This window comes from Ursus americanus, chromosome 25, assembly GCF_024610735.1.
Source record: "Ursus americanus isolate L20-20 chromosome 25, mUrsAme1.1.p, whole genome shotgun sequence".
Taxonomy (NCBI): Eukaryota; Metazoa; Chordata; class Mammalia; order Carnivora; family Ursidae; genus Ursus; species Ursus americanus.
The window spans coordinates 43,699,699-43,768,342 of record NC_142151.1 but is presented as its reverse complement, the minus strand read 5'-3'; the positions used below and the strand labels follow the sequence as shown (position 1 = coordinate 43,768,342).

General features: G+C 53.0%; 4 protein-coding genes across 5 annotated transcripts in view; all 4 read left to right on the top strand.

The window, feature by feature from the left end:
* Positions 1-10,830: 10,830 nt before the first annotated feature.
* KRT78 (keratin 78) lies at positions 10,831-18,370 on the top strand. Of its 2 annotated transcripts, none has more exons than XM_045800772.2 (9): positions 10,831-11,199; positions 11,616-11,830; positions 12,848-12,908; positions 13,379-13,474; positions 14,346-14,510; positions 14,863-14,988; positions 17,542-17,762; positions 17,995-18,029; positions 18,111-18,370. In XM_045800772.2, the coding sequence occupies exons 1-9, from the start codon at positions 10,831-10,833 to the stop codon at positions 18,368-18,370; spliced, it is 1,548 nt and encodes a 515-aa protein (XP_045656728.2). The 2 variants fall into 2 exon arrangements, with proteins under 2 accessions (XP_045656728.2, XP_087711561.1); XM_087855435.1 differs by having other exon boundaries at positions 13,379-13,480.
* Positions 18,371-23,712: 5,342 nt separating this feature from the next.
* On the top strand, positions 23,713-35,978 carry KRT79 (keratin 79). The gene is made up of 9 exons (XM_045800774.2): positions 23,713-24,189; positions 26,645-26,865; positions 27,901-27,961; positions 28,082-28,177; positions 33,204-33,368; positions 33,566-33,691; positions 34,355-34,575; positions 35,239-35,273; positions 35,555-35,978. Exons 1-9 carry the CDS (start codon positions 23,713-23,715, stop codon positions 35,758-35,760), a joined length of 1,608 nt encoding a protein of 535 aa, XP_045656730.2. The 3' UTR covers positions 35,761-35,978.
* An 11,420-nt stretch (positions 35,979-47,398) lies between these two features.
* Positions 47,399-53,850, top strand: KRT4 (keratin 4). The gene is made up of 9 exons (XM_045800775.2): positions 47,399-47,914; positions 49,753-49,967; positions 50,898-50,958; positions 51,344-51,439; positions 52,001-52,165; positions 52,432-52,557; positions 52,985-53,205; positions 53,447-53,481; positions 53,591-53,850. The coding sequence occupies exons 1-9, from the start codon at positions 47,399-47,401 to the stop codon at positions 53,773-53,775; spliced, it is 1,620 nt and encodes a 539-aa protein (XP_045656731.2). The 3' UTR covers positions 53,776-53,850.
* A 12,997-nt stretch (positions 53,851-66,847) lies between these two features.
* Positions 66,848-68,644, top strand: part of KRT3 (keratin 3) — a 5,912-nt gene continuing 4,115 nt past the window's right edge. The window contains exons 1-2 of the mRNA XM_087855434.1: positions 66,848-67,507; positions 68,558-68,644. The exon at positions 68,558-68,644 is cut by the window's right edge and continues 134 nt beyond it. Coding sequence (XP_087711560.1) covers positions 66,848-67,507; positions 68,558-68,644 — 747 coding nt within the window. The remainder of the gene's footprint in view (positions 67,508-68,557) is intronic.

The window sequence follows — 68,644 nt, the reverse complement described above, 5'->3', positions numbered from 1 at the left end:
TCCCCCGCCTCCCCCCGCACCCGGCCCCTTACACACTGATGTGCACACTCACTACGATCCACGTTCACAGAGCTCCGCATCCGCACGCCCACCCTGACACGTGCGTAACTAGCTCACACGTGCATATGTGAGCTGCGCTTCCACGGCCCCTACCTGACTTGTGCACACACATCTACACGCCTGCATGGCCATCTGACCTCTGCACATTCCCGCTCATGCCCCCACATGCAGTTAGAAGCTCCCCACGATACAGTCCCCGCTCCCCACGCACATGTCCCTGCTCTCTCTCTCTTGCCCCACTCACTCAGATGAGAGTGAGGGCAGGAGGAGTCCCAGGAAGGTCAGCCTTCAATAGGCCAGGCCTGGCTGGCGAGTGGGGACGGAGAAGATAGTCATAATAAGAGCTAATAGTTGGTACACTCTGCCCTGTGCTGAGTGCTGTTTTGGGCACCGCGTGTATCATCTTGTTGGACATACATGGCAACTCTATGAAATAGGAATTCCCTTATTAGAGTCGTGAACATGGAGGCACAGAGAGGTTAGGTCACTTGCCTGAGGCCACAGAGCTAGTCAGTAGTGGAGACAGAATCTGAACCCAGGCAGTCTGACTCATGCTCTTAACCACCACCTGTAGGGCCTCTCTTCCTGATCCTCCACCCAAGGCACCCCTAGGACCCCAAGAGCTAGCTTCCAGGGAGTCCATGTATGGTGATTTTTCCCAGGTTGGCCCAGGGCCAGCTGGGACTACACAACGTCCAGAAAAATGCCCAGGAATCACTGGTGGTTTACGTTCTCATCTGGCGGCCTGTTTGAGGGCTCTCGCCTTTATAACCCATCAGGCAGCAGGGAAGTGGTGCCAGGGGAGGTAATTCAGGGCGGTCCTGATCACCCCCTACTCCTGTTTCAGGAATTCCCACAGGGCGGCTCCAGGCCCTGTTCCGCTTGCGAGAGCCCTGGCCGCCTGCAGGGGGAGTCAAGAGCAGGAGAAGCCAGGCTCCTGCTCCAGCTCCCGCTCCAGCTCCTGCTTGGAAGGGAATGCCAGGAATGGGTCTGTGCCCCGGAAAATCCTGGAAAGTTGTCTGGGACCAGGACTGGATTAGATTGCCCTGCCCAGTGACGTGCCAGCTGGCCCCCATGGAAGACGGTGCGCGCATGCCTGGTCGTGCACATGCATATGTGTGTCCAGATGTGTCCTCTGGGAAAGGAAGCAGACAGCGGACTTGGTGAAAAGCCCTGGGAATCCATGCAGGGGAACACGCTGAACCATTTACAATAATCCGATCTACACTTATTGATACTGACAAGGTGAAACTGGCTGTAAGTCCATATGTGTAATCCGATCCCCACTTCTGGGAAATACGTATTTGCACACGTCAGTGGTACTTACGCTAGAGAAACACCCAGCGCTGTACTGGAAACGCGAACATACACGTATTCATATATATGTAATTATAAAACACAAACTCCATAAGGGCATGGATTTTTATCTGTTTCCTTGGCTACTTTATCCCTAGTGCTGGAACAATACCTGGCCCAATAAATATGGGTTGAATGGATAATGAAAGACCTTTATATGTGGAAAAGTCTAGAAAGTTACACACCCACCTGTTGATAGTGACTGCTTCTAGGTTTTTGGAAGAGTTTTATTGTTCCTAATTTTATTTTATTATCTGTTGTTTAAAATATTTCAACATGAATTTGTATTATTTGTATAAAGAAAAGGAAGTCCCATAAGCCTGAGAATCTTCTTCCTCCGTATCTTTCAATCATCAGGCTAGACTTGAAGAAGCCAGGCAGTAGGTGGGATCTGTGTTTTCTTCCCCCTCCACTTCCCCACCCAACATCTTCCTGCTGGTCTTCTGCTCTCCCTGCCCCCTCCCTGCCCACAAGCTTGTGCTGGCACAGCTCCCGGGGCTCTTACGTCACCTTTGAAATAATGGCTGGGCTAACTTCGGGAGCCAGGAGAGGGCCCTGGGGAGCGCGGGCACCCTCCCCACCTGCCAGGCCAGGTCAGCAAGCAGGTGCCTCGGAGGCCAAGAGAAACTGGGCTCATGTTGCAGCAGGAAGGAGTGAGGTGGGATCTAAGAGCTTCTGGAGAGCGCTAGGTGTCTGGGCAGGTCAGGGAGGTCACAGAGCCCATCTTTTTTCCTGGAGGGCAGCAGGTGCACTCCATTCTTAGCTGGACGGTTACTCATTGCATCTGAAGCACCTAGTAGTGCTTGGTGCTGAGAAGTGCCTGGTACGTGTTATGGACTCATGATAGCCTTCATGAGCTTGCCGGGATGGCGGGAGTGGATGGGTGAGTTGGGGGGGTTTGGGGTCCTCTTCCACTGGTCTCTAGCCTAGTCTCATGGCTCTCTATAATGCAGGACGAAAGGAGTCCTGGCTTAGTGGGTTCTAGTCCTATCCTTGCTGTGTGCCCTGGAGAGGTTGCTTTCCCTCCCCGGGCCTGTCTCTTGTGCTGTTAAACAAGGGTGTTGAGACCTCTTAGGTCTCTCTGCTCTGACATTCTACACCAACTGGCAGGTGTTGTGTGGGGTATTTTTGCTGTTGGGTCACTCTCCAGTTGTGCTTTATTGTGGTCTTGACTAGAGTTTACAGTCCCCAAGGGCAGGCACACAGTCTGACCCGGTCTGTGTGGCTCACGGCAGGTCCGCCATCAGGCCCTCCTTCCCGGTCTGCACGCGGGGTGCTGCTGCCTGCTCTCCCCAGCTCCTCCAACCTTATCCCCCTGGATCCCACCGGGGGTTCCTGTCCTTGTCACTGTCATGACCCAGTGGCTCCACGGAGGAGGGGGCCGTGGTTCTTTCGGGAGCTATAGGGCAGAGCATGCATGAGCGGGTTTAGGGATTAGACTAGGTATTAGGAGAATTTCCTAACCCTTAGGATAGGCTGGGAGAGCTTCTTGCTCTTTCCTTCCCTCTTCTCAAACCTGCTTTCATTATCTCTCTCTTCTGGAAAAGCTTCCCAGAGGAATGCTCTATTTTCCCCTCCCCCGTCCTGACAGCTAACGCTTTCCTGGTTCTGTCTTATTTCTTGGGTTTGTGGTGTGTTCCGGGGTGGTACCACTTCTTCTATCAGAGGGTTTCTTAGACTTTTTTGGACAGTGATCCCTAGGAAGAAATGAATTTTATTTTTTTTAAAGATTTTATTTTTAAGTAATCTCTACCCCCAACGTGGGGCTCGAACTTACAACCCCAAGATCAAGAGTCGCATGTTCCACCAACCGAGCCTGCCAGGAGCCCCAGAAATTCATTTTCTATCACAGTTCTGTACACACTTACACAGGAACACACATATGGAACAGAATTTCATGGTGCCGTGATAGCTTCACTCCCTGTAATGCACGCTGATAACGCTGGTTGAAACCCATTCAGCTGGGGCGCCTGGGTGTCTCAGTCGGTTAAGCATCTGCCTTTGGCTCAGGGCACGATCCCGGGGTCCTGGGATCGAGCCCTGGGGTCGGGTTCCCTGTTCAGCGGGAAGTCTGCTTCTCCCTCTCTCTCTGCCCCTCCTCCAGCCTGTGCTCTCTCTCTCTCTCACTCGCTAACTCTGTCTCTCAAATAAATAAATGAATTAAAAAATATATATATATATAAAGAAATCCATTCAGTTGATTTCACAACTTGCTGCTGGGTTGTAACAGAAAAAACTGAAGGTCCTTGGGGATGGGGGCAGAAGAGTCAACCACCAGCCCCTGGCCCTCGGCCCCCAGCCCAGCTCTTCAGATGGCCCGCGGAGGGATGCTGGTGAGGGCGGATGAGGGTCGGGGAGCTCGTCCAGGTGACCCCTTACCCCACCTCCCAGTCTGGGAGCTCCTGTGGGGTCTTACTTACTTTCCCACTTTCCCAGTGTTGCAGGAATCCTGGGAACTTTCCCCTAGAAGTTGCCCCATGGGCCTTTCGCCCTCAGGGGTGTTGGGAGGCTGTCCTTAGCAACAGGTCTCACAAATATTTGCCCTGTCAGGAGCAGTTGCAAGCAACAGGGCACCCAACTGGCTGAACCTGATTGGGTCAGAGTGGCCGTGCTGCGTGCTGGGCCCTGGCTCAGCAAGTCTAGACTCTCAGCTCGGCGTTTCTGGTCTGATCACTTCCCTCTTCCCTCAGCCCAGCCCCACTTCCCTCTCCCAGGCACCCTTGGTTTGCTCCCGGACCTGTGTTCTTGGCTGCCACAGTCTGGGAGAGTCTCTTTCCACAGAGAGGCCTCCGCCTTCTTCCCCCCCAAGCTGGTGGTGGTGCCAGGCTGTGCAGATGCAGAGGGGCGAACCGCGTCCGTCTGGTCCCCACGGTCACTGGTAGCACCCTGGCAGCTTGAAATCAGCTGTGGTGGGAGTATTCACACCCCAGAAAATGGCCAACGCTACAAAACAGAGCTGCGTCCTCTCTGTTGTTCTGCGGCAGGGCCCGGCTGCCCGGCCCCGAGCCCAGCGAGTTTGCTCCTGGCTTCTGGCTCTCTGCTGGATGAGGAAACACGCAGCACACATAGTGCACCAAGGAGTCCCGGGGGAGGCCGCGGGTTCTCATCCTGACTCGGCCTCTCCCTGTCTTTGAGATCTCGGGTACTCGCTTTCGTTTCTGTGCCTGTAACATGAGCGCCAATAATACCCACTTCTCAGATTGCGATGAGAAGATGAAGGATCTGGAAAGGCTGGGCATGGGCACAGTGATGGCACCTGGGGGGTCCTCAGTAGATGTTTTAAAAATGCTTCATAAAACACACTCACTGTTTTTCACGTAAAAGCGTTATTATCCCAAATTTGGAGTTTGGCTTTGTCCTGTAACGCCTCTCAACCCGGACCTTGGACACACACATTTACATTCGGAACTCCCAGGCAGAGCTCTGCAAATCCCTGCTCTCCAAGGCCTCTGTGTCGGGATTGCGATCCCTGTGGGTTTTAGGGGCTCATTACCTGGGCTTGGAGGGGCTGCGGATGCAGCAGCTCGGCCCACCCCTTTCTCGTGGCGATAAGCCCATTCTCCCCATTCTCTGGCTCAGTGTCTCCTTCCTCTGTTGCCGGTGCAGTGAGGAGGACAGGGGCTACCTGTCCCAGCCCAGCGGGCGGGAGGGTTCCCTGGGCAGAGAACGCTGGCATGCGCTCTGCTTGGCCTGGGGCAGCGCGAGGGGCTGCCCCTTTCCTCTCCTCCTTCTTTCCTGACCCCCAGGCCAGGAGAGATGTGGTTACAGAAATTGGCCACACTGGAAAGGTGCTGCTCCCTGCTTGTCTTCACTGGCTTTGGGGCAGCTTCGAGCCCTCCAGCTTTGATGCAGGAAGCAGTGCCAGGTTGACCCGTGTTTCCAAGAGGGTGCTGTGTAGACCCCTGGCACATGGACAGACGTTTGACATTTTAACAGCTATGTCTTATTTGACATGTATGAATTAGAAAAATTAGAACTAGCACACCAAAGTCATGATTCCAAGGACATTACTGCTTAGGGGCAGGATGAGAAAAAAGTAATTGATTTAAGAAAAAGTAAATAGATTTATAGAAAACTATTAATGGGGCGCCTGGGTGGCTCAGTTTGTTAAGCACCCGACTCTTGATTTCAGCTCAGATCATGATCTCAGGTCGTGAGATCTGTGTTGGGTTCTGGGCTGAGCGCCGGATCTGCTAGTCCTTCTCCCTTTGCTCCTCCCCTCATTTGCACACTCCCTCTCAAGTAAATAAATAAAAAGGTAACATCTTAAAAAAAAATAAAGAAAACTATTAAGCCCATGATGATACCCGTGGGACGATGATGTGCTGTACGATGGTGAGGGTTGAACGGGCGAATGACTGATGGCCGGGATGCTCTGGGTTAAACTTTGGCATGTATTTCTCAGCTGTGAAGGCCTAGCTGAGGGAAGATTCTATGACTAGAGCAGGGAAGGTCATGGGCTGTCCGTGGTGGGGGTGGGAAGGCTGGCTGAAGGCAGGTGAGGGACGCTTTTGTGTCTGGCTCCCCTCAAACAACAGGACAGTAACCAAGCCCTTTGCTGCCCTGTGAAAACCAGGAAAACAACCAGTGTGGGCAGCACAGCCTCGCCCTGACCCCAGGAGATGATTTTCCTTCTTCCTGAGCATGCCAAGAATAAGAACACCTGCTGCCGCTTCTAGAAGATTCCCCAGGCCCCCATGGTACCCTGTACGTGGCACCTTCAACACTTTTATTGCACTTACTCGTTTTTACGTAGGTTTCCCGCTAGAGTGCAAGTTCCTCTAAGGCAGGGACTTCTATTCTTTGTTTACCCTGGGCTAGCAGGGAGGCTAGCATCTGCTAGTGCTTCATTAATGTTGATGATGGATGCAGTTTGAGGAATAGTTTCACTTTTAGATGGGCTGTGTGACCTTGGGCAAGTTGCTCTACCTCTCTGGGCTTTAGGAGGTTAAGGTGTCCTTCAACACTGATATTCCCCAGTCTCTGAGAGGAGAGCCACGTGGTGGCGAAGTACCCATTTCACAGAGTTGTTAGGATTAAATGCTTAATCTATGTAAAATTCTTAGAATGGGGCTTGGCATGCAGGCCCAATGGATTGCTTTATTGTTGGATAAAATAATTCACTGGCAATATTATCTTGGTAGTTTTGTAGGTGAGACAGAGGCTATCTGGGATTCAATGAGACATTTGATACATTTTGACATTTGATACATTTTCTGATGTTCTTGAAGAAAGAGGGGAACATGGGGTCAGGGTAAGATGGGTGCAGGGGAGGGGGAGACACAGGCTTCCAGTTACGGAATGAATGAGTCCCAGGAATGAAAGGCACAGCATAGAGAATACGGTCAATGGTATGGTCACAGTGTTGCATGGTGACAGATGGGAGCTACACTCGTGGTGAGCACAGCACATCCTATAGACTTGTCTGGTCACTAAGCTGTGCACCCGGAACTAGTGTAACATTGTGTGTCAGTTCTACTTCAATTAAAACAATTGGATGCTGAATTAAAAACAATGAGGTCTGGATAGAAGTACAGCTGGGTAGATTTCCGAAGAAGTGAGCACAGGCCCCACAGGACCTAGGCTGGGAGGATGTAAATACGCAGAGGGAGGGTTTCTAGGGGCGGTCCCCAGGATTCTGTCCTGGTTTCCTCCAGGACCACGGCACTGGGTCAAGGTTCCTCCAAAGACGAACCCCCACTATTACACCAACGCGCACGCAAACTCGCCATCGGGGGCCGTCCCTCTCAGGCCACCCCCCATTCTGCATTCTTACGTGTATCCTCCGTGGGACTCTGTAGCCCTTCAGCGTGGGGGATGGGGCCGCATCCATCTTGGATGTCCTGTATCATTCAGCTCAGTGCTCAGCCCACAGGAGTTCAGTACACACACACACACACACACACACACACACGGCCGTGTTTCTCAAACGCACGCGTGCTCCCCACCTTGAGTGGGTGGACGGGGATTTACTAATGCTTCAGAGAATAGAATTTGGAGTCACAGGGACCTCTGGAGGCTGAAAGCTGGAAGGAAACCAACGAGATGAAACTGGGGGGGGATTCATTCATTCAAAAGTTGCGTATTGAGCACCTCCTGCCTGCCAGGCACGATCTAAGTGCACAAGTGAGCAAAGGGACCAAACGTGTGCCGTCATGGGACTCACGTTCTCCCGCAGGGAGACTGACGAGCAAAGTGAGTAAAGTACCTGCTGTGTGTGTTAGAGGCGGTGCTAAATTGAAAGAAGGAAAGCAGAGAAAGAGATAAAAAGTGTCAGAGGAGGGATGGCCCCAGGGTTGCAATTTTGGTGTAAGGCGACTTTTAGCCCCGCGGGTACCTGGGGAGGAACATCCCAGGAAGAGGGAACAGCAAGCACAATGGCTCCGAGGTGGGAGTGTTCCTGGCATGTTCGAGAATAAATTAGCGGATAAGTGAGGTTAGGCCTCTCCCAGGCCCTATACTTTTCTCTCCTTGTTGTAATTGCAATGAAATACTTGTCTAATGACCCGTTCCGTGTCTCTTTCTCCACGAGACTCTGAGCTCTCTTGGTGCCGGGGCTGGGCTTTGCCCTTTGCTAAGTTCTAAACTCTTAGCGCAGGCCCCCGCACATAGTGGGTGCTCGATCATGTTTTGTTGAAAAAATAACGGATAAATGTGAGTAAATGGCATTTGGGTCAAAAAATAGACGGAGCCGACAGGATAGGCTCGGGCGAAAGAGGTTAGGGGATGATAGCTGTGGCCAGGCTGCACTGAGGGTGAGGCAGGGAGGGAAGGGGCTGCCGGGCAGCTATGAGAAGCCGTGCCAGCCTAGCGCTTTCTCGAAGGTGGGCCCAGGTGGCCAGGGGCTGCTGATCCTGACGTGTGGCTGAGGACGGTTAACCGGGAGCAGGGGAGACTGAGGACAGCCATAACTCATCAGAGCCTTCGCGCTGCTGGGCTTAATGTGCAGTCATGATTCGAGCCTTTGGCACTTCGGCCCCTGCACGATTGAGATCCCTTTGTGCACCTCTGTGTACGGGGACAAATCAGTTCGCCCGTGGGGGCCTAGCATTCCAATCCCCAGACTGTTTCAGCATTCTCTCCTTCTCCGTATGATTATTTATTTATTTATGATTCATTTATTTATTTTTAATTTTTATTTATTTATTTACTAGTCCACAGAATCATCTTTATTTATTTAAAATGTCACAGAATCGTCTTATTTATTTATTTAAGCTCTCCGCCCAGCATGGGGCTCAAACTCACGACCCCGAGATCAAGAGTTGCATGCTCTACCGACTGAGCCAGCCAGGTGCTCCTGACTTATTTATTTTTTTTAACAGAAGAAAACATGTTACAGCAGCATTTGAGAACCTGGAGATTTAAGAAGTTCCCTGGGTGTGACTGTCGTGGATGAGAATTCATTTCTGTAAACAAATCCCTATTGATGCCTAGTGCATGCCAGGCCCCGAGCCGGATAGAGTGGTGGCCAAGTTATGACCAAGGGTTTAGTGGGCGGCTCCGTGGGGCAGTGGTCTGAGCTGGGTGGTGGTCCTGGGTCCAGCCTGATCAGCTGTGTGGGTGGCCTTGAGCAAGTCACTCACAGGCTTCGAGGTCATCTGGTGCAATCTCTTAGGTTACCCAAGGGTGCACAGTCTCTGCACCCCGCCCTCCCCCTATGGGGCCTCAGGCTCCTTAAGCGTAAAACGGGGGCACTGGGCAGATGACGTCGAAGCTCGCTTTAACTTTCATATCCTATGACACTACAAATACGAGGAAGTTCCAGGGAGGTGGATTGGTACCATCCCACCTGTGATCTCTGCCCTCGGCCCTCAACGCTGGGGGGAGGGGTAGTAGAGTCCAGTCCACAGAGATGTTTCTCAAACACATGCATGGGGCCTGGAAGGAAGGCGCCTGGGTTTGGAGGTGGGTCCACGATGGGATCCCATCCATTTCCCAGATTCTCTTTCTGGACCCTGCTCCATGCTGCCCCTCTCTCTTCAGTGCATTCAGATCTCCTGCTTCAATCTTTTCTCTCTTCTTCCTCACCTGGCCCCTCGGTCCCTTGATCTCTTTTGTTTTCCCCATGGAAGGAACCCCACCTCTTCTTTCCCTTGAGGCCATGTGTCATTCAGCTTCATTCGGGGGTGTGCCAGGTGGGGCTAGAAGAAGGAGGAAGGGGCTTCTAATCCTCTGCAGGGAGGGGAGACTTGCTCACCATTGCCTGGCCTGGGGGTGCATTGCTAGGACCGACTTCCTCATAGCACGTGTCTTGAGTGTTCATTATGCTGAGTCCCTGTTTGTTCTTGCTTTCAGTTGCATTATCGAAGGCCCAGTCTCCTAGTTTTGGGGGCCACTAGGCTCTAAGAGCAAGTTGGGAGGCAGGCAGAAATAACCCTCCCACCATGTAAAGAAGGAATTTTAGAAATTTCTAGAAGCCAGAGCTGCCCCACCCTGCTTGCCAGCAATGGAGGAGTTTCAGTGGTGGTGTCTGGTTGCCTTCTCCCAAGGGTTCTGTACTGGGTGGGGGCTCACGGAATACCAGAGGGCAGAGGCAGAATCTATCCTGGGGGAACCCCGAAGTATCCGTGTCTGCTCCCAGCACCCCAAGGGATATTTGGTGCCTCTGATTTGTAACCTGACCCAGGCCGTGTGTGACCCAAGTGGATGGGCCTGGCGCTGTACGTCTGGGGAAGGAGCAGGGACACAGGCTGGGCTTGGAAATGCGCCACTTGCCCAGATCCTGGATGGAGATGCCTGGTTTGAGTGGGGTGGTGCCTTGTGGATGATTGCTGGGTTGAGCAAGAGAAGGGACTTGGGCACCCTGTTTTTCTGTTTCATTTCCAAATCCCGGAGCGTCTTTTAGCCAAGACGACAATAACACGTTTATTAACCTCGTAGCTTCTCCTCGTGCTGCCAAGTGCCTCCCTTCTCCAATACCGTAGGTAGATTCTCCCTTGAGAAGCGTCACACTCCTCTGTCCAGCATCGTCAGGGCACTCGGATGCTCCTTCTGAACCCCGTCTCTTCTTCCCCATCCCCCATCTCCTTCTCCGAGAAAACTTCCTTGAATGACTGTCAGTGACTGCTCGGGGGCCCTCGCTCCCCACCCCCAGCACTGGAGTCCAGGTCTCTGGCTGTTTCCTTGTCTTTGGGACTTGCCCAGCTCTCCGGCCGGCCTGGGAGCTCCGAGGGCAGGGTCTGGGCCTCCTCTCCCTTGGCCTCCGCATGTGCTGGGCCCCTGTTCTCCAGGCGTGTCAGAATAGGTCAGCAGGAGCCAGTGACAGACACAGTCAGGCCACGAGCATCTTGCTCCCCGAGGCCCAGCCCAGGCCCGGGAGGGGATAAAAGTCTCGTGCTGGGGCCTCGGGGCAGGAACTCACACACCTCGATGATCGTCTGTCTGTCTGCAGCTGTGTGACCTTCCGTCTCTGCCATGTCTCGCGTGTCGTGCCGGACCCGGAGGGGCTTCAGCGCTCACTCAGCCTGCTCTGCTCGCCCGGGGGGCCGCAGCGGCGGGGGCAGCTTCAGCAGCAAGAGCTTCAGTTCCTTCGGGGGGTGCAGAGGAGGCTTTCGTGGGAGGGCTTGGGGATCAGGGGGAGGACCCGGCGTGCGGTTTGGGGTGGGCCGTGGTGGGCCCGGGCTTTCCCTGTGCCCTCCGGGCGGCATCCGGGAAGTGACCATCAACCATAGTCTGCTGACCCCACTGAAGATTGAGATCGAGCCCCAGTTCCAGGTGGTGAGGACTCAGGAGACCCGAGAGATCAGAACCCTGAACGACCAGTTTGCTTCCTTCATTGACAAGGTGAGGGTCCACTCAGCTAAGCCCCTGTCTCTGCCTCCCTCGGAGGAACTGTTCTCGATGGATTTGGGAATGGGTAAGTCTGCTCTGCTACCACTTTTCTCATCACTTCTGCAGCAAAGAAAGTCCTTCCTGGTCTAACTACAGGCTCTCTGGTTATGCGGAGGCCCCACTGTTCTGTGGTTGGGGCTCAGGAACAGAGATGAGCCGTTCAGCAGTAGACCCTCTCCCGTTAGCCGTTCGCCATCATTTTGATGCACTCAGAGTCTCCTGGGAGGGCGTGAGGCTGCCCCTGCCCGGGCTGCATTGGGGGGTAGGGGAAAGGTGGGCAGACAGGAGGGCCCCTGAGGCTTTCCTTGCCAGAGCCTGTGGCCGGGGAGTCCCACGGGAGCCTCAGGGAGCCTCTGCTTGGGCGGCAGGTGCGCTTCCTGGAGCAGCAGAACAAGGTCCTGGAGACCAAGTGGGAGCTGCTGCAGCAGCTGGGGGAGAGCGACAGCGCCCCGGCCCTGGAGTCTTTCTTTGAGGGCTACCTGGCCCAGCTCACATGGCGACTGGAGCAGCTCCAGAGTGAACGAAAGGCTGTGGATGCCGAGCTGAAGTCCTGCCAGGACCAGGAGGAGGAGTATAAGGCCAAGTAGGCAAACCCCAGTGCGCCATGGGGCCCGGGTGGGGTCCGGGAGGGTTTGGATCGGGGCTGGCAGCTGGAGGGCCTCCCCCATGCTGAGCTGCCAGAGACACAGGACTGGCCTCCCCTCCGCAGCCCATTCCCTCTGATTCCCGGGTGCCCCCCCGGGGCAGGTAAGGAGGCCCCACAGTCCCCGATGCCCAGGTCTGGAGAGCGTCGGTTCCAACAGACCCAGCTGCGAGGGCCACGTTTCGGGTCAGGGCTGGGAGGGGCTTCTTTAAACAACGCCTCAGCGGGTTTTTCCTCGATAAATTCCTGTTGAGCAGGCTGTAGGCTACAGTGACTCAGATGTTCTCTGGTCTGGTGGTGGAAGGGAATCCATTTAGTGGGACCATCCCCAGGCGTGTGGCATGATTCACAGCTGGGCTGTGTTTCTGGGTTCCCCACCAAGGTCACCTGGTGGTGTGGAGAGAGCCCCGGACTAACAGGAAGCTTGGGTTTGGTGGCCGCGAGCCACACAGCGACCCTTTTACCTTCGCCGGCCTCGGTTTCCCGTCTGTAAGCTGGGAGCGTATTCTTACCACCCAGGGCCACTGCGAGGATGGCGTGGGAGGCGGAGCGGGTGCTGGAAAGAGCCCAGGAGAGCTGGGTTTAGCTCTGCTGGGGCCACCTACTTATCGATGACTTGGGCAAGCCGTGTCATCTCTCTGACGAAAGCCAAACTGCCTGCTTCACATGATGATTGTGAGCGAGTGAGAAAAGGTGTTGGAATGTGCCTTAGAGACGTGAAGGAAAGTGGCCTCGTGTGGTTAAGTGGACATGAGCTGCAGGAGTGGAGACGGACGTAGCCAGGATGTGACAATGACTTCCTGATAGGAAAGGCCGAGGAGCGGGCTGGTTATGCGTCCTGCTTGGGAGTGTCTAATGGTGGCAAGGGGGGTCTTTTCAGGGAGGTCGGGCTTGGAGGAGAGGCATGGGCTCTGATCTCCCAACCTCAGGCAGCGTCCCTCTGTACCTATTTGACAGGTATGAGGAGGAGGCCCACAGGCACGCCACAGCTGAGAACGACTTTGTGGTCCTAAAAAAGGTGACGGTGGGGGTCAGCTGCTTCCCTCGGATCCCGAGCACCCACCATGCACAAAGCTCAGTCCTGGGCTGGGACGGCGGGGGGTGGGAGAGCCTAATGCAGCACATGGCATCAGGCTGCCCGCAGGGGACCCCCAGGGAAATGGGACACCTATGTAGACACAGGGACCCCAGAACAAGATCTGATGGAAGGACCATATGATGAGCTCTGGGTGTCACTGTGGGAGAGGGTGGGGAGGGAGTGGAAGATGCAGAACTGGTTGAGAGTAATCAGGGAAGGCTTCCTGAAGGCGGTGTGTGCCAGTGTCAGGCAAAAGGAGAGCAGGGCGAGGGGGGCTGGAGGAGGAAGGAATGGGTCTCTGGGGATAGCTGCGGGTGAGTATTGAGCAGTGTGCGAACAGAACTCCTGAGCCAGAGTGGGACCCACAAATAGGAAGTGGGGGTACATGGTTTCTGTCTTCCTGTCCCCAGGATGTGGATGGGGTTTTCCTGAGCAAGATGGAGCTGGAAGGCAAGCTGGCGTCTCTGCGAGAGTACATCTGCTTCTTGAGGCAACTCTATGAAGAAGTGAGGGTCTGCCAAGTGCAGGGTGGTCTGCTGAGGGCCGGCGGGAGTGAGGGGAGGGGACAGGGCCAGCAGCCTCCCTGGCTACAGTGGGAGTGGCCGGGAGGCAACGCCTGGTATCCAGTCATTCAGTCATTTGACAAACAAACATTGAGAATGTACTGCGTGGATTGGTAGGCACTGGAGAGGCACTAGTGAATGACCAGGCAAAAATCACGACGCTTACTGTCTGTTGGGAGACAGTAGACAGTAGACAATCCCAAACAATAGACCTAGTAAAGAAGTAAATTATATAATATGTTAGAAGGTGATCTATGCTACGCAAACAGGAAAACCGCTATGGCAAACAGGGACAGGGGGCTTAGGAATGTGTGTGGGGCGGTAGGGCAGTGGTAATTTCAAATAGGGCGGTCAGAGTGGCCTTCTTTAGAAGATAAAGTTAGAGCAAAAACTGGAAGGAGGTGAGGAAGTTAAGCAGGCAGCTGGAACCAGAGGTTCCAGGCAGAGGGAAGGGCCCCCAGGGGCGCGCTGGTATGTTTGTGGAAATAAGGAGGCCATGGGGGTTGGAGCAGGAGAAGGAGAGCGAGAGGGTGTGATAAGCAGTCAGAGGAGTGATGGGGACCAGGAGATTTCGAGCTTGCAGGCCACTTACCTTTCATGTCCAAGTTGCTAGGGGCATTAGACATCACCTCCTACAACCCTTATTTTCAGATGAGGACACAACAGGGGGCAGGGCGTGCTCAACCACCCAGCGGAATGAGGGCTGCCCCTGATGGATTCATGGGCAGGAAGTCAGGCATCCTGCCCCCCTGCCTGGGACTCCAGGGGGAAAGGGAGTGGGGGCAGGTGGACACTGAGTCAGTCTTCCCTGCAGGAGCTGGGCCAGCTCCAGACCCAGGCCAGCGACACGTCCGTGGTGCTGTCCATGGACAACAACCGAGGCTTGGACTTCAGCGACATCATCGCCGAGGTCCGCGCCCGGTACGAGGAGATCGCCCGGAGCAGCAAAGCCGACGCGGAGACGCTGTACCAGACAAAGGTGCCAGAACAGGGGGCGGCACTGGGCGAGAAGAGGCTGGGTCTCCCTGCCCATGCCCCACAGTGGTCGTCCACCTTGGTCCCCTTGGGGCAGTTCTGATAACCTCCCTGGAGCTCCGGGGCTGGGTGGCACGGCCACTTCCCGTCTCCGGGAGCGGGCAATGCAGGGAAACCGGGCGAGACCAGCCCGGACTGTTGCAAGCTCATCCCGCCGTGTCCTCACTTCAGCGTTTAACTCGCGTTCCAAGTGAGGACGTGAGGAGGCACAGAACTGGGGACGTGGTGTTTCTCATGGTCCTGGGGTCAGAGGCGAGGGTCCTCTCAACCAATGGTGTCACCTCCGTCCCCCTCAGTACCAGGAGCTTCAGGCATCTGCCCGGCTTCATGGGGACAGCATGAAGGAAACCAAAGTCCAGATCTCTCAGCTGCAGCAGACGAGCCAGAGGCTGCAGAGTCAGATCGAGAACCTCAAGAAGCAGGTGAGGCTCCCAAGCTCCCCAGGCCCCTTGCTATTACCTGAGGCTCCCAAGCTCCCCAGCCCCTTGCTATTACCTTTGTGCCAGGGTCACTGCGGGCTTTGCGTGCAGGTTTCCTAACTAGCTGGAGCTTCGGATACTTCCGGTGGAGAGAACTTCAAGCCCCATCGTGGAGGAATTTGGCCTCCCTCCTACGACTTCAAGCCTGTGTGCGTTCTGCACTGAACAACTCCAGGGGGCGCTGCTCGTGCTGCCTTCCATGGCCAGGCGTACACCTTGGTTTTGGCTCCTAGGCGAGAGGGTCGATCCATCTTTCTTGTCCTATTTTCTTGTCTTTCCTTACTCTTACTCCTCAAGCCCAGTGGAGACTCTAGGGCCAGGGGCTGACTTCCTGGGTCCCGTGTTGGGGAGGGTGAGAGCCGGGACCTCGGGAAGCAGGTGAAATGGTGGGGGGGACGGTGAGCCCTCCTGAGGCAGATCTTTGCGCAGGCTGGAGGTGATGCTGTTGGGGCCTGGCGTGGGATGGAGCGGGGAGAGGAGGATGGAGAGGACGCGGTTCCTCGCTCGTCCCGGAGCCCTCACTTCTAGATGTGAAGGATTACAGACGCTTCAGCTTTCAAGTCTCTTTGCATTCACTTTCCCCAAACCCGAAGAATCGAATCGGTTTTGGGATCAGCAGAGGGTTGAGAGCTGAGACTACAGAGTCGGGCGGTTTCCTCAAGCACTTTAGCTTGATTCCCAAGGCACGTGCATGGCCCGTCTACTCCCAAGCGGGGCCCTCCCGGGAAAGCCCTTGGAACTCAGGTCATTCAAAGCCCAGACTCAGTCTCCACCCATCCCCACCTGCTCTCCTTTGGCATGCGATGGGGGACCGAGATGAAGGTGACCAGGTCCTATTATTCAGTTTGCTGCCACAGTGTTTTTGCCCATACATTTGAATTCCTTGCTTTGGAATTCCGTGTGTGTGTGTGTGTGTGTGTGTGTGTGTGTGTGTGTCTATTAAAATGCAGATTCCCAGGCCTCTGTCAGACTCAGGGAATCAGCCTCTAAGGGTGGAGCCCAGAAACCCACTTTCTGACTCAGTTTACCCAAGTGACTGTGAGCATCTCAGCCCAGCAGCCCGCACTTAGGAGGGCTACCACGTCCCCACAGCTGGGAACCACAGCTCGGGCACACTGCAAGGCGCCTTGCCTGCCAGAACCCCTTTTTTTTTTTTTTTAAAGATTTTTTATTTATTTATTTGACAGAGATAGAGACAGCCAGTGAGAGAGGGAACACAAGCAGGGGGAGTGGGAGAGGAAGAAGCAGGCCCATAGAGGAGGAGCCCGACGTGGGGCTCGAACCCGGAACGCCGGGATCACGCCCTGAGCCGAAGGCAGACGCTTTAACCGCTGTGCCACCCAGGCGCCCCCAGAACCCCTTTTGGAACACAGTCCCCCCCTTACTCTTCCTTTTCCTGCACAAACATGACGGACTGGACTCCCCTGTGCCAGCCCTGGGCAGAGCCCCGCGGGCTGGGCTGGGGGACTAGCTGGCAGCTAGCTGTCCTGGGTTAGGGACCCAGCTCCTCCACTCACTGCTTTTCAGAATCTCAGTTTCTTCATCTGTAGAGTAGAGATGATGTCCGCGCCCCCCCCCCCCCCACGGGGTGCTTGTGTCTAGAATAGAATAGAATACTGAGGCTAGAATGGGAATAGAATAATGAGAGCCCTTAGGGAATGCCTTCTTTCCTGACCCTCAGGGGTCAGTCAGCTGGACGGCCAGTTAGATGCGGATGTTGCTCTCCTTCTGGGAGTTTTCTATCAGATCAGAGAGATAAGTACAGAGTGTATTTGTCAAACCAAAAACTGAGGCACGTGATTTGATATCCTTTAATAACAGGACAAAGTACTTGAACGGGTGCTGAGGGATGAGTTTCCTGTGGCCGCTGTAACATGGTACCACGGACTTGGAGCCTTGAAACACCAGACCATGTATTCTCTCAGTTCTGGAGGCTGGAGTGTGGACTCGGGTGCTGGCAGGTGCACTCCCTCTGAAGGAGCGGGGTGGGCGAGACCTTCCTCGCCTTTTCCTAGCCTCTGGCAGCCCCGAGAATCCTTGGCGCTCCTTGTCTTACGGCTGCATCACTCTGCCCCTGCCTCCATTGTCACGTGGCGTCATCCCTCGTATCTGTCTCTGTGTTTTGTCATCTTTTTCTAGGGACACCGTTCATGGGAATTAAGGCTCATTCTCCATATAGTATGATATCATCTTGAGACCCTTAACGAATTACATCTGCAAAGACCCTATTTCCAAATAAGATCACAGTCTGAAGTTCTAGGTGGACATGACCTTTTGGGGGACACTATTCAACCCACTCCAGGAGTTAAGGAAGCAGAAGGGGCAATGCTTTCCCTTAGAATGAGAGGAACCGGGGGGAGGGGGATGACCGTGGATAATTTTGAGCTCATAAGGTTGTGGTCTACCCTGGGCTCTAAGCTCTAGCCGCAGTAGTTTCTTTGGGAGGTCGTGCTGGACTTGCAGCTACTTTCTCCCTCATTTCTACACCCCTTCCAGAATGCCAGCCTGCAGACCACCATCGCCGACGCCGAGCAGCGGGGGGAGATGGCCCTCAAGGATGCTCAGGCCAAACTGGCCGAGCTGGAGGCCGCCCTGAGAGCGGCCAAGCAGGACCTGGCCCGGCTGCTGCGCGAGTACCAGGAGCTCATGAGCACGAAGCTGGCCCTGGACGTGGAGATCGCCACCTACCGCAGGCTGCTGGAGGTGGAGGAGAGCAGGTGGGCACCTGGGAATATGGGAGAGGTGGGAGAGGAGGATGGACCGGGCCCTGGTGCTCTCCTGGCTGGAGGGGATCCTGAGATGTCCTAGCACTGAGGGCAGCCCATCCTGCTGGGCGGGATTTAAAATCAGGGCTGCGGGTGCATTTGATCTGCTGGGAGGTTAAGATACCTGGGGACACATTCTTTGCAGCCTTTCTGAGCATGCTACCTCTTCTCCTTTCTCTGCCAGGATGTCTGGGGGGTGCAGCAGCCAGGTCTCTATCTGTGAGTATCAGGGGGCTTGGGGAGAGTGGTCCCTGTGGGGAGCCGAGGACCCTGCTGTGACCCTGGTACATTTCTTGGCAGCTGTGGGTGGAGGCAGCACCGTCGCGTCTGGAGGGACTGGCGATGGCCTGGCGGGCACTTGTGGCCTCGGAGGCGGGAAAGGCAGCTTTGGGCCCAGCTGCTCCAGCATCGTGACTGGGGGCTCCAATGTCATCCTGGGCTCTGGGCAGGGCCCTGCTTTCGGCTCCTGCTCTGTATCTGGCTCTGGCTCCAGCTCCAGCTGCCACACCATCCTGAAGAAGACGGTGGAATCAAGTCTGAAGACGTCCGTCACATACTGAGTGGCGGGGCAGCCACTTGCTCCCGTGCCTGCCCGAGCCCTCTCAGCCCTGCTCCCACCTCCACCACCCACCTCCCTGCACAGCCAGCCCCGTGCCCATTGCCCACAGCCTGAGCCAGCCCACAGGGGACTCTGCACAAGTCAATAAAACCATGCCTGCCTGCTGTTCCCACTGTGTGCCCAGTCTGGCCTTGCTCTGCGTACGGATTTGCGTCTCATTTGCCTGCTGTCCGCCCCAGGCCCAGGCCCACCGTGCCCTGTCCTTTGGCCAACCAGCCTCATCCTCTCCTCTCCACAGCCGTCAGGTGGAGCTGGGAAACCCCTGGTGGGCTTGGCCAGCCAAGTGTCCTTTGTGGGGAGGGGAGAGGCCTGAGGCCTACTGACCAGAGCCTGGGGGCTGGAACCAAGGGCCCCCGTCCTAGTCCTCCTCACCTGTCTCCGGACCGTCTCTCTAGCTCTCCCGTGAAATGAAGCAGCACCCATTTCTCCCAGGCGTGGGGGGGTCTTCCTTTCTCTCTCCCTTCTCCCTCTCTTTCCCTCCCACAAATTTTATTGAGTACAAACCATACTCGAGGCACAGTGCTAGGACTGGGCTACACTGGCAAGCCAGATCAACCCCATTCTGCCCTCCTAATGGGTTCAGTGTCTTTCTTTTTCAAAAAGTAAGCTCTACACCCAGGGTGGGGCTCAAACTCATGACCCTGAGATCAAGAGTTGTGTGCTCTACAGACCGAGCCAGCCAGGCGCCCCTGGGTTCAGTGTCTCGCCCACCCCTTCAGTGTCTGGGTTCTCCAGCATAACCCCTCCCACCATGAGAGCCAGATCTTCCTTCTGGAACCCTCGTTTACCAGGGCCAGAGGCCAGCCTCCTGCAGCTAATTCAGACAGCTTGTGTTGGGAGATGGGGGTTTCCCCGGTTGAGGGGGTGGTTCTTTGCGTCCTGTCCCTTCTTCCAGTCCCCTCCCACTGATGCCCTGGCTCCAACTTCATCCCGGGTAGCAAGCTGGGTCTAGTCATGTCAGCCCCACCTCCTCTCTGGGCTTTAACCTGGTCCGTCTCCTGGTCAGGGTGCCCCCAGCTCATGAATAATTCAGCACCGGAGGTAAGCAACAGCTTTAACTGCAGGTTCCAAGGGCATTTAGAGGCGAGGCTGGAGGGCAGAGATGAAGGCTCCCTGTGGCGCTATGCAGCTTCTCTGTCACTCCGTCCAGCAATTCAGCTCTGCCCCAGGCTCACATCTCACCCAGCATAACAGAAGCAGAGCTGCTGCTCCGCCCACTCCTCCCAGAAGGCAATTTGCGGAATATCTGTTACTGTTTGGGAATAGCCAATGGGCATCTCACCCCTCATCCCAGTCAGCTCATCAGGGGCTCCTGCCAGCCCCCTGCTCTGCTCCCTGGGATGTCCTCCACCCCCTCCAACTCCACTGATGTTTCGGTATCTCTTCTAGCTTGTTCCCTGGTAAAATAACTGTACCCTAGACTCAAGACAGCCCCTCATCCCTGATCCTTCTTCTTCTCATGTGTGCACCAGATTTTTCTCCTCCTGGAAACCTTCCCTAATTCCCCAAGTCTGAATGTGCCAGATCCTTTCTGTCCCTGGCACAGCCTGGCTACCCCTGTTGCTGTCCTTGGCTCTGTCTCTGTCTGGTTCTGGTTTGGGACCCAGCTTTCCTATTAGCCTGGGACCAATGGGCGGGTTCTTTTCCTGCACCCAGGATGGTGATTAGCTGCTCAGCCCGTGCAGGGGGCTCTGATGAGCACTTGGGACTGGAACTCTGCCCATCCCCTTATTTCTTGGCTCTCACCCCATCACTGGGCCCGTGGGAACGTGAGGCTGGAAACTTCTTCCCTCTTCCGCAGGAAGCTCTGCAGGAAGCCTGGAGCGTGGGTGTCGGGGGCCAATTGCTGGGCAGGTGAGGAGGGTCACCTCCTCCACGCCAGCCCTTACCCCAGCAGCCCGTTGGCTCCTGCACCGCTCCTCCTGTCTTCTCCCTCCCATGTGGCTCAACCCCAAACTCCACAGCCTGGGCCATAGGAGGTCATGCCACCCCCCCCCCCCAGCTTTAAGGGGAGGGCAGCCCTTTTCTCAGACCCTAGGATCTCTCCATCGGAAGCGTCCGAGAAGGAGGCTCCTCAGCTTTCTGTAAGGGACACACGAGCTGGGCAGCGCACGGCCCAGGAACCGGGATTCCTGGGCTTGCCTCCCAGCTCTGCCACTTACTAATGGCGTGACTTTGACCAAGCTATGCAACCACTCCAATTTCCTCATCTGTGAGGAGACATTAGTAGTAATGCTGGCCTCACAGCGCTGTGTGGGGGTGGTGCCATTCAGGATCCCGACAGGAAACAAAAGTCACCAGAGAAAGCTCAATTAAATGGACTTCGATGCCAGAAGCACCTATGGGGGTGTGGGCGTGGCTAAGGGAACTCGGAAAGGAGGGAGGGGTCAGGGGTGGGCAGAGCCGGAGGGGCCAACCACCCGTCTGTCCAGGGCTGAGCGGTTTTCCAGGACATGGGCCTTTCAGTGGAAGCAGGGAGAACTAGGATGAGGCGTGTGCCTGCGTGGAGCTGAAAGACAGGAGGAAGAAGAGAGTGACAGATGGAAGAAGCTGTAATCATGGAGGACAGCAGGGAAGAAGCCCAGGAGAAATATCTGCCCTCCCTTCCACCCTCCCGGATCTCCTGCTGGTGTCCCCCCAGCCTTGGCCAACCCGACCCGTGAAGCCAGAGAGCGCGAAGGGAGCTGGCCACAAGGGGTCTAGGAGGAGGGGGACTGATCCGGGGTGGGAAGGAGGCGGGCGGAGCCCACCCAGCATGGACATGAGATGCACTATTGTACTGGAAGTGTCTGTCCTGTAGTAAGTGCTGAGTAAATGCTGGCTGTAATAATCGTCATGGTTAGGGTAGGAGGTCCTACCCCTGTAGGAGGCCTCCCAAGGGCAGCGACCATTTTCTTTATCCGCTATCTTTGCTCTGGCTCGTACCCAGCCCGGCCTGGGTTGGGTGCTGTTGGGCGCTCTGCAGACACCATCAGTCGTCTTGTCTTGTTCCTCCTGGAGCAGCCTGCCTTCCCCTCGGCTCTTGTGTCCTACCGCAGGGGGGGGACCCCAGGCAGGCGACAGTCTCCAGACACAGAAGCCCTTGGTTGGAACAGCGGCGGAGGGGCGGAAACTGCTTTTCCTACACCACAGAAAGGGCTGAACTTGGCCGTTCTGCGTGAAAGCAGAGAGGGCCCAAGGAGGCCTGGTGTCTCCGCCGCTCACTCTGGGACCTTGGAGCCCCTGCCTGGCTGAGAGGGAGCCTGTCCCCAAGCAGTAACTCACAGAGCGAGAGCTGGCTGTCACCAGCTTGCCCACAAAGCCTGGCACAGAGTGCCAGGTCAACACATGTGGCTGTCATTCCTGGGGAGGGGTGGAATGTGCGGGGCAAACTCTACTCCCACTTCCGCGGCAGCCCTGACTCAGAGGGCTGACATCACTCCCTTCCCCAGAAGTCCCACTCCCGAAGGTCCCCCCTTCCCACGCACCTGGGGGGAGGGATAAGGGAGGCTGAGAAAGCGATCACAGCCTCAGGCGCAGGCAACAAAGGTCAGTGGGAAGTGACGGCTCAGTCCTGGGATTGCAGGCCAGGGGAAGTCCTTTCACAAAGGCAGAGGCAAAGGAGGCCCAGAGAGGTTGCAAGCAGCCCGAGGACACACAGCTCAGTGGGGATTCACCTGCCAGCCTGGCTTGCCCAAATGCCTTGGATCCTAGCTCCCAGGAAGGGAAGAGCCCCTCTTGGGCATTAAGGGACTAGTTCTTTGAGTGCCCCTCACCCCAGCCCTCATGGCGTAGGTTCGACTTCTGTAGTGGCTTACAGCCTCTCGTTGGGGTCCTGGGAAAGAGTCCCGCATATGCTCCTCTGCGCCCGGAGTGGGTTTGCTCTCCGCCTGCCTTCCTCGGGCTGTGGGAGCGGGCCGCTGTCTTCACCTTCGGGGTCCCGGGGCCACAGCGGCCAGGGTCCCGGCTGTGGCTCTGGCGGCTGTGGCAGGAGCGTGGCAAGTGCTGCTGCGACTCCTTCCCATGTGCAAGTCTCGGGCATCTCTCTGGGCCCATTTTCCAGCTGCAAGCTCAAGTGGGTGAGGAGGGCCAATCTCCAGAGTCACCTCCACAACACTCCCTCAGTCCCGACGTTTGACTAACACCCGACATCTCCAAGTCTTCCTTTGGGGCTGTGCTTGGTCCCAGGAGCGTGACGTTTGGGGCGGGGGGCACGGAGGGGACTGTGGGAAGTGCTTGAGGAGCCCCTGGCCCTTCTGAATCAAGCGTCAGGCTCCCTGGGAGCTGGGAAGATGGGAATGTTGGGGTGCTCCCCGGGCCTCTTGGGGCCTTTGTGGAACACATTTTTCTTAGATCTGTGCCTATGTCCGGTCAGAATGGGATGTGTCCCCCACCCGCCCGCAGCCCCCTCCGAAGTGGCCGGGCCCTTCGGGGGATCCTCTGCTGTGGGTCAGAGGGCTGGGGGGGGGGTCTCAGGAGATAGTCCAAGCGCTCTGTTTCTCTTCAGTCCCCAGCAACGTGTGTTTTGCCCCATGCATCTCCCTGGCCTCGGGGCAATGCCTGAGGAGCCCAGGCCTTTCCACTTCCTTCTCAAGTGTCCCGGCCCCATGCTTGGGCCGAGACCCTCTTTCCGTCCTTGCACCCACTTTGCTCGGCACGGGGTCTCCGCGGACAATCTGCCAGTGGATGACAGAAGAACAGACAGCCCCCGCCCCCACCCTGTCACCTGTGTCCCCCACCCCGGACCTGCCGGGAGGCGATGAGGCCGTGGGCTGGGAGGGTGGGACTGGAGCAGGCCTGGCACCCTCTCCACAGCCCGTTGCCCAACCCTCCCTTCCCTTACCACCTGTACAGCCCTGGGCCCTGGGGCCTTGGCTTGCGACAGGGGCCTGGGCCAAATCCCACAGAACAGAGCCCCATTGACGGTGGCCATCAGGGCTGGGTGGGAGGAGACCGAGCCCGTCACAGGGTGGTGGGGGTGGCCGTGGGAGCCCGTATCATCCCGTTCCAAGTCAGGAGAGCCCCAGGGGGGAGAAGGTGGTATCCTGCCCCACACAGTCTCGGCTCAGCCCCCGCTCTGGAGCACAGGTGATAACTGGGAGCAGTCCTTCCCTCCCGCTGGGGGAGAGGGGACTCCCCTGGCCCACAGGGCCCCTCCCTCTCTTCCTGGGGCAATGGGGCAGGAGTGTTTGTGAGCCCGGGAGCCAGCCCAACTGGGAAAAGATAAAAAGCCCATCGGTGGCGCAGCAGCTCACCGCGTTCCCTCTCCGCTCTCTCAGCCTGCGCTCCGGCCCCCTGACAGCTATGAGGTCCTCTGTGTCTCGGCAGACGTACTCCACCAAAGGGGGCTTTAGCTCCAACTCGGCAGGTGGAGGAGGCGGGTCCCGGGCCCACACCAGCTTCAGCTCGGTGATGATGTCCCGGAGCAGTAGCAGCGGTGGGGGGACCGGCTGTGGCCCCAGCAAGGGTGGCTTTGGCAGCCGAAGCCTCTATAACTTGGGGGGCAGCAAAAGCATCTCGGTCAGCATGGCTGGAGGGGCCTCCTCGGGGCGCGCCCTGGGAGGCTTCGGCTTTGGCAGTGGGGGCTATGTGGGTTTGGGGGCCGGCCGGCAGGCATTCGGGCTGGCCTGTCCTCCCGGAGGCATCCAGGAGGTCACCGTCAACCAGAGCCTGCTGACGCCTCTCAACGTGGAGATTGACCCCGAGATCCAGCGGGTGCGCACCCAGGAGCGCGAGCAGATCAAGACCCTCAACGACAAGTTCGCCTCGTTCATCGACAAGGTGAGCCAGGGTGGAAGCAGGTGGCGAGGGGCCCTTGGAGCCGAAGCAGGGCTGCTAAGAGAGGGGGTGCTGAGCGGAGGCTGTGCACTGTGGGGGGGGGCGGTTGATGGAACGACTTCGGAGCCCTCTGGCCTGCTGACAGTCTTCCGGGTCTTACTGTCCTTGCTCGGGTGAATCTCAACCCTACTCCTGAGGCCTGTCGCCGAGCCCGCCCTGACTGTGTTGTGTCTTTCCCACGGTCCTCATTCACATGACCACACAGCAGCCTGTCGCACAATTAAGGGGTGGACGGTCCTCACGGCTCCTCTTGACAGGGTGGTCCTTAGTGCCTCTTGTCATTTCACAGCTGGGGAAACTGGCTCAAATGTCCAACAAGTTATCCAAGGAGCCCCATCTGTTTCCTGTTCTCTCAGTGTTGGAGGCGGCCTAAGGACAAAGATGTGATCAGGACATGATTGAGAAGATTGTCCTAGAAGAATTTACTATTTGCCTTCTCCTATTCCTCCGTGCTGTCCAGGTCAAGCAGCTCAGTCTGGGATGGACAGTGAAGAGGGTGGTCACCAGGACACCATGACCCAGGGGTATAGTGTAATCTGTCCCAGACTGGGAGCATCCTGACTGCTTCCCTGGCCTCCAGACAGACTGGATGGTTCTGGGACCTGCTCCCTGGCATTTCTAGGTCCATTTTGCTGCATTGGCTGCCTCTACCCCAAGTCCCCAGGCAAGGGGACCATGATGGGGAAGATCCTGGTGGGTAACCATATCTTAGTTCAGTGACCTGGGCATTCCCAAAGAACACTCATGTCCTCTTTCTCATGTGAAACCCACAGTGCCCCATGGGGAATCAGGATAGTGATATTGTGTCCATTTTAAAGAAGAGAAGACAGAGGTCTAGAGAGGGCAAGTGATTTGCCCAGGATCATACAGGCACTTGGAGGCAGAGGCGGGCCTGGAACTCAGGTTCATGGACCCTATGGTCCTTGGCATTAAGAGGTCTCGTCGTTGTTTGTGGAAGGTGCGGTGCTTCATGGTTCCCAGGCCATGCGACTTTGGGCCTGGGGTGCTGTGGGGGTGGGACCTGGAGAAACCGGATGGCAGAAGGTGAAGCAAGCTGTTCCGCCCACCTCCTCACCTTCTCCCCTAGTGACTTTTGGTCCTTCTGTGGGACTGTCCCAGAGGTCAAACAAGCAAAAACCTCTCTTAGGCTCTCAGCATCAAGTTCGAGGAGCAGGGGGTCTGTGAGGTTGACCCCGTCTGCTGTTTCTGGCTGGGCAGAGACCCTTTAGGGGTCTCCCATGCCATGAGCCCCCTTTTAAGTCTTTAGAGATAGGGCTGGGCATCTATATTTAAATTTTTTATTTTTATTTTTAATTTTTATTTTTTTTAAAGATTTTATTTATTTATGTGACAGCCAGCCAGCAAGAGAGGGAACACAGCAGGGGAGTGGGAGAGGAAGAAGCAGGCTCCCAGCGGAGGAGCCCGATGTGGGGCTCGATCCCAGAACGCCAGGATCAGCCCTGAGCCAAAGGCAGACGCTCAACGACTGCGCCACCCAGGCGCCCCATATATTTAAAATTTTTTAAAAAGCCAAATTTACAGAGAAGTTGCCAGAACAGTACAATATATTCCTATATATTCTTTCGCCCAGATTTACCAACTTTTAAAATTTAATTTAATTTAGTTTAATTTAATTTGAATCCCAGTGTAGTTAACCCATAGTGTTATACTAGTTTCAGGTGTGCGCCCTAGTGATTCATCACCTGGCGCTGCGCACGGGAGGGCCCGCCTTCACCCCTCCCCGCCCCCCTCCCCCCTCCCCTGCCCCCCTCCCGGTAGTCAGCAGTGTGTTCTCCAGAGTTAAGAGTCTCTTTCTTGGTTTGTTTCTTTCTTTCTCTCTTTGCGTGTTTGTTTTGTTTCTTAAATGCCGCATAGGAGTGAAATCATATGGTATTTGTCTTTCTCTGACTGACTTATCTCGCTTTAGATTCACCATTTTTGCGTTTTGTCACATTTGCCTTCTCTTTCCCTGTGTGTCTGTACACATGCACATATTTACACACATGCATACATACATGTGTCCTATATATGCGTCTGCATTTTTAGCAGTTGATTTTGATGCGGAATTAGGGTTCAGGAACATTGATCTGGTCTGGTTTACCCAGGACAAGTGGGAAAGGGAGACCCAGAGAGAAGTGACTTGACTGTCACCAACTAGTAAATGACTGAGTTGGGGCTTTTACGCTTTATTAACTCTTTCAAGTCCTTGTCATTGAATTGAACAGTCTTTTCCAGCAAAGACTGTTCCCTCAGGAGCTCCTCCCCTCTGCAATGCATCGGCCATGCACTGGCCCTATGAGGTCCTGGTTGGGCACACTGGGGACGAGGGGTCCAGTCCTGGGTCCCTCCTGGGGCCTGGGGATGGCACCAGCCCACCAGCCTTCTTGCTCTGGCTCAGGTCCGCTTCCTGGAGCAGCAGAATAAAGTGCTGGAGACCAAGTGGGCCCTGCTGCAGGAGCAGGGCCAGAACTCGGGTGTCACCAGGAACAACTTGGAACCCCTCTTTGAGAACTACTTGGGCAACCTGCGGAGGCAGCTGGACACCCTCCAGAGCGATCGGGGGAGGCTGGACTCTGAGTTGAGGAATGTGCAGGATGTCCTTGAGGACTTCAAGAGCAAGTGAGGAGGACTGGACAGACCGGGGCCGTGTGGGGGTGGGGAGGGGCCAGCGTGGGCAGTCTCCCCAGACAGGGTCACCCCATTCCCAGGCTGCTGGGTCCCACCCGGGGGAGTGCACAGAGCTCCTTCCCTTGGGTGTCCAGGCCCTGCCCCCACTGCCTCCTGGAGAATTGTCTCACTTATTGTCCCTACTCTAAGGTAGGGAGACTAGTGTCAGGAACCTCTATGTTCTTATTACGCAGCTTTAATAATTATCAACTCATAGCCAATCCTGTTTCATCTATACACCTAATTGATTTTTTCTCTTCCCTTATTGTCTTGAAACAACTCCCAGCCATGCGCGATTTCACTCACAGATATGCACTGGATACGGTCGTACGGCTCATTCGCAGAGCTCGACTTAATCAAACGTCAACATAACGCCGTAACCACGTCTCAGATTTTTAAAACAGTAATTCCTCAATATCATCAACTATCCATTCATTTTGAATTTTCGACAGTCCCATAAATGTCCTAAGTTTTAAAAAAGGAGTTTGTTTGAGTCAAGATCCAAATAAAGGTCAGATATTACGATGAGTTGCTACGTATATCCATCATTTTAGGGCATAATTTTCCATAGCTTTCCCAATAACTCAATACTGTGATTTCTAACCCTTAAAATCCCAGCCAAAGCCGTTGGAGAGAAGTGAGCTGTTTTCAATGACGTCCCGCCTGTCGAGAGTGAACGCAAAGATAAACCACTGTCCACCCATCTTTGCCTGTTCCTATAAAGGCCCCTAAGGGCTCTGGTCCAAAGAGACGGCTGCCCTCGCTTGTCTTACGGCGCAAAGTCTGTGCCCGTTCTCTCAACGCGGGTGGGCAGGAATATTTAACAACCGTACCCCACGTTTCTTCCCTAGTGGGCTGCATTACAGAACTGGTTCTCAAAGGTGTTCTTAGATGATGTGGGACCGAAGGGGGCTTAAAGCCAAGTGGGTTAAATGTCTCAAAAGGCAGAGCTGGGCTGAGCCTGGTCTGAGTCCTCCTCTGTGACAGGTACGAGGACGAAATCAACAAGCGCACGGCGGCGGAGAACGAGTTTGTGCTGCTCAAGAAGGTGAGCAGGTGGCAGGGGTGCGGGAGCGGGTTCCGGGCTTGCCGGGGTGCTGCGCCGGCTCACAGGGAGGCCAGAGCCCTGGGGCTGAGGCGCCTGCCCTGCCGTCTCTCTTGGCCCCAGGATGTGGATGCTGCGTACCTGAGCCGAATGGATCTCCAGGGCAAGGTCAGCACCTTGACTGAGGAGCTCGACTTCCTGAATCATCTCTATGAAATGGTGAGATGGCCAAGGGACAGGGACAATTACATTTACGTACAGCACTGGGGATTCCCCCTGGAAGTCTGATCTGAAGTCATCAGTGAAATTTCACTAACAGAAGATAGAACCTGGACCTTCCATTAATACTAGCTTCCACGCGTGAAGGGCTAAGGACGGGCCAAACGCCTGGCCGAGCTTTACCTGGTCCCCTCAACAAAGCCCCAGGACAGGTACTACTATGGCCTCCGTTGTAGAGTCAGGGACCCGGAGGCTCAGAGTAGCTTGCCCGTGGTCGCCTAGCTAGTTAGAGGCTGTGCTGGAATTAAGACCTGGTTCTTGGCCTTCAAAGTCCGACTCGTGCTCCTGTGTTAGACTATTTCCCTTCTAGACCAGTTTGTAATGGAACAAGGGCTGGAGGAGCAGAGATGGGCAGAGAAGGAACTGAGATTCCGGGTTCGTGCAGGAGTTGAGATGTGGGTAGTGCGTAGACTGCAGGATCCAGGAGGGTTCCCAGGAAATAAGGGGGCTTTGAAGACCAGGACGAGAGGGCTGAAGTTAACCTGAGTTGATCCTGGCCTCCTGGCCTCGGACTCGGTAGAGACCTCGTGGCCCGCCTTCTCTCAATGCTGGAGCTCTTTCTCTAACATCGCTGTTAGGGAGTCATGTAGCCTTGGCTTGAATCCTCCTGGTGGCAGGGAGCTCACTATTTTTAGGGCAGGCATTTTCATCGTTGACCAAATTAGAAAGCTGACCTCAATCGTCTTCCCATGACTTCTGCTCTCGATTGGCCCTGATTCTGCCCTCCAAGCAACAAGCCCCGTTGTCTTCCATGTGACATATGTCTTTCACAGGGCAACACTTTAGAGGTCAGGATGCTTCGAGGACTGACATCTGTGGCAAACAAGGAAGTTGAGGAAACAGCGTTGGTAGTCCAGACTTCGGGAAACAGCGGGGCGGGGAGGGAGCTTACAGACTTGCATCCGTGCAGCGTAATGTTGTGCTAGTTTCTTTGTCATCTTCAGAAGCCACTTCACAATGTTTGCTCCTTAAAAAACCCCCGGACTTTTTCACATGAATGCTTTCAAGTGAGGCATGTATCCATTTGCTTCAAACTTTCTGGATTTGGGCAGTTGAATTTTTGAAACCAAATGCAAGAGTTAATGAGTCCCGTTTTTCCTGTGACACGGGATTATGGTTTCATCCTATCGTCTAGGAAACTGTGGGCACTCTGAAACTTGATTTCCCTATCCATATGTTGGAGATACCCAATTGGGTAATTGGATGTATTCATGATGCCCCAGTCTGGGGTTCTCTGCAGACCTGGTAGACTTTCAGTTCAGTGGGAATGTTCATTTCAGCGTACGTGACCAGTCAGCACATTAAAGCCCACAGGGCCAGGAACAGAGTCCCAGGGCAAGAGCCAGGTCTTCAGTGGTGACTTTCTCCCAATCTCTCAATAATTTGTGGCTCAAATGGCTCACTACTTTAAAGTCTATTGACCATATCATCATCTGGCCCACATCATTCTGGCTTGTGTTCAAGAATGCCGTGGAAGTCTTGGCCAAACAATGTCTGTGATGGTCCTTTAGCATTTTAGTAATACAACCACAGGAGAAAATGAAATCCATTCAGCTTGGCCTTTCCTTAGGGAAGTCTTGCTGGCTCTGTGCCTCTTACTTACATTTTGTGATTCTAGAAGTTTATGGGAGGTTGACGTCAAGTGTAACCTGAAGAAGTCTAACTATCATCCCCTTGAAAATGAGGACATTTGCTGTGTCTGCGGTTCTGGAATCTTTCCTACTTTCCATATTTCTTATGGATCTCCGGGAGTATTCATCCCCTGGACAATCCCATGGCCTTCTAGGATATGCTCCTTTGTTTGGCCTGGACCCTTGAGATCCCCAACAAGGCTGAGACCTCTCATACTTTCTGCGCCTGTCTTGGCTTTCCATTTCTTCTCCAGCATCCTGCCCTTTTTAGTTCTATGACTGTTCTCCTTGATGGGAAACAGGCAAATGACATAGCCATTGAGTTGTTGGGTTTTGGGGGGTCTTCTTCGGGTTAGCCCAATGCTGCCCCTCTGTTCTTCCCACCTAGAGCTTCCTTACGGCCCTTGTCAGCTGGCCTCAGCCTTCCCCATCCTTGGCCGTGCTCTTCTCCTTCTAACATCTCCACCTGCTCTGTCAGAATGGAGCTTGTTGGGGAATGTTCTGTGCCATCACGCTGATTTCTTAGGTGCCTCCCCACGTTCATCTTTATTGGGACCGCTGATGGTGGTTTGCTACTTGGGGATTCCTCGTTCTCTTCCCTTAGTTTCTTTTCTCTTTTGGGCTGGGTCAACAGTGCCCACCCCCTTTTCTCTGAATAGGTAGGAAATGGCTTTGCTGCTGTCTAAGGCACATGTCCGGCATGCCCAGTGTTCCTTTCCTCTGCTGTTGCCTATCATGGAACGCCGCATAATGCTGCTAGCTTCCACTTGGCCCAAGAAGGATAAAGTCCCTGGCTTTGGGGGCCCTGAAGTCTCAGCACGTGGTGAGGCTGTGCTGGGACAGGGACAAGGTGCACAGAGCAGGCTGGGCCTAACCTTTCCTGGGAGGCCTGGGGGAGCTTCAGAGGAGATGGGATTTGAGTTGAATTTTGCAGGAAGGGCAGGAATTCTAAAGGAGGAGCAGGAAGGGCCTGTCAGCCAGGGCCCAGCCTGCACAGTGACGTGGAAACAGCATGCAGCACCATGTGTCTGGGGAGCTGCAGGTGGGCCGGGCAGAGAGGGTCCGGGAGAACGAGGTGAACATTAGGTGGACAGGAAAGGTGAGCTAGGGGCCAAGCCAGGGTTCCTGCCCGTCAGAGTTCCTCATTGCCTAGCTGTGCCTCTTTGGGGCGGAGCAGGAAGGCCCGAGCCGTGGTTCCCTTGCTACCTCCTGCACGAATCAGCTGTGATGGCCAATAAAACCCTCGCTAATTGATTTCACGCTCTGGTTTTGGTCAAGCCAGATCTCAGGGAAATCCAGAGGGCCACCCACCAAGCCCTGGCATGTCCCACGGGGCAGAAAAGCAGCCTCGTAGCCTCCCTCCGGCCCGTGTGATCCCTGCGGGATTCAACCTCTGCTCCAGTGTCAGTTCTTTGGCCTCTGGCTCTTCTCCTCTTTGCCCAGAGGCTCTCCCTCTCAGGATCCCTGGTGTCCGAGGAGACATACACCCGTGATCTACAGAACTCTTTCTTCTCCACTTGTATCAGCTCTGTTTCTTTGGAAAGCCTAAGCCTTTTATCCTCTTATTCTATCAACCTTGGTGGGATCTGGTAGGTCTCCTTGTCTTAAAAATGCCACGCTCCGGCACGGGACTGCCGAGGGACCCTGAGCTGGGGAGGGAGGGGGGGATGCTGCCAGATAGCGAAGGCAGGGTTGTCACCGCTGTGGCAAAATGACGTGATCTGTAACAAACGAGCCTCGTGGATGTCTTGAGCGACCTTCAGAGAAGTCTGGGCACATGATGCATTTTACTGAGCACCCACTGTGGGCCACAAATGGATCTGAACCCTGACATCCACCGCGCGAAGAAGGTATTATCAGGGCCAGTTTATAGAAGCGGGGGAGGCGTCGTGAGGCTTCGTGACCACCCCGGTCACACAGCTAGTGCATGGCAGCCTGGGGACTTGACCTTCGCTTTGCCTGTCTCCAGAGCTCCTGTCTTGTCGCTAAACCCACAAACGGTCACTAATTGGATGTTCTCCCCTTCCTCTCCACCCATCCCACCTTTCAAAGGACAGCGTAACTTCGTGATCTAAATCTTTGTCACTATGGACAGCAGTTCCGGCACTGGTAGCTCTCTTTCTCGATTTCTGTCTCTCTCTCTTTTTGTCTGTGTCACTTCAGGTTCTGGTGTCGGACTCCCGAGGTTTGAGACTGGGCTCCCCGCTTCTTAGTTTGTGGTTTGGGGCAGGTTACTCTTTGTGCTATTGGAAAAGGGCATGTAGTGAGCTGTTGCCTGTCAAGAGCTTAGCACCGCACCTGCCCACAGGAAATGCTCAGTCGGCGAGAGCCGCTGTTACCGTCCTGCTCAGTCTATTCTAATCCCAGCGGCTGCAGGAAACCTGGCGACAAGACGAGAGCGCAGAAGGTGTTGATTTTGAGAGGGAAGATTCTCTCCCCTTCGGGAGCCACTGAGGGGCACTGAGGGAATGAGGGTCTGATCGGAGCTGGGGTTTGGGCAGTTTGTCAGCAGTCCAGGGCAGGAAGGACCACGGGAGAGACGGAGGCAGAGCTCAGCTGGGAGCCCATGCAGATGACCTAGTGACAGAGCTGAAGTCAAAGCCAGAACACAGAAACCGAGCCTGCTGTTCATGGCATCTTTAAATGCCTGTTTAAAAGTCAAAGTCAATGGTCCTAGAAACCCAGGGAGGGTCCAAGGACATCACCATGGTCTGTAAATGTCAGTATTGTCTAGAGGAAACCACTTGGGATTTGTTGCTCAACTGACTGGTTCCAGTCTGGGCCCCAGGACTGGACTGGATGACCTTGGATCTGGTGACCTTGGATGCGTCACTTCTCTTTCTCAAGCCTCTTTCCTCAGCAGCCTGTGTCAGGACCACTGTGCATGGTGGTGCAGGTCGTTAGCCGGCTGAGTGGAAGGTGGGGTTTGAATCAGGCCCACGCTCGGCTCCCGGGTCCCCCTGTCTGCCTCCCGCCCAGAGCGGAGACTTTTCCCAAGTTGACAAAAGTGCCCTGTGCGCTGGTGGTGGCCTGGCCTGCCTCCCAGGACATTCTGAGGACGAAAGGGACTGACACCGGGGTTGAGTGCAATATGTACATATTTTTCCCCTTCTTTAATCTCTTGGAAACCTGTAAATCCACAGAAAGGAATGATATTTATAAAAATAAGAGCCCCATTTCCCAGCTGGAGAGAATGAGGCCTTTCCTTCTAGGCCAGAGGCTGGGGCAGAGCCCAGGCCTCCTGATGCCACCTGGGGACCCTGTCCTTCACCCCTCGGCTGTCTCCTGGGGTCCCGGAGCAGGGGCGCTGGTGGCAGCTGTCTCTTTTTCTGCAGGAGCTGAGCCAAGTACAGACCCATGTGTCTGACACCAATGTGGTCCTGTCCATGGACAACAATCGCAGACTTGACCTGGACAGCATCATCGCTGAGGTCAAGGCCCAGTACGAGCTGATTGCCCAGAGGAGCCGGGCGGAGGCCGAGGCTTGGTACCAGACCAAGGTGAGAAGAACGGCTGGTCAGCTGTGTGGGCTGGGACAGACACGGAACTTCTGCCATTGTGAGAGGCCTGGGGCCAGACTGACCAAGCCTACACTTGGGGGGGGGGGTTTGCTTTAGCTGTGAGGGTGGGCCTGGGGCCACTAGTTACCCAGGAGGCCCTGGAGCTCACAGCTCACTGACACTTTTTTGATGTCCAGTATGAAGAGTTGCAGGCGACAGCTGGGAAGCACGGGGACAACCTGCGGGACACTAAGAATGAGATTGCCGAGCTCACCCGCACTGTCCAGAGGCTGCAGGGTGAGGTGGACGCAGTTAAGAAGCAGGTGAGCCTTTTGTTGGGAGCCTGGGGGGTCAGGCCTGGGTTGGCAGAGGTGGGGACCTTCTCATCGTCATGCTGAGGGGTGAGAACTGCTCTTTTCCTGATGGATGGGATACACTCAAACCCTGGATCGTTAAGATCAACACGGTCCTTTTACAGGATAGGAAACTGAGGCCTGGAGAAGGACAGGGACTTGTCCAAGGTCACATAGCATATTAGTGGTGGAGCAGGTGGGACGATCTCCTCCAAGGAGACTGACCGCGTCTCCAGGAGGTCAGAGCAGGAGGCTGACAGTTCAAGTGCACAGGTCGTAGGTGCTGATCCCCTAGGATATGGCTAAGAAGCTTGGGCTTTTCCCCACATCAGAGGGAAGCATCTGGCTGATGGTGAGGTTATATTATTTATTCTATCTCTTTTGAGGCACTGGGCTGAGTTGAAGCAGGAGGGACTACGATTAGGCTTCAGTAAGGACTTTCTCAGTAGAGCTACATGACCCTGCTTGTGTGATAGTATCTCGTCTCTGAGACGAATACTTCTGCTTCCCTTTTTTCTCAGTTAGTTGGGGTTGGGGGGGCTGGATGGGGAATGGTGATGTCTGCCTTGAGGGCAGAGAGATGGATGTGATGACCCTGGAAGGCGTTCCCAACACCTCTCATCCCTTGGGCAGTGCCAGCAACTGCAGACTGCCATCGCAGAAACGGAGCAGCGTGGGGATATGGCGTTGAAGGATGCTCAGAAGAAACTTGGGGACCTGGACATGGCCCTGCACCAGGCCAAGGAGGACCTGGCCCGGCTGCTGCGTGACTACCAGGCTCTTATGAATGTCAAGCTGGCCCTGGACGTGGAGATCGCCACCTACCGCAAGCTGCTGGAGAGCGAGGAGAGCAGGTGGGGCCCCACTCCCGCGCTGATTCAGAGGGCTTTCCAGCCCTGCCCTGTGGGAGAGCCCGTGTCCTCAATGGCTCTGTGCTAGGGGTAGGGAGGGAAGGGCGGAACCAGGGAGCTGGGCTTTCTGGAGACTCTCCACTTGTGTTCACTGCCTCTGTTGCTCATCTCCTCGGTTGGCACGACAGCCAGTCATCCTGACGGTGGACGGGGGCCCTGCCGAAGTGAGGCTTCTTCTTCCAACACCAGATTCTACCACCTTGGAAGCTTTGAAAAAAAATTAACCATCTCTGTCTTTGGGAAGGCAGGAGATGTAAAGAAAGTCACTTGAGCCAGAAGCCTGGAAGTTTCGTTTTGGCATGAGCTTTGTCTGCTGTCCATGACGTGCGTGCAGAGGGAAGGCAGGACAGGGGAGGATGGGGCCACTTGGCCTTCTGTCGCTCTGCTTTCTCTGTTGCACCTGCTGGAAGGGCCACGAGGTCCAGCGCAGCCCCGTGCTTGTGTTTCTCTTGTCTCTTGCTCTTGTCTTGTGGACCCTGGCTCAAGAGTTGACCCACTGAGTTGAGCCACCGTGAAGGCAGAGAGTGGGCAGGGGGAAGGAGGCAGAGGCTTTCACATGGGCTCTGGGGACCACTGACGCTTCTCCTGGTCCTTCTGTTTCCGCAGGATGTCTGGAGAATGTCCCAGTGCCGTCAGCATCTGTGAGTATTCTGCTGCCTTGCCCTGTCCCAGCCCCAGCCCCGGTCCTCTGCTTAGGCCACTCAATCTGTCCTTGGCCAGAAGCACATTGCCCTCCACCTGAGCTCCTGGAGACAAGTTCGGGGGGGGTGTTCCCAAAGAATGAGCTTCCTGTCCCCTCTTCTCCATCAGTTTCCCACGGTTCCACTGTCTGCTTGTGTTCCTGTCCCTCACTGGTTTCTGCAAGTCCCCCTCCCTCTTCCAGCGTGGCTGCCCTGCCTCACCCGGACCCTTTGCCTTGCAGCGGTGACCGGCAACTCCACCACGGTGTGCGGAGGCGGTGCGGCCGGCTTCGGGGGCGGCATGTCCTTGGGCGGGGGCGGGGGTGCTAGCAAGGGAGGATTCAGCACCAGTGTGGGCTACGGCGCCATCAAGGGAGGGCCCGTCTCCGGGGGCACCTCCATCCTGCGGAAGACCACCACGGTCAAGACGTCAAGCCGGAGGTATTAGCTGCCCAGCCTTGCAAGCTGAGGCCCGTGCAGTTTCCTTGCTCTGCTCACCCCACCTCTGCGGCCCTCCCCACCCACCTCCATAGGAGCGGGAACAGCCCCAGGACCGCAGGTCCAGTGTATTTGCACGCCAGACTGCATGTGATCTGCATTTTGGGAAGGCTCAAATCTACCCACGTTTTCTCCTTGCTTATAGAGTGTGATAGGAGGGGAGGTTAAGGCCACACCTCTTGAACAATGTATTTGAGTGATTTGGGGGTGACCTTTTGACCAGTGAGAGGAGGTTGGATTTCCCTCAATTCCTCTGTTTTTCTGCTCTGCACTCAGGGCAAGCTGGGGGAGGAAGGAGGGAAGTTGGGAGTGGTCCCGAGGTCTTTCAACCTCCCCGGTGTTGCACCAGACCCAACCCCTCTCTGCCTCTATCCACGCCTGGCTCTCCTGTCTGTGCCTGTGATGTATCTCAATAAATGGCAACTGCAGCTAGCTGTCTGTGGCTCCAGTCTGTCCTGCCTGGGGACTGACATTGTCAACCACGTGCTCACTATGCCCCATATGACTCCTCATGCTGGAAACACACCAGCTGACACCATCACCACTGTAGGCCTTGGCTCTTGCTCTCTCCCTTGTGGAGTTTACAGGGGAAGGCTTGAGGGAGTATATAAATTGTTCAAAGCAGGACCCGGCCACTGAATAGCTGTCTAGTACCAGCCCATCCCCTGATGCTACTGAGTCCTCTGTTAAATTCTGCGGGGCAGGTAACATGATGGTTCAGCGGAGAGATCTTGGGGTTCAGAACTGGGCAGACGTGGGTTTAAATCTCAGTTCTGCCACTTACTGGGTGACCTCAGGCAAGTCACTTAACCTCTCTGAGCTCCAGTTTCCTCCTTCGTAAAAGCAAGGTGTGATGAGAACATGTATAAAGGCTCTGCCTAATGAGGCTCTTAACAGGAACCAGCGCCCTTTGCTTCCCTTCCTTCTGGCTCCTGGTTTTTCACCTAACTCATCACCGAGCAGTCCCACGGCTTCTCTCTCAGCCCTCGTATCTGGTCATCAATAAGAATCCACATTTTCCCAATAATAGCAAAATACATATTTTTCTCAAGCACACATGGAACGTTTTCTAGGATAGATCCTATATCAGGCCACAAAACAAGTCTTAGCAAATCCAGGAAGATGGAAATCATACCAAGTGTCTTCTCTGGCCTCAAAAGTATGAAACTAGAAGTCAATAATAATAGAAGGAAACTGGGAAACTCATGAACACGTGGAAATTAAACAGCACTTTCCTCAACAACCAATGGATCAAAAAAGAAATTAAAAGAGAAACACGAAAGCATCTTGAGACAAACAGAAATGGAAAAATAACAAACTAAACCTTATGGGATGCCATACAAGCAGTTGTCCGGGGGAACCCATAGCTATAAACACATACATCAAGAAAACAGAAAGACCTCAAATAAACCACCTAACTTGAAACTTCAAGGAACTGTAAAAGAACAACAAACTAAGCTCAAATTTAGCAGAAGGAAGGACTTGATAAAGATTAGAGCAGAAATAAATGAACTAAGGGACAGGAAAAGAGTAGAAAAGATTAACCAAACTAAGGTTACTTTTTTGAAGAGATAAACAAAAGAGAAAACCCCTTAGCTAGACTCACCAAGGAAAAGAGAGAGAAGACCCAAGTTAACAAGATTATAAATGAAAAAGAAGGTGTAATCACTGATAACATAGAAATACAAAGGATCATAAGAGACTACTCCTCTGAAGTCTACGGGACAACAATCTGGGCATCCTACAAGATATGGCTACACTCCTAGAAACATACAACCTACTAAGACTGAATCAGAAAGAAATAGAAAATCTGAGCAGACCAATTACTAGTCAGGAGATTGAATCGGTCATCAAAAATTTCTTAACAAAGAGAAGTCCAGGACCAGACAGCTTCCTTTGTGAATTTCACTGAACATTTAAAGAAGAATGAATGCCAGGCCTTCTCAAGCTCTTCTAAAAGATAGAAGTGGAGGGGTCACTCCCAAACTCATTTTACCAGGCCAGCATATTCTGATAAAGAGCCAGATAAGGACACTACAAGAAAAGGAAACTACAGGCCAATATCCCTCATGAAAATAGACGGGAAAAATTCTCAAGCAACAACTTCTTGTGCTAGACACGTCTCCAAAGGGAAGAGAAACAAAAGCAAAAATGAACTATTGGAATTTCATCAAGATAAAAAGCTTTTGCACAGCAAAGGAAACAGTCGACAAAACTAAAAGGCAAGCTACAGAATGGGATAAGGTATTTGCAAATGTCTTATCAGATAAAGGGCTAGTATTCAAAATCTATAAAGAACTTATCAAACGCAACACCCAGAAAACAAAGAATCCAGTCAAGAAATGGGCAGAAGACATGAACAGACATTTCTCCAAACAAGACATACAAATGGCCAACAGACACGTGAAAAAGTGCTCAACATCACTCGGTCTCAGGGAAATACAAATCAAAACCACAATGAGATACCACCTCACACCAGTCAGAATGGCTAAAATGATCAAGTCAGGAAATGACAGATGTTGGCGAGGATGCGGAGAAGGGGGAACCCTCTGACACTGTTGGTGGGAATGCAGACTGGTGCAGCCACTCTGGAGAGCAGTATGGAGGTGCCTCAAAAAGTTAAAAATAGAGCTACCCTACTACCCAGCAATTGCAGTACTAGGTATTTATCCAAAGGATACAAACATAGCGATTCGAAGGATCACATGCACTCCAATGTTTATAGCAGCAATGTCCACAATAGTCAAAATATGGAAAAAGCCCAGATGTCCATCAACAGATGAAGGGATGAAGAAGGTGTGGTGTATGCACACAATGGAATATTACTCAGCCATCAAAAAGAATGAAATCTTGCCGTTTGCAATGACGTGGATGGAACTAGAGGGTATTATGCTAAATGAAATAAGTCAGAGATAAACAAATACCGTATGATTTCACTTATATGTGGAATTCAAGAAACAAAACAGATGAACATAGGGGAAGGGAAGGAAAAATAAAATAAGATGAAAATTGAGAGGAAGGCAAACCATAAGAGATGGTGACCTCTGGGAAACAAACTGAGGGTTGCTGGAGGGGAGGTGGGTGGGAGGAAGGGATAATTGAGTGATGGGCATTAAGGAGGGAGCTTGATGTAATGACCAATGGGTGTAATATACAGCTGATGAATCACTAAATTCTACCTCTGAAACGAATAAAAAATAAATAAATAAAAAACAAAAACAAAAACAAAAGAAAATCCTAGCAAGCTGAATTCTGCAGCATATTAAAAAGACCATACACCATGATCAAGTGGGATTCATCCCTGGCATACAAGGTTGGTTCAACATACGCAAATCGATAAACGTGATATATCACATTAATATAATGAAAGATAAAAATCATATGATCATCTCAATAAATGCAGAAAAAGCTTCTGAAAAAACTCAACACACATTCATGATAAAAACTATCAACAAGCAAGGCCACGTATAAGTAGCCCACAGCTAACATCATACTCAGTGGTGAAAGGTTAAAAACTTCTCCTCTAAGATCAGGATCAAGACAAGGGTGCCCACTCTTATGGCTCCTATTTAACAAAGTACTGGAAGTCCTCACCTGAGAAATCAGGCAAGAAAAAAAAATTGAAGCCATCAGAATGGGAAAAGGAAGAGGTTAGATTGTCTCTCTTTGCAGATGATAGGACTTTATATATAGAAAATCTTAAACACTACCAAATAACCATTAGATCTAATCAATGAATTCAGTAAAATTGAAGGATACAAAATCAACATACAAAAATCAGTAGTGTTCCTATACACTAACAATGAATTATCTGAAAGAGAAATAATGAAAATGATCTCATTTATAATACCATCAAAACCAACAAAATATTTAGGAATAAATTTAACCAAGGAAGAGAAAGATCTGTACACTGGAAACTGTAAGACATTGATGAAAGCACTTGAAGAAGATGCAAACAATGGACAGATATCTGTGTGCATGGATTGGAAGAATTAACACTGTGCAACTGGCCATGCTACCCAAAGCCATCTGTAGGTCCAATGCAATCCCTTTCTAGATTCCCGCAGCCTTTTTTTTTTTTTTTTTTAAACAGAACTAGGAAAAACAATAGTAAAGTTTCTATGGAACCACAAAAGAAGAGTCAAAGCAATCCTGAGAAAGAAGAACAAAACTGGAGGAATCACACGTCCTGATTTCAAACTATATTATAAAGCTACACTAATCAAAACAGTATGGTATCGGCATAAAAACAGACACAGAGACCAATAGAACAGAATCAAGAGTCCAGAAATCATCTGTTCATGTAGTCAACTAATATTTGACCCCAGAGCCAAGAGAAAAGACAGTCTCTTCGACAAATGGTGCTGGGAAAATTGGATATTCACATGTAAAAGAATAAAGCCATCTTATACTGCTCACAAAAATGAACTCTTTAATGGAGTAAAGACTTGAATGTCTGAAACCATAACACTCCTAGAAGAAAACATAGGGAGAAAGCTTCTCGACGGGGTCTTGGCAACGATCTTCTTGTGGATATGACCCCCCAAAGCATAAACAACAAAATAAAAAATAAGTGGGACTATATCACACTAAAAGCTTCCACACAGCAAAGGAAATAATCCACAAAATGGAAAGGCCATCCAGGGATTGGGAAAAAAATATTTGCAAATCATGTACCTGATAAGGGGTCCAAATCCCAGATACATAAATGACTTACCCAACTCAAAAGCAAGAAATGCAAATAATCTCATGAAAAAACGGGCAGAGGACTGAATAGACATTTTCCCAAAGAAGATACTCAGGTACATGACCCAGAGTTCAATGTCACGCATCAGCGGGAAATGCCAGTCAGCAGCACAAGGACACCCCGCCGCATGCCTGTTCGGACGGCCCTCATCAAAAAGACCAGAGAGAGCGAATGCCAGGGGGGTGCGGAGATTAAGGGAACCCCGTGCACGGCTGGGCAGGATGTAAATTGGTGGAGCTACTGAGGAAAACGGTGTGCGGGGGCCTCAACGAGTTGAAAATAGAACTACCGTATGATCTAGAATTCCACCTCTGGGAATATATCTGAAGGAAACAGCATGACGATGCTGGAGAGATCTCTGTCCCCCCATGTTCATGCCGGCATCGTTTACAATGGCCACCACATGGAAACAGACTGAGTGTCCATCCGTGGATGCGTGGATAAAGGACATGTGGTCTATAACACAACAGGATACTATTCAGCCATAAAAAAGAAAGCGATCCTGACATTTGAGACAACAAGGATGGACCTTGGGGACCAAGTGAGTGCTGAGTGAGATAAGTCAGGCAGAAAGACAAATACTTTATGCTCTGGCTTATTTGTGGAATCTGAAAAAATAAAACAAAACAAAAAACACCTCCTAAAGAGATCCGATGTGTGGTTACCAGAAGCGAGGGTTGGGGGGAAGGGGGAATTGAATGAAGGTGGTCAGAAGGTGCAAACTTCAGCTGTAAGAGAAATGTATTCTGGGTACGTAGCGTACAACATAATGACCGTACTGAACAATGCTCTACAGAAAGTTGCTAAGAGGGTAAATCCTGAAAGTTCTCATCAGAAGGAAGAAGCTTTTTTTTTTTTTTTTTTGTAACTATGTAGGTGATAGACGTTAATTAATCTTATTTTGCAGCAGACGCATATGCCAAGTCACCCTGCTGGACACCTTAAACTTCTACAGTGCGGGGTGTCAATTATATCTTCACAAAGACTGGAAAAAAATCCACATTTTAATGGGACTTTGTGGTTCACAAATATATTTCTTTGCCTGTGACCTCCAAGCAGTCCCAGAATTCAGCAGGCGGGGGCACGTGATAGCCCATTTTACAGGTGAGGCAATTACTGCTCACAGAAGTTGACTCTTACACCAGCAGCCATACAGCTGGTTAGTGGTCCTTCCCCTATCATGAGTTACCCCTTTTCCTCTTCATCTCCACGGCTCCCTGCTCTCAGCCTGGACTCTACTCTTCATTCCACACCCAACTGGTCTCTGCCCTCCACACCCCCAAACCCTGTTACCAAATCAGTGTGCCTGAGTCGAGACACCCCTTCCTGGGCAGCCTTACATCTCCGGTTGGAATGAACTCTTCTCGACATCCCCTGCATTCTGAGCCTGGTCACCCAGTCCTCCTTGGAAGAGCCCAGACATGCCCGGTGAAAACTTCCTCCAGGGTTACGGGAAGGCCAGCATTTTTGAGCCAAACCCTAAACCACAGCTTAGGAACACAAAGTCTTAGCACTTAGCAAAATCCACCCCACCTTACCAACCCGAGTGGTCTCTAGCTTGCGAGACAGTCACACTTTCAGAGGGATGCTTCTCTTCTAGGGGGTAGAGTGTAGACCACCCCCCACGTCCAACACCTTCTAGGAATAATAGCTAATGTTCGTGGAGTGCTGGCTATGGGCTGGCACGGCTGTCAACCCTCTGATTCACTCTTCACAACAGCCTCTGATAAAAGTCCATCTTACAGACGAGAACATTGAGGCACAGAGTGGCTAAGTAACTTGTCTAAGGTCACACAGCCAGTAAGCAGCAGAGCTGGGTGTGGACCCTAAGCAATCTGATTCCAGAGCCCAAGTTCTTACCAACTGGGTTATGCTGCTTTTATAGCAAAAGAAACAGAGAAGCTGGGGGGTACTGGAGCCGGAAGGGATCTTGGATGCGATCTAGTCCAAACTTTTCATTTTATAGGTGAGAAAATGGGCTGAGAGCCAGGGGGAGCTTGCTCATGGTAGAGCAAAACAAGCAAACAGCTTCATTGAAATTATATTTGGAGCTGAGAAACGAAGTGGAGATATTTGGATTATCATGCAATAAAACTCGAAGATTATATCACTTCTCAGGAAGGTTCACTAAACAGCATGTTACTTAGAAACCTCATCGAAGGCTGGGAAAGGGCTAGACAGAGGGGTTCCCACACCGAGTTCCTGGAGCCCGAGGATCCCAGGGGCTGCTCAGGGATGTAGGCAAGCTCACAGCCCCCCCTCCGCCACCCCCCCCCCCCCGCCCCGCTCTGCAGCAATTGGAGCTGTCTCCTTTCGTCTGTTTTGCAAAGGGGCTATGCATGTCTTTGATGACAAGAACAGTTTTGCTGTCAAAATGTGTACGTTAACCCCGGCTTGCTCATGCCCAGGGTGGGAAAGGGCAGGCCCTGTGCAGAGCCCTCCCCCCACCGCCACCCTCCCGGAATGTAGGAGGCCCACCTCTCCCTGTTCTCCCTGGCCCCTTCCCGAAATGCTGACTGGTCCATTTCTGCGGAGTCTCTGATCCCCAAGTTGGCTCTGGCTCCCCGAAGAGTGACTCAGGCCCCGTGCAGCGGCCGAGGCCCGGTGACAGTGACTGAACGGGGCAAGGGCACCCACGGGCCAGGGAGGGCGGGGGCTCTTTCTCACAGCACACACCAGCTTCAGGGCTGAGTGAAAGACCTCGGGATCCCTGTAATCCCCAGGCTGAAAGCGAAGGCTTGCCTCCCTCGCCCAGAAAGCCCAGAGCAAACACTCCTCCCGCCCCTGCTCCACACCCCTGTCAGCGGCTCGTCCTCTTTGATAAGATCAGAAACAGCGGCCAGAGGAGGAAGGGTCACGGAGGACAGCAGCGGAGCTGTGGGGGTGGGATGGGGACCAGCGTTTAGCCATTGCCGTCTGCTAGAGACACCTCGTCCAGCATCCGGACTCCAGCCCAGGCGGACAGCTGGCTTTCTCCCTTTCCCAGGGAGAGACACTCATTGCTGCCTCTCTCACTCAAGGGCAAAACCGCTCTTGCAGACTGAACCTATGTCTACCCTCAGTTTCTCCGGCTACATACAATTTGGGGGTTTTGTGAACTTCTGACAATTCTGACTTAATAAAGCCACAGAATATGACTCTCGTCTAGAACTTTCTTCCTGTTTGGTGTGGCTTTATTGTAGGGTTTGTAATTAAGTTAATTTGGATTTGGTTCATGGAAGGACACAGAATCGGCCCCTGGGGACGTTGTCCTACCTTATTGAATGCTTGCAAGGACAGGGTCACCTACACGGAGCAACGAATCGTGACAAAAGCAAGGACAGAAGGAGCAGAGACCGCTCCGCAGAGCAGGCAGCCTGCTGGTCAAGACCCTGTTGCTGCTCTCTCTGGTGGATCCTAAGCCACTGGGCTGTAGAAGTTGCTGGGTTGTTGTTTTTTTTCCCCTGCAGGTGTCGTGGGGGCAGTCACTGATGGAAAGCACTGTGGTGTAGAGGTTAAGGTCACAAGCTTTGCAGTTAGACAGAGAGCTCTGGCTTCCCACCGCCATCATGTCCTAGCTGTGTGAGCTCAGGCAAGTTACACAGCCTCTCTGAGCCTCAATGTCTGCAACTCTAAACTCTAAACTGAGCATAGCAGCACCTCTTTCGCAGGGTTGTTGTGAGGAATGGAACTGTTCTAAGAAAAGCCTCCAGTGTCCAGCACGTAATAGTCGCTCTCAGTGAGAGTCCCTTCTCTCAGAAAAGCACCACGGCCTTTCCCTTGTCTTATTGTTTTAAATCTCAGGTTGGTACGTGCCTTGATTAAGCGTTAGCTTCATGAGAAGTACCTCAATTGAAAAGTACCCGCCGGCACAAAATGAGATTGATTATATATTATATATTATCCGCTCCCAATCCCTTCCACCCCCACTTTCTTTCTTCTTCTTTTTTGAATTTTATTTTATTTATTTATTTGACAGAGAGACAGCACAAGCAGGGGGAGCGGGAGAGGGAGAAGCAGACTCCCTGCTCAGCAGGGGCTCAATCCCAGGACCCTGGGATCATGACCTGAGCCGAAGGCAGATGCTTAACCAACTGAGCCCCCCAGGCGGCCTCCCCCCATACGCCACCTCATTTCCTCCTAGCATTGGAGTGTCACAGACTGCAAGATGCAATGGACACTTCGGGAGCCACTTTGGGGGTTCACCTCTGCAGAGGCAAACCCTCCTTCTAGCCCATGAAAGTCGTCATCCACCCTCCAGGGGCAAGAGAACGGAGCGGCAAGTGGGAGGTGCAGAGGGTCTGAGCTCCGGGCCCTCACTCAGGCTGCGATCCTGGTGGCCTTCCCATCTCCTCTTGGGGCGGGACGGCTGCGAATCAGACCTCAGCTTCCCAAGGGGGAGTGGGGCCCCATCTCGTCTGCTCCCGTAGCTGCAGCCCCAGAGACCTGGCGTAAAACTCCACCTTCCTCCCCAGCCGTGCCCACGCCTGGGGTCAGGGTGCAAGTCGGCAGACCCTGGGACACCAGTGCCCTCAGAGCCCCCTTGACCTGAACGGCCAGTTCAGTCAGGTTTGTTCAGGTGCCTGATTCTGGACTGGCTGCTGTAGAAATTAGACAACTGACTTCGTAGCCGGGAGGATGAAACAGTGAGAGTCTGGGGGTGCAGGGCCTTTGGGACCGGACTGATTGAGTTCAAGTCCTGGCTCGACTGCGTGCGGCTCTTTGACCCCTCGGAGAGCTTTTAGGAAGGTGTAACGGTGCCCTGGGTGTAAGGCACTCGGCACAGGGCTGGCACAAAGCCGGCGCTCAATAAACACTCGCTGAAAGAGAGAGTGAAGGTCCCGCTGCCCCCCTTGTAGGGGGCGGTCCTGGCTCTGGGTGCCCACTTAGTGCAGGTGGAGGGACTACCCATTGGGCTTTCTTCCGTGGACCTTCAGTGGAGCCTGGGGGTCTCCTGGCCTCGCTGCCACGGCTTCTCCACCCACCCTCCATCTGTTTAGAGGTCTCCTGGGCTGGGCTGGGTGGAGCTGAGCAAAGGCTGAGGTCGGGGGTGCCGAGGATGGGGTGTAGACCAGAGGTAGAGGTGACAGGAGGGCAGGGAGAGAGGGTGACGGTGGGGGTGGGGAAAGGAGAGAGCTCCCAGCCGGTCCAGCCTTCCCAGCAGCCCCGTCCCCGAGAACTGGATCCACCGACCTCCCTCTTTGCACCCCCTAGGCCCTGCCCTTTCTCTTTGCAGGGAGGGAGCTGGTCCTTTCTGCCGTGGCCGGCTTTCAGTCGGTCAGGGTCAGCTCGGCCTGTGGGGATGACCCCGGCCCTGATCGCTGCTGTTCCTTGGATTTGGAATGGCAATCTCATCAGGGCTTTAGGACAGGGGGAGGGCTGCAGATCTGTCTAATTTCTCATCCTAAGTGGCAATGGTAAAGTCTGGGCAGGAGAAGAACGGATGTCCACTGACCTACTATGTGCCAGGCACTGGGGGGGGGAGGGTGGGTTGAATGAGTTCAGCTAGTTAGTGGCAATAGGTGCGATTTGAACACAGATCCTTGTCACTCAGTGGGGAAGAACTGAAGTCAATTCTTTTTTTTTAATTTTTTTAAAGATTTTATTTATTTATTTGACAGAGAGAGAGCGAGAGAGGGAACACAAGCAGGGGAGTGGGAGAGGAAGAAGCAGGCTCACAGCAGAGGAGCCTGACGTGGGGCTCGATCCCACAACGCCGGGATCACGCCCTGAGCCGAAGGCAGACGCTTAACCGCTGTGCCACCCAGGCGCCCCTGAAGTCAATCCTTAACACCAGGATTTTGCAGTTAAAAACATTGTTCTGAGAAGGGGCTCCTGGGTTTAGCTCATCTGCCAAAGGGTCCTCAGCACCGACGAACTCCTGCCCTGAATGCGGGGACCCTTATGGGAAAATAACATGTTCTGTCCTGCTGGGGCCGAGCAAACAACTGGGCCACAAACGGACCAGGGGGGCACACCCAATAGGGAGCCAGCCTGGAGACGCTGATCTGGAAGCCTGCAAACACGGTCCCAGACAGAGGCCGGAGAAGGAACGGGAGTCTTGCGGGCCCGAGGCAGTTACCTCGCCTCAGTCCCCAGCTCCGCAGCGGGCACGTAGTAGGCCCTCAACAACTGTGTCGAGTTAGGTGAATCTTGATCTGGGTTGGAGGGCTAAGGCTGGAATATGGATTTCTTCTTCTGTAGGTGCGTGCGGGGCCGAGCGCAGGTGGAGGAATAATACGGTCACAGATACAGGTGCGGCTTGTGACGGTTCACAACGATCATCATCTCGCTGCATCTTGAGAGGAGGTGAAGGTAAATATTTGTTTTATTTCCAATTTCTGGGGAAAGCCACTGAGCCCCAGACGGTGACCTGCTCCAGGTTTGCAGAACAGGTAAGAGCAGCCGTGCCCCTGAATCCAGGCCCTCAGTTTGCAAACTCTGTGGAGTGAGAGAATGGGTGACGGGCCCTCTCATCGGAGCCGGGGGGCCGCGGGGAGGCTGTCTAGAGTGCAGTGAGTGGCGGGCCCGAAGGGCTGGGCCTGGGCAGGGGCCTGTGATTCAGGAGGCCCTGGGGCACCGGTTCGAGTTCTCCTGGAGGGGAGTGTGTCGGGAGCCTGTAAACTGTGCCCTCCGAATGACATCTGGAGGTGTGTTTAGTGACATACTCAGCAGGTACGAGAAGGATGGGCCTGTGCCAAAGGCCCAGCCCAAGGATGTTTCAGATTTTTCCCTTTATGCCCCTGCAACCAAGCCCTGCGGCTCCGGCACATATAAGAGACCCGGCTAGGGCTGCAGCATTCACAGGCCTGGCCCCTCGCATTTCTCTGACAACTCCACACTCGCTCTCCTCTCTCCAGCCATGATCGCCAAACAGCAGTGCGTCCGAGGCGGGTCCCGGGGCTTCAGCTGTGGCTCGGCCGTCGTCGGCGGGGGCAAGAGAGCTGCATTCAGCTCAGCCTCCGTGTCTGGGGGCGCGGGCCGCTGCTCCTCGGGAGGCTTCGGCAGCAGGAGCCTCTACAGCCTTGGGGGGAGAAAGAGCCTCGCCATCAGCATGGCCGGGTCCCGACAAGGCGCCGGCTTTGGGGCGGCTGGAGGTTTCGGCGCTGGCAGCTTTGGTGCTGCTTTCGGCGCTGGCAGCTTTGGTGCTGGTTTCGGGGCTGGCAACTTTGGTGGTGGATTTGGGGGTTCCTTCAGCGGACGGGGTGGTCCTGGCTTCCCCGCCTGCCCTGCTGGCGGGATTCAGGAGGTCACCATCAACCAGAGCCTGCTGACCCCACTCCATGTGGAGATCGACCCCGAGATCCAGAAGGTGCGGACGGAGGAGCGGGAGCAGATCAAGACCCTCAACAACAAGTTTGCCTCGTTCATCGACAAGGTGAGCCGTCCCCTTGGCCAGATAAGGCGGTAGAAACCAGGGCTCCTGAGTCCTGGGATCGCAGACCTGAGCCTGTTGCAGCATCGGAAACCACTGGGCTTCTCTGGGCTTCTGTGTTCCAGCTGTTCAAGGGGAACCCTTCCTCTTTTGTGTCTTCCTCTTTTGCACACGGCTGGTGGGAAGATAGGCTGCTCAGACCGGTGCAGTGTTCGGAGTCTTCCTAGACGTGCTGTGTGATACTGGGCAAATCGCTTAACTTTTCTGAATCCAGGCATCCCAGCCTTTTCTCAGATTTTGGTTTCAGAAATAACATGGTTAAGAATTTAATAATGAACTAAAATTAATTATAGTTAACGTAATAATTTAACTATTGGCACTCCTGTTGTTGGAGCAGAAGAAAACCAGCCTGGTTTCTCAAATGAAAAAGGGACCGAAGCCAATGACAGACTCTGGGTCCCACTAGGACCTTGGAGGGTTATCTTCTTCATCCTCCCGACCCTGGGCAAAATTGCTCCTTTCTGGATCTGTCTGAAGAGAAGAGGGATCTCTCCTTTTCTTTTTGTAATCCAACTTCCTTTCCCAGGCAGGGTGTAGAGATTCAAGTCCTTTAAGCTCAATTGCAGCCAAGTATGATGGATGATAGCAAGCGGATCAGCCCAGATTGCTGAGTCACCCAGAGACTAATGACTGAGGGGATGAGTATAGCCACTCAGTTGAGGATGCCCTGGGTCCCCGGGCATCAGTCTTAGTCCTCTCAGAAGAATGGGGCAAGATAGAACCATCTGGAAGTAAACTGAGGGGAAGTGTTTGCTTTACTTGTTAGTCGAATGAACTACCAGCAGCTTGAAGAGGCTTTATGGTAACTCCAGGACATACAGATGTAAAAGCAAGACCCAGGGTTTGGTACTTCCTTGTCTCATCTCCCCTCATCTCCCCTTTTGGGTTCAGACTGTGGTCAGTGACCCTGACCTGCTTTTCTTTCAGCTTTGCAGCACATAGTGGGACTATCACGCTAGGCTGCTACCCTGGTTTATCTGATTAGATGTCTTTATAGAGAGAGGGAGAGTTCTGGGAAGTCCCCTCGCAGGGTGAGCCTGGCAGAGACTCAGAATGTGTCTCGGGCCTTGATCTTAACTATTTAGACAATTGGACACAGGTCTAAAGAGACACACCAGGTCCATTTATTTTAAAAAATTGTCAGTGAATTTATCATTCCTTTGCCTTGGGTCAGGATTGCTTTGTTTTTTTTGTTTTGTTTTGTTTTTTTTTGTTTTTTTTTTTTGTTTTGTTTTTTTATTTATTTATGTGATAGAGAGACAGCCAGCGAGAGAGGGAACACAGCAGAGGGAGTGGGAGAGGAAGAAGCAGGCTCCCAGCGGAGGAGCCTGATGTGGGGCTCGACCCCAGGACTCTGGGATCACGCCCTGAGCCGAAGGCAGACGCTTTAACGACTGCGCTACCCAGACGCCCCATGGGTCAGGATTGCTTTGAATGCAAGAGTCCCCAGCCTGTGGTTTTATGTCCTAGTTTTGTTCATTTTATTATTTCCTACAAGTTCAGTGTTCTTCTCAGCACCTCACCCCAGGGCCTCTGGATGCAGCAAGTGCATACACAGTCGGGCCCTGCGGCTCTGACTGTGCTCTGTTCTCCTCAGCACATGTGGCCCGTTTGCTGCCATGGAGCGCGGCCACCATGTTGACCCCAGTGGATGGTGCCTGGAGTTGCAACATGGTGGCCCTACTTGCGTGGCTCTCGGGTCACCCGGGTGGCCTTGGCCAGTCCTCCTGCCAAAGCTTCAGGCCCTCATCGGTTGGTTGGTGCCTTTTTTTAAAACACAGGTGCGGTTCTTAGAGCAACAGAATAAGGTCTTGGAGACCAAGTGGAACCTCCTTCAGCAGCAGACAACCACCACATCCAGCAAAAACCTCGAGCCTCTCTTCGAGGCCTACATCAGTGCCCTGAGGAAGCAGTTGGATACCTTGGTCAATGACAAAGGACGCCTGCAGTCTGAGCTGAAGACCACACAGGACAGCGTGGAGGACTTCAAGACCAAGTATGTGTGGAGGATAGAAGGGTACTGCCTGAAAATTCTGCCCAGCCATGCCCCAGGCTTCTGGGCTTCTGTCTGGTCATTTAGAATTCCAGCTCTGAAGAGATCCCAAAAGGGTCAGGAAGGTTCCCTGCTTTGTTCCCCTGCATCTCCATGGGCCCTTTGTAATGGGGTGAGGCCTAGTAACCCTGAGTTGCCCCAAACAGAAAATGAGTGATATGCTCAGGGAGTTGGGCTTGCCATATACAAGCAAGATCGAAAACCGTGGAGATGAGAAGTGGTGTGGCGTGGTCAGAAGAATGCACCTTGTTTGAATACTGAGTCCTCCATTTACTAGTTATGTGCTCTTGGGTAACTTGCTGAACCTCTCTGAGCCTTATTTTCTTCATCTTTAAAATGGGGATAATAACCGGAGCTTTGGAGAATTAAATGGAATTAAATGAGATTGAGAAAGCAGGTAGCATAGCACTGGACATATAATGAGCATTTAATACATAGTAGTTGCTATTACGCTCCCTGTGGGATGGAGCTGAGAAAATCCCAGCCGCCTCTCTCTCTGTTCACTCTCACAACAAGAAAGAGAACTGGTATTGGCAGCATTCCTGATAATGTAATCCACCAAAGGGACAGCCCTTCTGCAGAAACAAAACCAGCCAGATTGTGGCTGGCTGTCCTCCTCACGCCTTATCTCTTGAAAGCAGTCTTTATTAAGTTTGATTTTCACTTCTCTGAAGAAACCGGGGTCTAGACTGGTATGTCACACATGTCACTAATACATGTAGGTTGAATGAATTTTTGTATGAAAATGGGAAAATGTAGACAATTACCTGGATATTTCCAAATAGTTAGGTGTTTGAAACCCAGCAGCAGAGATCCGGGAAACACCTGCTCATTGTGGGGCTTCTGTCTTCTCCCTCCCATCCCTACCCCCAGGTATGAAGATGAAATCAACAGGCGGGCAGCTGCAGAGAACGACTTCGTGGTCCTCAAGAAGGTAAGGGATGAAGGAGGGGCCAGAGAGGTCGTTAGGGTTCCCCTTCCCTCGGGAGTGGTCTTTGGCTTGAATCATGGGTTTGGTCCATCTTGGCCTCACCTTTACCCCACTTGGTACTGTCCAGATCTATGCGGTCAAAGGAGTGAGTAACTGAGCCAGACCCTAAGGACTAGAAGTTGGGGAAGAAGCCCATGAGGATCATTAACTTCCATTTCTGTAGTTGGCCTTAGGGCAGAGTATGTCAAATGATTAGCCCCTTGCCACTTTGCCTGGTGCTGAGACACGTTTCCTAAATGCTGCTGGGACCATCTTTGTGTGTCACTTAACACCCTCTTGCCCCTCCTGGAACTTCTGTACCTTGTCTCTTCCCCCTTCTCCTCTGCAGGACGTGGACGCCGCCTACATGAACAAGGTGGAGCTGGAGGCCAAGGTGGATGCTCTGAACGATGAGATCAACTTCTTGAGGGTCCTCTTTGCTGCGGTGAGGACTCCATCCCCCTGCATTCGAAGAAGGGAATCCCACCTGTGAGGCTGCTGCGGGAATTCCCAGTTCTTTGAAAGGGCTCCAGCTCTCTTACTTGTTGCGGGAGCTCTCAGCAAGGTCATACGTAGAAAGAGTTGAAGTGAGAGACTCAACCGGGAGGTTTTTGAAACCAGGTGTTGTCTTAGAAGGGGTGATTAGATCTCAAGATTGCATGGGGTAGAATTTCTTGCTGTCTGGCATTTCCCTGGTGAAATGAACCCCTTCCATTCCCTTCTATTAAACGTCCTGAACACCTACTGACATGGGAAGGCTCATGGGTCTCAGAGAGCAGTGAAGACTAGAAGCATTACTTTTCTGTCTTGAAATGCCACCCATCACTTACTTGATTTCTGCATAGAAACTTAGTATTCTTCCCTCTCCCTACACACTGGGATGCCAGCCAGCTCTGCTTCCATCTGAGCTTGTGGCATGGCCATTTCCATGACCACAGTGGATTTCTGGTGTCAGAGAGGAGGGAAGACTCTCTGGGGGGTCTGACATGAGATATTTTCCCTGCAGGAGCTGTCCCAGATGCAGACGCACGTCTCAGACACGTCCGTGGTGCTGTCCATGGACAACAACCGGGACCTGGACCTGGACAGCATCATTGCTGAGGTCCGTGCCCAGTATGAGGACATCGCCCAGAAGAGCAAGGCTGAGGCTGAGGCCCTGTACCAGACCAAGGTGGGTGTCAGGGATCTCTCAGGAGTTGGGAATGGTTTCTGGGGCTCTGCTTTTGGTTTCTGAGAGCAGGTGATCATCAGCTCAAGCCCAAGAGAAGTCAGAGATGAACTGATCTTCCAGGCATCTCTGATCCTGGTCTGATTTGAGATTACATGACATCTTGTACTATCCCTGCCACCTGTGCCTATTCTTGCTGAGTTCCCGTGAGAACAGACCCTACCCAAACACCCCTGACCCCTCATCCCCTGTGTTTTCCTGGATATTAGGTCCAGCAGCTCCAGATCTCGGTTGACCAACATGGTGACAACCTGAAGAGCACCAAGAGTGAGATCTCAGAGCTCAACAGGTTGATCCAGAGGCTGCGGGCTGAGATTGAGAATGTCAAGAAGCAGGTGAGTGTCAGCATTTTCTGGCCATCGTACGAGGCCAGGGGCCTAAGACAGGTGTCTCTATAGTAAAGAAGAAGATCAGGCATCAGGCCAGAGCATCCTGAGCTTGCATGCGGGGATTTGTGACTCCTTATATAAGCCATACCCAGGTCTTTCCAGCAGTACCCTACTTAACCTGACATGACACCCTGGTGAATAAGGTTTCTTGGCCCTTCATTGATTTTGCTCATCTCATCTAATCAGTCTGGTGGGGACATTGATGGGCCCTGGCTGGAGTAAATGAACTGCATCAGAGTAGAGTAGGTGGGGAGAAGGACAGACAGGATCCTGACATCTTAACCCAAGAAAAGCTGGCACAGGACTGGGGACAGGTGGAGAGGCCCTGACAGCAGGACACTGATGATTGCCTGTTCGATGCCATTGTCTACAGTGCCAGACTCTGCAAACATCTGTGGCTGATGCCGAGCAGCGTGGGGAGCTGGCCCTCAAAGATGCCCACAGCAAGAGCACAGAGCTGAAGGCCGCCCTGCAGAAGGCCAAGGAGGAGCTGGCCCGGCTGCTGCGCGACTACCAGGAGCTCCTGAGTGTGAAGCTGGCCCTGGACGTGGAGATCGCCACCTACCGCAAGCTGCTGGAGGGCGAGGAGTGCAGGTGGGCCAGGGAAGGCAGGGCAGGAGTGTGAGGGAGGGAGAGACCCCAGCACCAGCACTTGGCACCTCTGCTGGGCCAGATGCATGGGTGTATTATGGTCCAGGGCAGTGTAGACAACAGGTTCACATTCAGTCCTTTAATTTGGCTGCATAAGGATGGGACAGGTGCTTGAGACCTGCTTACTGAGCCAATCATGGCTCAGGGTTCTACTGTGACTCACTGCTCTTTCTCTCCCCCACAGAATGTCTGGAGAATGCCAGGGCGCCATGAGCATCTGTAAGTCCCTTCTGCCCCTGCTGCGGCTGTTCGTTCACCCTGGTTTGGGCTGAGACCCCTGATTGCCGGTACTGTTGGAGTAACCATCTCCTTTGCCTTTCTCCTGCAGCCGTGGTCGGTGGTGGCGCTAGTGCCAGGGGCATCGGCGGAGGATTAGGAAGCTGCTCCGGGTTTGGCCTGGGCAGTGGCTTTGGCTCTGGCTCCGGAAGTGGCTTTGGGTTTGGTGGTGGTGTTTGTGGCAGCTCAGGCAGCAAGATCATCTCCACCACCGTGACCAAGAGATCCCACCGATAGAGGAGACGAGGTCCCTGCCGCCCCTGAGCCCAGCTGGGCCCAGCCCTGGTGTCTCTGTTCTTCCTTCACCTCCACCTCCACCCTCCCTCTCTTGGGCTCATCTTACCAGTGTCACCTCCGTGTGGAGTTTGGTAGCTTCTCGATTTGGGTCTGGTGACCTCCCTGGAATGGGTGGGGTGTCAGCTGACCCTTCGCCTCGCATGGGCAGAGGAGAACACAATCAGGAGCTTCATCTCCAGGACCATCAGGGTCAGGTATGCCCCCTCCCAGCCCAGGATCCCAGATATCCCTCTACATCAGGACCAAACTCCTGTGCCACTTGGCAACAACTGGCCCTGCAAGCTCAGGACAGGAACCACTCAGTGACCCATCCACCCCTTCTCCTTGCCTCTATCCATCTTTGGGTGAATCTTTAATAAAACGCTTTTATCATTCACTGTGAGCCATTGTCCTTGTTCCCTGGGGAGAAGTCTCTAGAATTCAGGTGGGAGTAGAGGAGGCTGGGGCCTGAAGGATCTGTCTGCACAGATCAAGGTCATTACCTAATTTGAGGGAGAAGCGCAGTGTGTGGAGCCTGACGGCTGCCTGCAGAACAGGGACACAGACTCAAAACAACCAACAGTTACATAAAGACGATAGACAATCGGAGCAGGACCATCCCAGCGCTGAGCCTCAGTGAACCTGGAGGGAGGGGGTAGAGTAGAGTCAGTCAGGGCTCTCCACTGAATATGGAATGGGGGGTTAAGGAGCTTATGGAGAGTTTATACTCAGCATCTAGCAAGGCCTCCGCATTTTCATGAGACTTTATGCAGAGGACTCAATCCCACTGGACCAGCAAGGTTTTCAGGAACTTGCTCCAAGAATCGACAAGGTCCCGATTGCTGGATGCAGTGGAAGCATGTCGTTCTAACAGAGCTTTCGTGCTGGGCTCACTGTCCCGTCTGAGGTGGTTATGTCTGGGGTTATGTCTCTACTGTTGTCCCTGAGTGGTGGAATGTGGGGGGGAGGCAGGTCTGCTAGAGGGGTAGAAGGTGAAGCTGCCGGATTGGGGCCAGCCCTGGAGAGGAGGATTGATGAAGTGAAGAATGGGGTGAGGACGGTCAGAGTGAGGATCGGTGCATAGTCTTTATGGACACCCTGTTTCCGTACTGGACCAATTCCAAGATACCTGGAGGAGCATAATTTTCCTGCACAGCTCCCCCTCTGGTCCGACCTGAATCCCTCCTACTGCAGGTGGAGAATACGCTCATTCCCTTGGCCACCCGATTGGGGTTTCCCACCCTGGACTGCCAGGCAATTTGTTCAGACTCCAATCCCTCCAGCACAGTGCCTGTGGGGCCCTTATTGTGCAGACGGAAGGGCACACGGTTTGCCCAAGGCCAGTCCCTGCCCGTGTGGCCTTCACACAGCCCTGAAGGCAGGCTCAGGGCAGTAGGGGCAGAGCGACAAAGGGTTACTCTCAGGGGCTTGTGCTCCCTGGGCTGGAAGTCTCGTCCTTCATAAGCCCCGCCCCAATCTCCCCATTGTCTTGGGACAACCTCCCCCCCCAAGTAGCCAGGTCCCTGGGGCTGAATACAATGCTTTACATAGGAAACTTAGAGAAGAAAGGGATAAAGAAAGGGGGGTAATCAGAAGGGGGAATGAAGCATGAGAGACTATGGACTCTGAGAAACAAACTGAGGGCCTCAGAGGGGAGGGGGTGGGGAATGGGATAGGCCAGTGATGGGTAGTAAGGAGGGCACGTATTGCATGGTGCACTGGGTGTTATACACAACTAATGAATCATCGAACTTTACATCAGAAACCAGGGATGTACTATATGGTGACTAACATAATATAATAAAAAATATGATTATAATAAAAAAAGGAAACTCAGATCGGGTGGGTGTGTATCTTAGAATAAATGTGTTTTTGTAGGCAAGGGGCTATGTGGGTACGTTTGTGTTTTATTTCTTTAAAGAAGACTCCAGGTTTACATAAAAGAGGAAGAACATTCTTGTTGGTCTCGGTTGCCAAAACAGTTCAGGGGAGTGGATCCTGGCCATGATCCATAGGTTTGGAGCTGGCCGGCCATACAAAGGGGATTCTTTGAAGGGGAAAATCTACTTCTGAGATAACAGGCACCACTCTTCTCTTAGACCCTTTGAATTGGATCTGGCCAGCTCTTTGTGTTCAGGGGAACTAGGGAGACACAGGTTGCATTACCTGCCCCCTGGAAGGCCCCGCACTCTCCATCCCCTCCGAAAGGCTTTACCTGGAGGCCTACTAAAAGCACTTCTCACACTGATGTCCAAAATGTGGGTTGGCAGGTCTTTAACTCAGTTTATTTGATTCATCTGCTCTGACCCCCCCCTCCAAGCTCTTGACTTCCAGCCTTGGCTACAGCCTAACAGATGGTTTGGCTCAGGCTCCTGGCTCCCGAGCAATGACCTCATTTGCATAGGTCCCGCTCCCTCTACCAAGACCTTCTGCTCTGGGTCCAGCCTTCCTGGTTTCAGAAAATTCTTGCCAACATTTCTGAAGTCTCTCTCCTTTGTCACTGGTGAAACTGAAGGATAGAGCAAAGAGGGGTTTTTTTTAGTGTTGTCCCATTGCGGGATTTTGATTTGGCCTACTGTTGGGACCCAGGCTTTGGATTCTAACACCAGAGGACCTCGAAATACAGCGGGTCCACTACTGTGTGTTGGGTGATGGTCAAGGTTTAGTGAGACAGCTATCTAGGGAAATAACCAAGGGAGTCGTGTCCCCCCTTATTACTCCCTAGGGCAAGGTAATAGTGGGCAGCCCAGGACGAAGAGAAGGAGCAGGCTGAGGGGAGAAGCCATTTTAACATCTGCTCCATCTTTTTGCTCTGTTGAAGGTAGAGACTGGATAGTTATCTTTGTATCCCATGACGAGAAGGCTGGGAGTGTAGGGCTATGGCCATGAAAGCTCTTGGTGGGAGCCCTAGGACTCAGGCTTGTTGTTGCCCATGGTTCCCTGGTTGACTTGGGGTCAAGGTAAAATTGTTCTGCATCTGTGGGTTTTTTACTTGAAGCATTGTGGATTTGGTTCTCAAAAATTTAAAGGAGAAGCTAGATGAACTAGGGAGAGGTTTTGGGCCGAAAGTGTTTGGATTGCCGTTTGCCATTTACCTATCCATCACCCTCTGCCCATCAGTCTACCATCCATCCATCCATCCATCCATCCATCCATCCATCTAGCCATCGTCCATCCACCCTTCATCAGCCTTTGAACTCTGTAAGACAGGGACCATGATTTATTCATTTTGATATTTCAAGGCCAGTGTGCTTGTCACATAGTAGGTGTTTAACAAACGTTGGTTTAATGAATGAACAAATGTCCTAGGCAGTGTTCTAATAAAAATTAGACTATTCTTTCAAGGCGTTTTCAATTGGGGTAATAATGACTAGATAAAAACATGAACGTATATCATTTGGTAACCGGATAGACACGTTCTTGGGAATTGCAAACAAGGGCTATGGGAGTCCAGAAAAGGGTGAAATTACTTTCAGTCTTGGGTGAGGGGGTTGGCAATCACAGGAGGCTTCATGGAGGAGGTGGCTTTTAAGTCTGGTCTGGAAGGACAGGTAGGCCTGGGTGTTAGAGGTGGGGATGGGGAGAATGGATCTGCCAGAGGGCAGGATTCTAACCTCCTCTAAGAGGAACTCCTTTTTTTCCAGGAAGTCTCCTGAGCAGCTCCACCCTGTTGGCCCGCCCTCTTGGTCTGGCTCCCTTAGGCTTCCTTAGGCCTCATTCTGATCACATTCCCTTCCCTGGGTGGTGTCCTGGGGGGTCGCAGCATTGTGCTCATCAGACTGGGCACTTGTCTGCCTGCAAATCCACTGTCTAAGAGCTTCAGCTTGACAAGCATTACAGGGGGGCCGTCACTCTCAAGGAGGACATAGTTTATTATGAGTGTGTGTGTGTGTGCGTGTGAGTGTATGGGGACTGTTAGGGAGGCAGACATATTAGATACGGATTTTCCATACTTTCAGGGGAATGTTAACAGCAACAGTAGGAGTCAGCCAGGTGAAAGGGGTATGGACCTGGAGCTGGGGTAAGGTCAGAGGGCAGAAGGGGGCTCTAGGCAGCAAGAGTCTCAGAGCAAAAGCAGGGAAGTGTGGCACAGCTAAGCATGGGTATGAACCCCAAACAGCTTAGCACCCTTCAATAGCCAAGCATCCTTAGCATTTCACTCTTAAGGGCAGGAGTGGTGGGAGTGGAAGCTGGGGAGGCAGGTGGAGGCCAGGCTGTGGGGCACCATGGCGTGACCCACTGTCCAATTTGTTTGGGGCTTGGGCTTTGTGCTCTAAGACTAGACAAGCTCAGATTGAGGCATGTCCGAAAGAACAAGTTCTGGACGAGATGAAGAGGGAACTCTGGGCCACCCGCTTTCAGGGTGTGGCCTTTGGGCCCAGGATGTGCGTTGGACACACGTTGGGAACTTCATGCAGCTGTAATGCTAAGCTTTGCCACCAATCTGCCTCCTTTCCCACTCTTGTTTACTATGAGGAAGCGTTCCGGGGCCCAAGAGATTTGTCATCACTCCGTTGTCTCCTGGCAGAAGCGTCTTCCCCCTAATGGTATCCATTCCTTCAATATTTGCTTTGTACCTTCATAGGCTGGGGGCTGCCCGTCGCTGCATCTCAGTCTCCTTGGACTACTTGCATAGTATCCCACGGTAACCTTACTTCCCACTGTGATCACACCCTCTGCTCTATGTCCAACTGAGTCCCGCAAAGTCTGCAGCGGAGAGAGGGAGAGCTTTTCAAACCGTTGCATGGAAAAAAGAAATCTAAGTTTCCTGTTAACTTTCTCTTCACCAGGTTAAATGATCACTTGGCATTTTTTTCCCTCTTCCCCTTTTAGCTTTTGTTTCAAGCAATTTATTTAATAACTTCCGAAGTGGTTTTTGGAATATCCTGGTGAGGACGAGATGGGGTTTCTGCTAGTGACAGCCTGCCGTGTAAGGAGCACACCAGACAAACACGACTCAGCACCAGCATGGTGGGGAGCTCCTATTGCCCAGAGGAAGCTGACGGATAAAAAGTTATTGAGGGCAAGCCTCCCTCTCAGTTCTCTTGTCCTATTTCTCTTCTCTGTAAGGGCACCGTTCCTTCAGCTCATTCTCACAGCAGGATGTGGAAGTGCGTTGTTTAAAATCGAGAGTCAAGTTTCTTTCTTTCTTTTTTTTTTTTTTTTAAAGATTTTATTTATTTATTTGACAGTGAGAGAGACAGCCAGCGAGAGAGGGAACACAAGCAGGGGGAGTGGGAGAGGAAGAAGCAGGCTCCCAGCATATAGGAGCCTGATGTGGGGCTCGATCCCATAATGCCGGGATCACGCCCTGAGCCGAAAGCAGACGCTTAACTGCTGTGCCACCCAGGCGCCCCGAGAGTCAAGTTTCTGTCCTGGGAGGTAAGGAAGAGGAAGCGGGTCTCAACACCTTCTCCCTTGACCCCAGAACTGACTCTCCACACAGCAGGCAGACTCATCCTTTTAAAAGTCAGTCAAGACTCATGTCTTGCCTTTGTTGAAACACTTCAGTGACTTCTCCTCTCAGAGTAAAAGCTGACCTTATTCGGTGTCTCAAAGCTTCATGGATCTGTCTTCCAGCTGCCTCAGACCTCACCTCTGAGGCTGCTCTTCCCGTGTTCTGCTTCAGCTGTGCTGGCCCCATGTGGTTCCTCACACGCTCCTCGCCTTCCTGCCTCAGGACCTTTGCACTTGTGGTTCCCTCTGCCCGGGATGCCCTTTCCTCACGCGTTTGCCTGCAGATGCTCAGCTCAGGTCCCCTTAGACCACCCTCTGAGACAGCACCCTGGTCATGTCCACTCTCCTCTCCTGCTGCTGTTATTTGGTACTTTATTTGCCTTTCACGGCCCGAAAACATGTATTTATTTCTTTAGTGTCTGTCTCCTGCCGGCGTGTGGACTGTAGAAGAGCAGGGCTCTGTTTGGTCCACTGTGGCATCCCCGCTGCCTAGAACAGGGCTTGGTAAATGTAGGTGATCAATAAACACTCATTTCACGAGTACAGAGAGCCCGGGAAGGCTGAGCAGGCCGACGGCTTGCGTCTGCGGAAGAAGAAGACATTAAGTCAAGGGTACGATGAAGAGAGGGCCTGGGGGGCTCAGTCCAGGATCTCAGGGTCCTGGGGTCAGGCTGCGAGTTAGGCTACGTGCTCAGTGGGCAGTCTGCTTGAGGATTCTCTCTCCCTCGCTCTGCCCCTCCTCCCGCTTGTGCTCTCTCCCTCTCTCAGATAAATAAACAACATCTTTTTAAAAAAAGAACCGATGAAGGAAACAGGTCATCACTGGAGCAATTAGCCTGTGATTGTTCCAGAACAACGGAAGAGGTCATGTTAGTGCTCCTTCTCGGGTGAGGACGGGAGCACATCTCAGAGTGACACGAAATGACCAATACGAAATAACAGTGAATGTTTTCTGAGTACTCAGGATGTCTAGGTATCAGCCTTAGTGTTTGCCGTGCGTTGTTGAATTCCATTCTCACAACAGCTATGGAAGATTAATCTGCTATTACTTTATCGTGCAGATGAGGAAGCTAAGGCTTGGAGAGGTTTGGTAACTCGCCCACTTACGCACAAGTTAGTGAGAGGCAGAGCCAGGATTCAAGCCCAGGACTGCCTGGCTTACCTGGGGAAAGCCTGCATCTTGCCCCCCAGGCAGGACCCATGCGAGCCAACAGATAAAGGAGACAGAACCTTAACTTGCATTGAAAGAAGCACAGCGTCCACATCACAGACAGTAAGGGTCCTCCTAGGAGTTTTGCCACACGTTACATCACCTCTGAATACTATGCCTTAATAAGGCACTGAGATATCTAGAGTTTCATTCACAAAATGGAGCGAAGAGTCCTGGAAACTGCGAGAAGTGGCTGGGTATATTGAACCTGGAGAACAGCTTCTGGAAATTCAACAGTATATTCTTTCTTTCTTTTTTAAAAAAGTTTTATTTATTTATTTGACAGAGAGAGAAGAGCGAGCAAGTACAAGCAGGGGGAGCAGCAGGGGGAGAGGGAGAAACAGACTCCTCTCTGAGCAGGGAGCCTGATGCGGGACTCGATGCGGGGCTGGATCCCAGGACCCCGGGATCATGACCTGAGCTGAAGGCAGATGCTTAACCGACTGAACCACCCAGGTGCCCCACAGTAGTATTTTCTAATATCAGAATAGGTGTCCTACAGAAGCCTGGGACGTTTGTGTGTATTATTCTGAAGTCCAGACGAAAGCAAAGTCATGTCAGTTCAGGTCACATCCATTAAAGGCCTGCCAGGACCAGATGCTGATGGGCACAAAGGCAGGGAAGACGGCGGTGCTGGTACTCAGGGAGGCGCAGTCTGGCGGGGAACTTCAGCTGGGGACAGCAAGACCTGTCGAAGGGCAGAGCCGTCCAACAGTGGAAGAGGCTGGCTGGCAGGAGTCTGAGACCAAAGGCTTAAGGTCTCAGGGTGCTGTTGTGTTACTGCCAGGGCTCTAAGCATCCACATGTGCACGCGTGTCTGTAGACTGACTAAACCATGTCTTTCATGCACGTGTATTACCGTTGTGAGATGTATGCGATTATAAAATGCAATTTTATTTAAAAGCGTTGCTGAGTTCGCAGTAAAAGGATACGCTCTCAAATGATGCTGAAAGTATAAATTCTAACCTACGTGAAGGTCAATATAATTTTCTGATGTGAAAAAGGGACTTCGGGTCTGCAGAAGGGTGGACGTCGAAGAGGCACGATGGTCAGGTAGGTGAGACCCCTGCAGACCCCGACTTCACCGATCCCACGAAGAAGAGATGGGCTCCTGCTGGAGCAGAGGGCACTGAAGTTAGATCCAAGAAGAACTTCCTTAGCTTGGGGTGGTGCCTTGCTGGCCTGGGCAAGCCAGAAGATTGGATAAATAGCCTTCCATGGGGATCCTGAAGAGCAGGAGAGGCTGCGGGGAAAGAGGGAGGACTGCCTGGAGGCAGAGCAGCACACTGGCCAGCCTCCTGGCTGCAGTACCCTATGAGGCTCTGATTTTACACACTGTAACACAGTGACTCACTCATTTATCTAGGGAGAAAGAGCTCAGGGGACTTAGTAAGCTTCAAATAATCCAGATATTCAGGGTGAGTGTAAGCCAACTGTGCTTTCTCCAGATATTTATTGGGTCTCCCCAGTCCAGAGGGCTGGGCGGGACCATCATGAATTTCAACCTGGGATTGCTTCCCTCCCTTCCATCACCCGTATCACTCATGACTCTCCAATCAGAATCGACGTTCTAGTCCTGCTAATACACTCCCAATTCCTAGTTTGCTTCCTGTTCCCTCATGGGCAATGTCTGCTCTGAAATCCTGGCTGAAGAACAAGAACAGATTAAGCCCTTCCTCCTACTCCTTCTGCCACTGGCTGGGAGGTCCCAGCTCCAGAACTAGGTGACAACAATGGTGGCTTGTGACTTTGCTTCTCAAAGACTCTTCTCCAAGCTAATTCCCTTTAAAGGAATGGTAAATATGGCTCAGAATCAGTGGGCTCTGGCCATGGCTGGAATCTGCCCCAGTTGGGGGCAGTTGGGTACCTTGATTCACTGTGGGTTTAAGAATCCTAGGGGTCCATTCCCTGGATGTCAGGGCCCAAACCCGGCCACACAGCAGCCTCCTTTTGTCAGGAAGGCCCTCTATCCCATTCTACCCTCCAATCCTTTTCTGCTCTAGCCGGGCCTAGCTTATCACTGTATTGATCAGGGCTCATACCTGCAAATATGAATACCCATCCTGTCAAATGCAAATGGGAAATAGTGTATTAGAGGACACTGTGGCTCGTGGCATCTCTCGGAGCTGGGTAGCCTGGAGCCAAGCTCAGCCACACCTGGGGGCTGCTCTGCTGACAACGACGTGGCCGTTGCTGCTGTGCCCATGGTGCTTGGGGTGAAATGGCAGCATCTTACCTCTGCCCATGGAGGCCCAGGTGTGTCCGTCAGTGCACTCTCCAGGAAGCTCAATTGCTGTCCGTCCATGGCTATCTCCTTACATCGTCTACATCAGAATCCAAGTCTCACCAGGGTCTACCTCACTGGAAGACTCTAGACCACCGCCTGGCCTCCAGCTGCAAAGGACTCTGGGAAGGCATTTTCTGGGTTTTGCCCTAGGAAGGTGGGGATCCCAATGGGGGAAATGGCCGAAATGTAGGAATGGCGTTCACAGATGTCGCGTAGCCACAAATGACAAAAATCCGCCATGGTCGCCACTTTCTGAATCCAACCGCGCTTGTTTTCAACACTGAGACTTGGCTCATGGTCCCCTGCGCTGAAATGCCTTTCCTTCTGTCTAATCCTGCCCTCCTCGAAAGTTTTGGCCCACGTCTCTTCATGAAGCCTTCCTGTGTGATTCCCTGTTTTCTGACTGTCCACGCCCTCACAACACCCACTACACGGCACAGTTTTACAGTCTTGCTTGGTTTGGCTTGTTTAGACTGTGAGCTCTTTGAAGTCTCTTCTATCACACGGTGACCGAGAGAGTCTAGGCTCAGTAAATACTCCTCAAAGTTTTCACTGGTTTCTCTGTGGTCCGCTGGTGGCCGAGGCCCCGCTTCCTCTCATTCCCAAGTCATGGCGCTGGGTATGATTTCTGTCTATCCAGCCCCAAGCTGTGCTCCCATTCCCTGTGGGGCCTCCATGGATACGTGCAAATGGAATCATCATTTTATGGGATTGATTCTTTTGACAGGCATGAAAGCTGAAATTCTCCGTGGCGGGTGCAGACAAAAGCAGTTCACGATCGTGAACACGGCCTGAACTCAGGGGGTGTGCTAGGTACTTTCCAGGCATGACAATGACCTTATGAGAGATTTAGCATTAATACATTACAGATGAGGAAATTATTAATTACATTAATAATTACAGACGAGGAAACTGAGGCCCGGAGAGGTTAAACCCTGCTCAGGGAAGTGCAGTGACAATGGAGATTTAAAAACTGGGTCTGGGTACACCTGAATTAGTATGACGTTGTATGTCAGTTAAACTCCCATCGGAAAAAATTTAAAACTGGGTCTGTTTGGCTTCCAAGTGCATACTTTTTAATATTAAGAAAAAGAAATATGGCCTAATTTTTGCGATATGTTTTTTAAGATTTATTTATTTATTTTAGAGAAAGAGAGAGAGAGAGAGAGAGCATGAGTGGGGGGAGGGGCAGAGAGAGAATCCCAAGCAGACTCCACACTGAGTGCAGAGCCCAACATGGGGCTCCATCTCGTGACCCTGAGGTCATGACCTGAGCCGAAATCAAGAGTCAGACGCTTAACCGACTGAGCCACCCAGGCACCCCTGCAATACATTTTTTGAAACATTGGACAGATCCCATTCACCCAGCTCTGTTCCTGTGAGATCTAGAAGGGCAGAGGTGATTGGCCATCTTCAATGGTTAATGATGCTGAAACCCAGCAGATCTAAACAGCTTTGGTCATGTTTAGTCACAGGGTGGGGCTGGCCCAGTTCTGGGTTTTGTTCAATCTTTAAAGTCTGGTTCTTCTGAGGGAGCAAAGTGGAGGAGGGTGTCTATGTGTGGCCACCCTCTGGGCCTTGGGCTAATTTCACTTGCCGTTAAGCCTGGGCCAGTGGCTGGGGAAGGTCAGGGATCTGGTTTAGACCTGCTAGGGAGGGGATCCCAGTACTGGGCGAGGGGCAGATTGTAGGACCTCAAATACCCAGTCAACTTCAAGCTAATTCTGTGATTGATTGATTCTTTTTATTTATTTATTTTAAAAAAAGGTTTTATTTACTTGAGAAAGAATGAGTGAGTAAGCTAGACAGAGAGAGAGAGAATGAGTGGGGGCAGGCAGAGGGAGAGGGAGAAGCAGGCTCCCCACAGAGCCGGGAGCCTGATGCGGGGCTCGATCCCAGGACCCTGGGATCATTACCTGAGCCAAAGGCAGACGCTTAACTGACTGAGCCATCCAAGTGCCCCTGATTGATTCTTTTTAATTTAAAATATAATCGACATACAATATTACATTAGTTTCAGGTGTGCAAATAGTGATTCCGAAATTGCATACGTTACAAAGTGCTCACCAGGATAAGCGTAGTTGCCATCTGTCACCAAACAAAGTTACTACAATACCATTGACTATATTCCCTACGCAGTACTTTACATCCCTGAGACTTACTTATTTTATAACTGGAAGTTTGTACCTCTTAATCCCCTCCACCTATTTTGCCCAATCAGAGGGGCTTGAGTGATCGAGTGATTCTTAATTGGTTGGTTTTACGACAGTTTTCCACTGGAAAGGAGGAGGCACTCATTTTGCACGTGTATTTTGTTAAACTGCATACGATCTCAATTAGCTTAGGCTATCTCATGTCATGGGATTTGAACCCACTTTTGCCTGGTTTTATTTGGTTGTAATCCGTAAAGGCTTAATTCATTCATGAATTCATCAGTTGATTAATTGCTTGATTCGTTCAACCGAACAACTTTATGAGCATCTGTTTTATTGGCCAAGCACTGCGCTAAGAACCAACGGATCCAGTACATTAACAAGACTGTAAACTCCTGGAAAGCATATGGCTTTATTCTGGGGGAAGGGGCCAAGACGATGGGTAGCCTGGGGGTAACAAATGGCAGAGAGAAGGACAGAATGGGAGAACCAGGCCACAGAAGAAAATTTCATTTCCTCTGCACTTGGGCCATTCCCAGCCCCACCCAGCACTGAACAAGCCCCTGTCCTTTCCTCCTTTCTCCCCACTGAGGCGGCTCCTGCTGCAGTCGCACGGGCCACACCCTTAGCAGGGCCTAACGTGCAGCAGAGAGAACGAAAAAAGACCTGTCCTGGAGAGATAAGCGGCTAATTTGGCAGGAACGCTTTCCTCTTGGACAAGCCAAGCCCAGTCCCTAAGCCTCTGAAAAACACCAGGCTGGCAGGTTCTCAGGCTTTCGGAGTCAGACATGTATGGCAGCCCTGTGGCTCTGCCAGGTCTGGCTTCCTGAGGCTGGGGGTGGGGTCTGGATACCGAGGCCACAGACTCCTGGGAGCACAGCCCCTCAATCCGAGAATGGTCCCTGTGTGTCTTGCTCACTGAGTCTCTGTACCTTGCACAGTGCCTGGTACGAGTTAGGCAACCGGTCAATAATTTGGTGAACAGGTGGTAGAATGGATGTTTGAATTTCCAGTCGTCTGGGACTTGGGCTGAAACCAGAGAAGTGCCAAAAATGTGGGGAGCAAGAAAGGAAGTTTTAAAGATGCCCCAAGATGTGGAATAATGCACAGTTTCTCTGGGAAGGTTTCAAAACCAGCAAGCCAGCAAGCAGACATTTCTCACGTTGAATTTTGCTAATGTCTCATTAAAGCGCGTAAGTGCTAGCCTCCCTCTTTCTCAGAAGACTGTCATGAACCCAAAAGCCATTGCCTCTTGAACTGCAGCTTGGGATAGAGGGGGAGCCCGGGAGGCAGGTTTGTCATGGCTCTGAGCTCTGTTTCCAGGAAGGGAGGAAGAGAGGTGTATTACCTGAGCCAAAGGTCAGCACAGAGCTGAGCACACAGTGGGCACTCAATGACCACGTGTTGACTGTGGAGTGAACCGAATCACCCCTTCTGTTGGGATACTTGCGCCGAGTCTTTGGGTGGGCTTCACTGTGTCCACTACCCAGACGACCAGAACCTCCCCAGCCCACCTTCCAGTCCATTCTTTCCACGGCTGAGGGCAGATAGATGGCCGCTGAGCCCCTGGCGGGGATGAGTGTGCCTCCTGGGTCCTGTCAGACAAAGCTAGGAGGTGGCCATGCCCAAGCATGGGGCACGCCTGCCACCACCCCCTGCCAGGTAAGCCTGCCACCTTAGCATTTTTACCATTTCAGATTATTTTCAAGGTGTGTTTAGTAGCCTGGAACAAACTTATTGCCTTGGAGGCAAACCCCACCCATGACTATTTGGGAGTAATTATCTCTCCTTCGTTTGAGCCCAGCCACCTCCTTGAGATATATAAAGGGATTTATTCTGCACAGGTCTTCAGTTCCCTTCCCTCTTCCTCTGACTCTCAGTGTCCTGCTTGACTCTGGTGCTTTTCCTTCTTCAAGCTCTCTCACCATGAGCAGACAAGTCTGCAGGACGTCTGGGGGCGGCAGCCAGGGCTTCTCGGGCCGCTCCGCCGTGGTCTCCGGCAGCAGCAGAATGAGCTGTGTGGCCCGCTCCGGGGGAGCCGGCGGAGGGGCCTGCGGGCTCCGGGGTGGAGCGGGCGGCTTTGGCAGTCGCAGCCTCTACGGCCTGGGCGGCAACAAGAGCATCTCCATCAGCGTGGCTGGTGGCTCCCGGGCTGGTGGCTTTGGGGGAGGGCGTAGCAGCTGTGGCAGCGGCTTTGGGGGTGGCTATGGAGGTGGCTTTGGTGGTGGCTTTGGTGGTGGCAGAGGAATGGGAGGTGGCTTTGGAGGAGCTGGTGGCTTTGGTGGGGCTGGTGGCTTTGGAGGGGCTGGTGGCTTTGGAGGGGCTGGTGGCTTTGGTGGAGCTGGTGGCTTTGGTGGAGCTGGTGGCTTTGGAGGGGCTGGTGGCTTTGGCGGGCCCGGTGGCTTTGGTGGGCCTGGAGGCTTTGGTCCTGGTGGCTTCCCTGGGGGAATCCAGGAAGTGACTGTCAACCAGAGTCTCCTGCAGCCCCTCAATGTGGAGATCGACCCCCAGATTGGGCAAGTCAAGACCCAGGAGCGGGAGCAGATCAAGACCCTCAACAACAAGTTTGCCTCCTTCATCGACAAGGTGATGAAGCTTTGACCAGGCCCCCATTTCTAGGCTGGGACTTAGCGTTTGACATTTGGACAGTGTTTAGGATCAATCTTGGATGAGCCAGGCTGGATGCGGATGGTTAGGCAGAGCCCTAGGGTCTGGGAAGATGTTCAGGGCTGATGAGTTTGCCTACATGGTCACCTGAATAGGAAAGACAGTGGGCCCCTCTTTGGACGTGGACAACCGCAAATTCTGCTTGTCTGGCTCCCTGCTCAAGGCTCCCGACTGTTGCCTTGTCCGGGCCTAGGCTGGTGGCAATGGCAACCCAGGGCAAGAGCCACGACAGGAAGGGGTCTGACCCAGGACTGGGTGTTTTTCAGGCATGAGCTGCCCTTTGAGGCTTTCTGGGAGGCCTGTTCCTTCCCTGCCCCTGTGCCAGGCAAGGAGGTGGGTGCCCTAGAGAAGGGATTAAAGAGGCTTGCCTGGAACCTTAGTCCCAACAGGTCTGCGGAGAAGCTGGCAAGGAGTCTGCACCCCTAATTCGACCCGGTCAGGAACAGAAGGGTGCTTGGTGCCCTCCAGACCAGGGTAACCTCCACCGATGGGCTCCCTCCTGTCATGCTGATTATGGCATTTCAATCAGTATCACTGCCCAGTGATCCACATCTTCGAAGGGCTGAGTGTCAGGAGAGCTTTAGGCGGGAGTATGCCGCTGAGGGTCAAGTACATTTCTGCAGAGCCTACTGTATTGGTGGAGGTTGGGCTAGAGTCCCGAAGTCCCCGGGGGACACCCAGCGGTCATCTTTACAACTCCGCTTCCAGACAGGGGCTACCTCCAGTTGCCCCACCTGTCTCTCCTCCTCCTGGAACTTTCCAAACCATGCTGCATCTATAGTGGCCCGACTGAAGCAGTCACCTGCCTGCAGCCTCTCCGGCTACAGTAGGGACTTCCCTTCACATCCTTTCTAGGTCCTTGTGCTGGGGGATGGGGACATTCCGATGCTCAGTCCTACCTGAACCGAGGCCCCCGCTGGGCCGCTGCCGCTAGTGTTGGCTGACGCGGCGTCCCCCAATGCACTGTAGGTGCGGTTCCTGGAGCAGCAGAACAAGGTCCTGGAGACCAAGTGGGAGCTTCTTCAGCGGCAGGGCACAAATGCCGCACCCGGCACC

Bases quoted from the DNA above. Each gene is read 5' to 3' on its own strand.
- KRT4 (XM_045800775.2), top strand. From the start codon at position 47,399: ATGATCGCCAAACAGCAGTGCGTCCGAGGCGGGTCCCGGGGCTTCAGC. The intron at 52,166-52,431 runs GTGGGTGTCAGG...CCTGGATATTAG, and splicing joins AGGCCCTGTACCAGACCAAG to GTCCAGCAGCTCCAGATCTC. The intron at 52,558-52,984 runs GTGAGTGTCAGC...CATTGTCTACAG, and splicing joins TTGAGAATGTCAAGAAGCAG to TGCCAGACTCTGCAAACATC.
- KRT78 (XM_087855435.1), top strand. From the start codon at position 10,831: ATGTCTCGCGTGTCGTGCCGGACCCGGAGGGGCTTCAGCGCTCACTCA. The intron at 13,481-14,345 runs GTCTGCCAAGTG...TCTTCCCTGCAG, and splicing joins AACTCTATGAAGAAGTGAGG to GAGCTGGGCCAGCTCCAGAC. The intron at 14,511-14,862 runs GTGCCAGAACAG...CGTCCCCCTCAG, and splicing joins AGACGCTGTACCAGACAAAG to TACCAGGAGCTTCAGGCATC.
- KRT79 (XM_045800774.2), top strand. From the start codon at position 23,713: ATGAGGTCCTCTGTGTCTCGGCAGACGTACTCCACCAAAGGGGGCTTT. The intron at 27,962-28,081 runs GTGAGCAGGTGG...TCTTGGCCCCAG, and splicing joins AGTTTGTGCTGCTCAAGAAG to GATGTGGATGCTGCGTACCT. The intron at 33,692-34,354 runs GTGAGCCTTTTG...TCCCTTGGGCAG, and splicing joins TGGACGCAGTTAAGAAGCAG to TGCCAGCAACTGCAGACTGC.